Raw genomic sequence first — 72,089 nt, 5'->3', positions numbered from 1 at the left:
GCGCTGTTGTGGAGAATGACATCGTGGAGGAGCAAATTGGCCACGTCAGTCGCGCAACTAGTCGGCAACGCCTTTGTTATCGCGTAGCGTGTCGCGTAATCAGTAGCGACTGCGATTCACTTGTTCCAGCTACTCGTTGTCGGAAAACAGCCAAGCAGGTCAAGGTCTACGCGAAAGAATGGCACAGAGGGAAGTTCAATGGGATGGAGTCATCCGACAGGTGCGAGGGGGGATTTCTTCCGGCGCTGACACAATTCGCAAGTTGCGACATAACGATGCACACAGTGGTAAAGACCTTGCCAGAAGAACCGCCATCGTACGCGCGGTCGTACGCAAAACTCCAAAATGCCCCGCCGTCGGGGCATCGTGAAGTTGTTCGAGAACGACGGGTCGCAGATGACGAGGAAGCACAAGGAGCAACTCAGGGCAGTCAGGGGTCATATTGCGGTGGCAGAGGATGCCGTCGTGCAGCACGAACATGTGGCGCGTGCCATCGGTGCTGCCAGATTGCACTCCGGCAATTATGGACTGTAAGCATGCTTCACGTTATTGTTCAGTGCGCATGTCTGTCATTTCAGTCAAAGCCATCATGCAGGTCACTGGATCATGCACAACAGGATTGGCAGGATCCACGCGGTGACGCGAAAGGCAGTCAGCGTCTTTGTGCAGGTGACCAGTCTTGTAATTGACGCTAAATGAAAATGACTGCAGCCGCAAAGCCCAGCGACCAAGCCGTCCAGTCGGGTGCCGTACGGAAGACAGCCAGCAGATTGCGTGATGGTCTGTGATGACCGAAAACACGCGGCCGTACAGACATAGCCGGAATTTGGCGTCAGCCCCAACTAAAGCCAAGCACTTCCACTCGCTGATGGAGTAATTTCTCTCGGCAGGTGACAGTAGGCGGCTAGCGTAAGCGATCACGCACTCGTTACCATTCTGGTGTTGGACGAGAACAGCCACGATGCCATAGCCGCTTGCGTCAGTGTGGACTTTGGTCGGTGCAGATGGATCAAAGTGGGCAAGTATGGGAGGGGTAGTCAGAAACCCAATGAGAGTGGCGAACGCGTGAGCCAGCTGCGGGCCCCATCAGAATGGCGTGTTTATTTTAAAAGATCTCCTAAAGGCCGAGCAACGTCGGCGAAGTCTTTTACGAAACGGCGAAAGTAATGACACAGGCCGACGAAGCAGCGCAAGTCAGAAGAAGAACGTGGCACAGAGAAACTGCCTACGGCGCGAACTTTTTCTGCGTCTGGTTGGACACCGGATGCGTCAACGAGGTGTCCCAACACGGTGATCTGACGGCAGCCGAACTGACACATCGTGGAGTTCAGTTGAAGGCCGGCTTTCTGGAATAAGGTAAGAATTGCAGCGAGTCGGTGAAGGTGGCTGCGGAACGTGGGAAAAAAAGCAATAACGTCGTCATGGCAACAAAGACAGGAGGTCCATTTGTAGCCGCGCAAAAGAGAGTCCATCATGCGTTCAAATGTCGCAAGAGCATTGCATACGCCAAAGGGCATGGCATTGAACTGATATAAGCCATCCGGAGTTATAAAGGCCATCTTCTCACAGTCCATTTCATCAACGGAAATCTGCCAGTAGCCGGACCAAAGATCGATGGACAAAAAGTATTTAGCTCCGTGCAAGCAGTCCAAGACGCCTTCGATGCGTGGTAGAGGGTAGACGTATTTCTGCGCAATCTTGTTTAAGTGGCGATAATTGACGCAAAAACGCCAGGTACAATCTTTCTTTTGCACAAGGACGACAGGCGAAGCCCAAGGGCTGGATGATGGCTCGATGACCGGAGCATTTTGTCCACTTCTGATTGGATGACTCGACGTTCAGCATGCGATACACGATAGGGACGCCGACGAGCACGACTCATGTCTCCAGTGTTAATACGGTGGTGAACAATGGATGTTTGGCCTAAAGGCCTGTCGCCGAAAACAAAGATGTGACTACGACTCAAGGAGGAGTGGTATGACCGTGGCCGGTGCAGAGGTAAGGTCAGGTGCAATCGTTTTCGCGAAGTCATGCGTTAAGGTACCAGGGCTGTCAGATGCAAGTTGTGCTAATGAGCCCCCCTCGGCACTCAGATTCTCAATGCCAAATTCGCAACCACTAGAAACGCTGGCCAAGAACATGCCAGATGGAAGCACTTGAGGGCACAACCTGAAATTAAGAAGCGGAAGAAAGAAGTTGTTATTTGCAACCGTCACCACGTGTGCGGAACATCAACGTTCCGGTTCAAAAGCACGTCGATTATGTGGTGAAGCACATATTCACCGTCAGGAACCTATGGCTGGACGGTCAAATTGACGCAAGTAACTGCCTCGGGAGATAGGCGCACATCTTGAAGCGAGCACAAGCGCGGCGGGGCGGTGCTCGGTGCATCGGCGAGTTGAGGCATTTCTAACTGAAGAACGCCGGTTGCACAGTCGATGAGAGCAGAATGAGTGGATAAAAAGTCCGATCCAAGGATAACGTCGTGAGGGCAGTTGTCGATTACAGCAAAGAGAACAGAAGTAGGGCGGCTGGCTATAATTAAATGCGCAGTACGCATTCCACACGCGCAGTACGGATTCCAATGTCATGTATCCCCGACGTCGTGTGTGGCCAAGCTCATGGAGAATCTGACAAGCAAGCGTTTATCATGGTAGCTCGAAGATAGAAGGGCTCTGTCAACATGTACGACTGGATTCCGCACACGTTTAAGTGCGCAAGATAGCGTCTTGGAGTTGATAAGCCACATTGAACGTCAAAGAGCTTTCGGCCTCTCAACACTAGCTATTTTCCTAGACGTAACAAAGGCTTATGATAGCGTCCTTCAAAGCTCAATACTAAATAGTTTGCAGGCCATAGGCGTACAAGGCTATCTTCTGTGATTCATTCACTCACTTATCAGTGATCGTAAAGTTAAAGTGCGGTTAGGAAGTACCATAAGCACCAAAAGGGCGGTATCGTGAGGTGCACCTCAGAGAAGTGTGCTTTCCCCGACGCTGTTTAATGTTGTAATGGCTGGTCTTCCCGCTGAAGTGCAAAAACATTGCAGGCATATCCATATGTCGATATACGCGGACGACATTTGTATTTGGTTAAGCGGATATCAATAGAAGCGTTTAGCTCTGATAGCTCGAAAGGCATGAGTTTCTTTTCAAAATTACCTTCAGGGTGTTGGGCTGACTCTCTCACTGGAAAAATTTAGATTCATCATGTGTCCAGGCAGAGGAAGACGGTATGCGCGGCTGAAGACAGACCTTGATCAATGCCTTGATTGCCTTCGTCAATTGAAGCACAAGCGCTTTTTGGGCGCCATTGTTGACTGCCGTCTACAGTGGCGACGAGCTGTGGACTCTATAGTGACATCACTATCTCCGCGTCACAATGTGATCCGTAGAGTTCCAAGTGAGCAATGGGGAAATCACCATTCTTCAATGATCAGGCTGCACGATGCACTAGTGACGACTCGAATAATGTCCCAGCTCCCTTTAATTCCGTCCTCGCTATCACAGCTGGAACGACTTGAAGTTTTGCAAAGAAAGGGCCTAAGGAGAGCTCTTCGAGTTCCGCAGACTGCTCCTAACAATGCAGTATTTTATTAGTCTCCATCGAGGCCTCTTAGCCTAGTCGCTTCACAAAGGTTATTGATGCAAATTGACCGCCTCAAACAGAGGATAGCTGAGCGAGCCCTTCTACAGAGCCTTCGAAAGAGAGCTGAGTCCCGAGCGTACTAGGCCCTAATACTCTTGGTTACCTGAGTCTTGACGCTAGAGGTCGAACTAAGAGGTTGAAACTACCTTGGTCTTTCGCGAGCCTCGATTGTTCGTTGACAATTCCTCAAGTTCGTGCTAAGCGGAGTTCTCCTTTGGAGGCAACGCGTTCGTTCGTACTGGAACATCTTGAGACTGACTATGCACGTCATCTTCAAATTTTTACTGATGACTCTGTGGACAAGGTCAGAGGATCTAGTGCAGCTGCTTTTCACATTCCCTCTTTGAAGTATGGTTGGTCGATTCGCTTCACTGCAGTTGTGTCCTCCACAACGGCCGGAAGTGTTGCCATTGAGACAGCTCTAAAGAAGCTATGGTTTTGTACGCCTCATCCTATTGTCATTCTTACAGATTCAAAATCTGCCCTTCAAAGGTTAGAGCACGGGTTCCGTACTGATGTCTTATGTCTAAGCTCCCTACGCTCGGTGCACAATCTCCATATCAAAGGCTTCTCCAGACGATTCCAATGGGTGCCCGCGCACATAGGTGTCGTAGGCAACGAGATGGCGGACAGCCTAACCCATAGAGCGCTGTCTGGGAATCCATTGAGAAAAGTGCCTCAAGAGGACAAGAGACTCGTCAGAGAAGCGGTGTCGCGCCACTTCAGTTCTTTGTGGAGCTCACCTCACAAGCCTTGTGTGACCAAGGGCCTCAAAAGAAACCAACCACTTTACTGATCCGCATTCGCACAGGCTCTGCTCGTACCCCTGCGTGGATGTATAAGCCTAGCCTGGCGTCGTCTGCATTATGTTCAACGTGTGGTGTGTGCGGTGACATAAAACATTACCTTATGTGCTGTACTCTGTATAACGCGGAAAAGAGTGTGTTGTTCGGGTCCCTTAAGAAGACAGGAATTCCCCACAGTTCTCTCCAGGACATTTTTTTCCCGCGCGGGAACCAGTTAGATAGGAAGGAGGTTTCTTGCTTTCTTTTAAATTACCTGCAGGACACGGATTTGGCCTCCACATGGTGACCTTAGAAGTGACTATGTGTAGTTGTGAGGTCTGTGTCTGATTTATATGACTAATGTATTTTAAGTGTCGCTAAAGGGGAGAAATTGCCGGCAGCAACTGCAAGGCTAATCCCACCAGTAAGTAAGTAAGTAAGTGTTTTTATTTACAGTAAGCAGCATACAAAGCTCACTGCAGGGGCAGGGGCTAAAGGCAATCAAGCCTGACAAAGGTCCCTGTCCCTCCGCAGTTCGTGGCAGCTCACACGCTTCGAGTTCAACCAGTAGCCTACAACGACTGAACTCAGCTCAACTGAAAATGTGATAGCATCTGGGGTACGCGAACAGAAATCCGCGGGCACCATCGCATCAAATTCACGTCCAACGACTCGCACCAAATCCTCTGATGACGACGCATGATGCTGTGCGGGTTGATCTTCACACGTCGACATTGCGGCAGTATTGGGAAGCCGGCGAATGGTTGCAAGAGGCGTCGGCTTTTGGCCTCCTAGAATTGTCGGCACTCTTTAATGGTTGCGTCAATTGTAGAGCAGCTCTTGCACATGAGCAGATTAAACGCGCCGTCCCTTAAGCACGTGCCCGACCTTCTCAGCTTCTGGCATGTCATGTTCGGCTTTACGACAAAGTGCCAGCACGTCCTGGATGTACGAGACATGGAACTCCGTGGGGGATTGGGCACGGTAGGCCAGTTCCAGCTTTGCGCCAATTTTACGGCCGGCTTGTTTGCCAAACAACTCAGTCAATTTTTCTTTGCATTGGTCCCAGCTGGTTAGCTCCTCTTCGTGGTTTTCGTACCACACCTTTGCCGTGTCTCTTAGCTAAAACAACAGGTAAGCTAGCATAACCGTAGGGTCCCATCTATTCACTCCACTCCCGCGTTCGTACATGGCCACCCACTCTTCAACGTCAGCGCCATCAGTTCCGCAGAAAGTTCCAGGAGCCTTGGGTTGCACAACGACAACCGAAGGTAGCAGCGACGTAGCTGGCGACGGTGACGTTGGAGGCGGCAACTACCTTCATCCCTCGTGCTCACCGTCATTCATAGTGCGGATGGTTATGCGACGTCCACTACGGAACTCCGTTTCCTGCCGTGGTATCCCACACCTCCACCAATACGTTATGGGGATGTTGCGAGTAAAGGAAAACTATATTTACGATATATATACAGGATCAGTCAGAGCAATTAAGATGGCTGACCACCAACAACATTCAGCAGCCAGCGTCTCCGATGTTCTTCCTCTCTCTTCCTTCATCCTTCCATAATAATAGTGCCTCGAAGCCGTCTGTGCCCAACCCCGCTGACGACGACGACGACGATGACCTCGAGTATGCAAGCGAGGTGCTAGAGAAGAACAAGCCTGAACTGAACGCTCGTTCTAATTGTCTCGATTAAATACCACTTTCCGCTGTTGTCTCTAGTGAGCCGTGACACTGATGGACGAGCTGGGTATCGCATCATCACCTAATGATAGAGACGACTCCGGTGAGTAGCCTCGCATCCAGCCTTTCAGGACATCATGCATGCATCGAGACACCTGTGCACCGCGCAAGCCGCCGCATGCAAGGTCTGTGCCCGGAATTCAGTCTCTTGCAAGGAACTTCGTCAGCAACCTCACCGACTCAGGAAATGGCGCTTGCAAGTCCAACACAGGTTACTGTTAAAAACAATCTAGTCTCCCCAAAGCTTTCACGGTCATACGTATGAAGACGCCCAAGACTGGCTGGACCAGTACGAAAGCGTACCTAAGGTCAATCAGTGGCGTCTGGACCAGAAGCTTTGCAATGTGTACTTCGCTCTTGAAGGTACATGCTTAGTCAAGTCCTGCATAAAACACAGCTTATATGCCGGAACTCAGGATCAATTTTTGCCGATCGTAACCGGCCCTTTTAAGCGGCCCACTGAGCAAACGTCAGGACGTTTACAAGGTATAAAAATACACGAGAAATTGAGATCAAAATTTTTCCGGTTACAAACGGGCTGATTAGGCGGCTCACGAAGTCGGCGGCGCGCCATGGAAGGGGCGAAAGTAATGTACGGCTCACGCTATACGTGACTAAAATAAGTATCCCCTCGTGCAAGTGGCCTATGACGTTAGCTGCCAACTGTTCGTGAGGTTCACGATACAAACGGCTCATTCTTGTGTGTCTCAAAGCGTCGCTGGCCTGTCTTCTAAGTGGCTCACAACAGGAATGGTTCGCTATTATGTGGCCTGCAAATCATGTAGCCTATACTGTAGCTAAAGAACAAAGCCGTTATAGGTAGCCACACGCCTCATCTTAAAGCGCGAATGTACGTTGGAATACATCTACAAGTAGATATGAGTTTAGAAACAGAACAGTCCAAATACTCACCAGTCAGGAATCGAACCCGCTTACAGTGCATGGCAGACGGACGCCTATACCACTACAGCATGCCACTATAGCGATTCGCACTGAGTAAAAGGGTCCCAAAATATTTGGTGGGTTACGTTGCAATAGTATACTACAGGTTCGGTAAGTGCTCTTAAAATTATGCCAGTGCACAGTATTTTACAACCTATAACATAAGCATGTTTTATTTCAGTGCACTTTCTGAACAAAGCGCACATTGCGCCCGCCACTGCGCTTCAGTAATTATAATGCTCAACTGTTAATCTCGAAGACGTGCGTTCGCTCCGGGCTGCGGCGACATTTCAATAGAAACAATATACCAGAGGCCCGTGTACTGTATTATGTGATTGCACGTTAAAAAACCTCCATGCCAAAAACTTTATCCGGAGCCCTCAGGTATGGCGCTCCTCATATTCTGTGCAGACACGTGGCGTTAAAAACCAAAAACCTCTCGCTATAGCGCAATGCTTCCTTGCATTCACGTGCAATATTTATTGATTAAAGGGGACACTAATCTTAGTCGAATCGGATTTTTAGACCAATTCAGACACCAGATTGCACTGCTTAATTCTTTGCCTGGTTTATACCAGCTTACATCTCCATGCACCACTGCGCTGCGCGTGAAGTTTAAGCGAACCGGCGGAACACTCAGACCTCCGAAGTTCAGAAATACCTGCAAATAAAGCACTCAAGAACATGCGCCAATGCGCTTCTAGATTTCTGAAGAGACATAGGATTCAGTCTCGAAGTGTACAACGTCGCACGCCATTTTAACGCGATAGCGTTAAGGAGCTCGTGTCGCAGAAAAGCCGGTGTCGTCGGCGTCGGTGTCGGCGTCGGGTGTCGGCGTCAGCGTTTTGCGGCGTTGACCGTGAGCGATAAATCACGGCAGGCACTCCATAAATAAAAAGCAACTTCCAAGATGGGCTGGGTGGGAATCGAACCAGGGTCTCCGGAGTGTGAGGCGGAGACGCTACCACTCAGCCACGATTTCGATGCTTCCAAAAGGTACAAACGCGCCTCTAGTGAATGCGGTGTTGCCTTCGAAACGAGCCGTGGAAAGTTATACTGTGGTGTATATCGGTAATTATGAACATGTAACTTACAGAAGTCGCAATTACACGAGTAGCGAAGTGCGTTTCGCTGCATTTCTTCTGCGCTTTCCGCACACGGAGAGCCATCTTGCGGCAAACACAGAAGACCCCCTCCTCTCCATGTACGGCGCTGCCCCGACAGATGGCGCGCCACGCGCGCATTGGAGCTGTCGCGGCTCGGACTCTCTCCCCTGACAACGCTTCGCCTTCTCCCTCTGTAGAATCAAGCGTCCTTCCTTTCTTTAGATCACTATCTCTCTATCTCTCTGCCCGTGCCGATCACGGCGTTTGGCTGGCGTGCATCATTTCCCCCTCCGGGATACCGAGTTCTTTGGTTCGCTCCGCTTGCTCAGGCGCACGTTTCGTTGCTGCGCCGAACGCCGCGTTGCTCGACCATATGGTTTGACGCTCACCGCGTCTGATGCGGGGCGCCTCGTAAGTGATGGCTGCCCTGTAGCCCATTGTCTTACACCCATTGGCGGGTCGACGGGAACGCTATCGCTTTCCACTCTTGAAGGCGAAGCTTAAGCGTCCTCCAATTTTTTGTCAGCAGGTGCAATGTAACTTCTTCATCTTTGTTACAATGTTAATAAGCTTGTTGCTCATCCAGCACCGCGGGAATTCTCCAACATTTCTCAGCGCACTTTGCACGAGGCCTAAAGCTTGAGCGAAAGCGCCTGGATATGTGAGGTCCTTGATATAATATACAGCACGGCAGAGCGCCAGTGCTTCTTCAAGCGTGCTTCATTTGCGCGAGATGAGAACTTCGCCCTCTGTACAACAAATACTCTTTGAAGACTCAGTCCACAGAATCCTTGGTCCGGGCCCGTTCTCGTCTGGAGTGCGATCCTAAAAGTGCGAAAAAAATTCAAAATGTGAAATTTTATCTGTGTTCTATGAGTAATAATAGAGACAATTAGAACTGTAATGTACGCTACAGTTCTAACAACTTCTGGAACAATCAATCTGGAAACACTTTTCGTGTACTTTCTAAGTGGCTTGCATCACAAGTGAAGTGTCACACAAATACATGATTTTGCATCGCCAAAATAGAGAATTTTAACGTGCACACACCAACTGCACGAGAGATCAAAGATAAACTAATGTAACAAAATCGAACTAGTGTTTAGAACATCAGCGTACTTACTGAAAGAATCAGCGTGTGTTTCGCGTGTCTCCCTCATCAATGCTGGCGAAGTCCATATCACTACTGTACAGTTTTGTAACGAGCTCTTTAACTTTGTACAGTCGGTTCACGATTTCAACAGTCTTCTGGTTAAACCTTATCTCTGCTTAGATGTCAAGCTGGAAAGAGGGAGCAGTATTTCAGTTCATCATTAAATGCTTAATTTCACCATGAAATGTGCAATACTAACAATTTCTTCGTTCAAAAAAAAAGCTGGGCAGCCGAGCGTGTGGGTTGGCCTTGCACATCTTATTGGAGTTGGATATTAATTCAAAATCAGTTACCTGTTCCACGGTAATTTGAAAGGTCCCAGTACAAGGATTTAGGCGAAATGGTTGTCCAAACTTTTGCGGTGATGCTGTAATAAAACTAGGTACTGATTCCCCGTAGTAACGTATTTTGCCTATACCCACTTGATTCTTAATTTGAGAGGACAAACCTGAAATTAAATTTTCACAATACGAAGCGATGGAGCAAGATTTTTCTCCTCTTAAGTCTCTTTAGCCACCTGCGTGATTTCAGTTTCTCAATGGAAAATCACGGATTCTCACTTTTAGTTTCTTAACAATATTTAGCACCAAACGCTTGCAGGTGTTCAATGCTTAAATGAGTTAGAACGGCTGATACAAGAAGCTGCACCCAGACACACGCACTCTCGCAGTCCGATTTTGAAACCGCGGATACGGACGACGGCTCGGCGCGGATTCCGGGCAGCAAACACGAGCGCGGAATTCGATGTGCATTGAGCTCCTCGGCGTTGTGACGCGACGGGGGAGCACATAAGTTTCAGCTTAAAACAAAGGAAACAAAACATAAATAAACGTAGGCTCTAGGGATGGACAATGTTAGCTAGGATTCAATTCCCAAATTAGCAGCGCGGTACCCACACAGTTGCACATACCCGTCCACCCAAAGTAAAATCTAAGGGGGTCATGGAAGTGTGGCAGGTGCCTAGTTTCACGTGCCCAATAATCCAAGTTGGTATGAACGAGGTTTATTGAATGGCGGCACGTAATTTGTAGCACACACTTAGTAACATAGGTTGGCGGAAATACGGCACATGTGCAATGTCAGATTCCGGTGATCCAAGTTGGCCCGGCGATCGCCTCCGAATCCGGTTCCCGGATATCACACAGCAGAGGGATGCTGTAAACCACTAGACCATAGACTATCCAGTGATCCAAGTTGGCGGGAAAACGGTAGAGACACAGACACAAATGCAGGCAGCCATACACACAGACAGCCCGTCGAAAGTGCTTGAAGTGCCCTAAAATGCTAATCAGAATAAAATTATAATCGCATTGAAACAGGAACACGTTGTGCCCGGCCCTCCCACGTCTCCAATCATTGTACAGGCGCAACTGTAGGTTGTCTTTCAAAGCTCACAGATAATTTCTACTATTATATTCTCGTTGTCGCAATCTACGACGCAATGACGCCACCGAAAGGCGCATATATCTCCACGGACTATGATGTGATAACCAGCGTCATGACAAGATGCGATGAATGCTTCTTCCTTCGAATATGGGAGGTGGCGGGTTCAAACATCTTGCAGTGTATATTGTGAACCCTCTACCGGTGAAACCGTGACTACGTGCTGCTGTACTTGGCGTCTGTGCATGGAGCGCGTAATTAGCCGCACGGCGAACTAACTCTGGAGGTAGTTGATAATAGTGGAGGCTGTTCGACACGATGTCACTTTGATTTCCGCTATGGAGTCGAATCTCGGCAGAACAACGTACGTGACATTAAAGGGACACTAAAGCGAAACAATAAATCAGTTTAGATTAATGAAGCATTGTTTGAGAACCCTGCAGGCAGTCATTTCAAAGATATTGTTTGATTATTAGATGAGAAAATGAAGGTCCAAGTATCAGTATTTGAATTTCGCGCCGAAACCCCAGCTCTGGTACGTCACCGTGACGTCAGGGATTCCAAAGTATGTTTTCGCATTTGGGTCGCGTTGGCTGAATGAAGGTTCCCGAAACTTGCCATGTTTAATATTTGCTTCCTTTAGGACACATTGTAGTCAATTTGTACCGCTATATATAATTAGTAGGCCCTAGAAGATGCCATCAAAATCCATGACGTCACAGCCCCCAGGTGCGGGAACTTAAGTAGGCGTCGCCACCCGTATTTCGTTGTTGCGCTTTTTATGGCTTACCAAACGTCTTATCGTTGTAAGAGTGGTGTTTTTGGTGTTGTAGAATGGAAATTTACTGATGCAGAAGAAATCATTTTTCACTTTAGTGTCCCTTTAATATGGGCAGGAGAGACTTGGGGTGGGGAAAGGTGTTAAGGGTTAGGTGCCGCGCAAACAACAAACGTCTCGGTTGAGAAAAAAACACGCAAGAACAAAATAATTTGGCTCGCTGGTTCTCCCAAGCCCGGCCAGTGACACACAGGCCAAATTTGTACGCAAACGCTCCAAACACAATCTGTTGTGGTGTTTCGGCAAACTAACAACTGCACCCTTTTGTTTTAATGCGTTCGCATTATTAGGTTGCTTCATGTACAGGTGGTATGTGTGATGTGTGCAGGCGTATTACTTTGTTTATTTTGTGCAGTTGTGAGGCCGCGCGCCGGTTAGGCGGCGGCAGCCTTCGTTCTAGATGCCAGCAACTGTTATAGGGAAGCGGGATAGAGTAGTCCCGCTGCATTACGCGCCTAATTCATAATTCCTTCCGACGATGGCAACACCTTTTGTTGCTAAAGTAATTCGATATAATTCGTTCCAGTAGTTTGATGGGTCTCTGCGTTATGTTACTGTGTTTGCTATTTATCCACGTCCCTTTACTGTCATGTGCTTACTGATGGCATTTCATTTTTTATGATTTTCATCAAACCACACGTGGCAACAACTTTCAAGAATTTGATGCTGTATCAGTGACACTGCTCTACGACGGTGTCATCTCAGGACGGGATCATCGCTGGCTATCAGCGGCCACACTTTTGACGACATCGGCGACGTCATGTCACGTGGCACTTCCAACGACTGTAAGACTACCTGCAGAGCCGTACTTCGCCAGTAGGCATGGCAGCAGCAGACACAGCAACATGCTGTGCAATCCGTGTTGCTTTGCGCTGTAGGTTAGTGATTTTAAATATAAGCATTATTGCCGAAGTGACGGCCATTTTTAGTGCTGCTGCCCTGCCCGCTGGCTGTTCAGAGCCTTCTGTTTTCCGTTTTTTCAATACCAAAAGATCTGTTGTCTTGCCGCGATATTGAATGAAATCCTGGTCCGACAGAAAAAGAGGTGCTAGTGGAAATACTATCTGGCCAGATCCAAATGAATTCAACAATGGAGTGTCTGCAGGTATCCCAGAACGAGATAGAGGACAAACTTTCCTCTTTAACTGATCGGATTGACGGTATTGAGAGACAGTCATCAAGCCTGAAAGTCTTAGTCACGAAGGTACAAGATATGGAAGCCGCAATATCAGAACTTCAGGGGCAGCTTACTTAGCTAAGAACCAGATGGACGACTTGGAAAACAGAGGCAGGAGGAATAACCTGATCATTTATGGTATAGGGGAAGATAGCACGTAGTCTGGTCAGGAATTGGAAATAAATAAACCTATGATAGTTTTTCAGAAAAAAAATTAGTTTAACGGTGAGTGGAGTCGAAAGATGCCATAAACTGGGAAAAAAGCAACCAGGCAGGGTGCGACCAGTCATTATGAAACTCCTCGACTTTCGTGAAAACATGTCAATATTACGATCATGTCACAAGTTCAAAGGCTCCGAAATATCGATAGCCGAGTACTATTCAAAGCGAGTTCGGGAAATGCGTAAACAACTGTGAAAAAGTTGCGAGAAAGTGAGAGCAGACGAAGCCAAGGTAAAGCTAATTTTCGACAAATTAAGCATTGATAGCGTCTTATTTGGTTGGGATGAATCAAAGGGTTCTTGCTACAGGCTTAAAAAAATTAAAACTAACTTTGACCACGACATCTCGGGCCCTGAAAGTATGAAGTGTCAATTGTAGGAGTATACTCAACAAGAGCAGTTGGAGGCTCTGCTGCTCTTGCACAACCCAGATATAGCCGTCGTGACTGAAACTTGGCTTGATGACACTGTGTTTGATAGTGAGTTCATTCCCACTGGCTGCAGTTCATATCCAAAAGACCGTGATGTGATAGGTGGGGGTGCTAGCACACTTTTTAAATGATCTTTGCGAATTTTTTAATGCCTGAAATACCCAATGTAGAGTGCATTTTCTGTACAGCTTACTATGAAAATGTTAGATATATTATTGCAGCAGTATACCGACCCCCTAATTCTACCATTGCCGTATTTGTCGAGTTTAGGCAATTTTTGTATATGAATGTAAAACCCAGTAATCGTATTATATTATCAGGAGATTTCAATTTGCCTAATGTACTGGGCAATATTCATGCTTAAAAAACATGACCCTCTAGGGGAAGTATGCTTTTGCCTTTGCTTTATTGCTAATTGTGGAACAGAGCACATGAATTCAATGCAGTTCTCAGTCAATGCTTCACCTTATTTTTGTCAGCGGATCAATTAATGCTAAAACTAATTGCGCGATAGTACCTAGCATATCGGATCACGAGGCTGTACTACTCACCGTTACAGACACCGTGTTCGATAGTAAATCTGAATGTTCATCTTACCGAAACTTCTCACGAGCCGATGATGTATCAATTATTCATACGATTTCGCTTAATTGTGACGACTTTTCAAGTAACACGGAAGACGTAGTGTCCTAGTTGTGCAGGTTTAAAAAATAGTTAAAGAGTGCATTGATCGCTTTGTCCCGTTGTCGATTAAAAAAAATATCGCAATAATCCCTGGATCGCCCGCGAGACATTGCGGCTCCAAAGAAAACTGAAACGTGTAAAGAAATTAAAAATCGAGAACGTGCAGTCCGTAAAAAAAAGATCAACGACATTTCCTCTCAGCTTAAAAGTCAAGTGCATGCCGATAAACAACGCTACTGTGGTGAATCGCTACCAAGTTTCATAACTACGGCTCTAGAGAAATATTGGCGTTCTATTTCTCCGACATCCAAGGAATGTGACGCATTTCGTGTTGATGGTAAGGCAGTTCACGAAAACAAAGAAATAGCAAATACGTTTAACAAATACTTTAAGTCCGTCTATACAAATGATAATGATGTAATGCCACCTTTCGAAATGTGTGTGCCGCCTATACCCGATGTTCAAATAAGTGAACCATATATACTAAGCATGCTTTCACAACTGAACACTAAAAATCTTCTGGCCCGGAGAACATTCCAAACACACTTTTAAAAAGGTATGCAGAATGGACGTCAAAGAACTTGCACGTTCTGCTCACAAAGTCATTGTGCGAGTGACTGAAGGACAGCCAGAGTGAAGCCACTACAAAAAAAAAGACAGGAAAAAAGCACTGCATACAAAACTACCATAATTTCTTTAACATCTATGGTGTGTAAGCTTTTAGAACACATAATCCATAATCATATCTCAGAATTACCGGAAAACAATTATATACTTACAAAGCATGAACACGGATTCACAAAAGGCTACTCTACAATTGCCCAATTAGTTTTACAGTGCACTACTTTGGGAGAGCAATTAACAACGAGAAACAAATAGGTGCTATTTTCATGGACTTTTCAAAGGCTTTCAACAGGGTCTCTCACAAGGAACTACTTCACAAATTGATCAAGATACTGAAAAGCTCCAGACTAATTAGTTGACTCACAGCATACCTTGATGACAGAGAACAATTTGTTCTTTTTAATAATCATTCTCAATGACTTTCGGTAGACTGTTGTTCCGCATAACTGTTCCGCATACCTGATATCCCGGGACGTGACTGGCCTTATCGTCGGACACCAGATGGTGCCAGAGGCTACTTGCCCCCGACTAGTTCAACTCTATCAGAGGACAAGACAATGACGTCACGGGACTGCTATATAAGGACCTGCTTCTGCGAGGGATCCTTCAGTGAGCGCGGCAGCAGTGCCGAGATGCATCGGTCAAATCCATTCTTGTTTGCCATCCAGGTTACGCTTGGTTTGCTGCTCACTGTAACCGGACCTTCACCAGGGAATTGCCATCCAGGTGAGGAAGCCGTTCGGCAAATCCATTCGTAGCAGTAATTTTTGTCTTGTTTTGTTGCCGTGCCCACACGCTTTGCTTAGGTGGTTCTTTGATCTGTCGTATTCCTTGCGGTTCCTGTTGTTGCTGGCAGGGGACGTCGAGACAAATCCTGGGCCCGGGGACATTACGATTGAAGAGCAGCTCAAAATGATTGCAAAAGACATCCAAGAGATAAAAGATGAAAAACTGGTGACCAATCAAAAACTTGGAGCTATAGATAAAAAGCTGGAAACAATAGGCAAAATGGAAAAGCAGATCTTGGAATGCGTGGAAAGGGTTGACAAACTCGATCACCTGGTACTGTCCTTGACTAAGAAAGTCGACGAATTAGATAACAGAGGCCGCAGGTCTAATCTTGTCGTATACGGGGTTAAGGAAACCGAAAATGAGAGCCACCAAGATCTGCTCGATGCTGTTGAGAAAACAATCTTTGAAGATACGATAGGAATAAAAGTGGCTGGCATCGAAAGAATCCACCGTCTTGGGCGAAAACAAATGACTGATAATCCCAAGCACAGACCTGTCATATTGAAGTTATTTGACTGCCGGGATAAAGCTAACATACTTAGCAATTGCAGAAAGCTAAAAGGAACTGAATATTCAATTAGTGAGGATTATTCGCCTGCAGTAAAACAAATTAGAAAGAAGCTATGGGATAGAACGAAAGTGCATCGAGACCAGAAAGAGAAAGTTTTTTTGTCCTACGATAAAGTCAAAATAAATAATCGCCGGTACACCTGGGATGATCAAGCGAAAGACATAGTGGAAGTTGAAAAAACGAAAGCATGCACAAGGGACCAGTCACGCGAATTCGAAACCGCCATCGACCCTAGTTGTTCTCAATGTTAATGCGCGCAGCCTTCTGAACAAAATCGAACAGCTAGAGGCGATTCTGATCGCTCCTGAACCTGACATTATCTGTGTGACTGAGACATGGCTGCACGCTGACATCGCAGACCATGAAGTAGCCCTTCCGCGCTCCTCCATTGTCCGAAAAGACAGAACAACTAGAGGTCGTGGTATTGCTTTGCTCATAGGCCAAGGCATAAATTACTCAGTGATGCCAGATGTCCCTGGTGTGGAGGCGGTCTGGTGTAGAATTCAGCTGGGCAAGACCCATGTCTATGCTGGCGCTGTCTACAGACCGCCCCAAGCCCAAGTCTCGTATCTCGAGCAGCTTCTAGAGTACATGTATCAACACATGCTGGGGAACGCCATAATAATGGGAAGAGATTTTAATTTTCCAGAGATTAACTGGGACTCACTGAGCCCATCAAATGTAACAAATAGTACCTTGCTCAGCTTTCTGTTTACCTTCAACCTGGCCCAAATAGTATCCAAGCCTACCCGTGTCCAGGGCACTTCAAGCTACATTTTAGATCTTATTTTCATAAGCGATTTCTTTTCCAAAGAAGATAACAAAGTCAAAATTCTTGAAGGACTATCGTATCATCACATGGTTTTTTGCACGTTCACCATTCCAAACAGAATCCGCCAACGTAACACTAGAAAGCGCGTGTACACATTTAACAAAGCAGACGATGACGCCATTATGAGCTACCTTGCACACCAATACCACGACTTTAACGAGCTAATCTCAAAGGGCTCGGCCAACATCGACGAAATTTGGTTGCTGTTCAAAGCACATGTTATGCACTGCTTAAGGCAATTTGTCCCACAAATACAGAAGAACACCAATAAGCACAACCCATAGATTACACGTGACGTAATTCATTTAAAACGTAGAATAAAAAGGTTGCGGAAATCTAACAAATTATGCCCAGTTCCAGACTTCTGCCAAAATATAAACTCGTTAAACAGATTACTAAAGGAAGCAACAAAGGTAGGAAAACAGCGCTTCTGCAGTACAACGCTCAGCAACTTTAGCAAAAACTCACCCCAGAAATTCGGGCGTTATGTCAGGAAAAATGATAACCATACAAAACCGTTATCGCCGACAGAAGAAAAGAAACAAGCGAAAGCGTTTAACACATTCTTCCATTCTGTTTTTACCCCCGACAATGGCATTAAGCGTGCTTAAAGACCAGAAAATGTAAAGCACAACAAAACACTGAGCGCTCCAGTCGTAACTAAAGCAGGCGTGTTCGCACTATTATTAAATTTAGACGATAAAAAGGTCAACGGTCCCGACGGAATCCCGAACTGTTTCCTGAAACGTTATGCCGAGCCTGTAAGCAAATACTTATGCCTTATTTACAATGAATCAATCTCCGAACAATGTATCCCAGCAGAATGGAAAATTGCTAATATAGTGCCCGTCTACAAATCGGGCAATATTTCTTGTCAGTCAAACTATAGGCCTATTTCTCTCACATGTACATGTAAAATCTTGGAACTTATCTTAAAATCCGTTACGCAGTTCACTGAGGCACACAATGTCCTCCATCCATGCCAACATGGCTTCAGGACAGGTCTGTCTACCGTTACCCAACTCGTTGAAATACTACACGATTTCGCCAAAGCAATTAACGACCAGAAACAAATAGATGTAGTTTACCTAGACTTCTCAACGGCCTTTGATCGAGTCTGCCATGCTAAACTGCTCCTAAAGCTTAAACATATACTAAGAGATGGGCCAGTTTTTCGTTGGATTAGCAATTACTTATCTGACCACCGCCAGTTTGTTCAGTTAGGCTCGCGCGCTTCTGAAACTGTACCAGTACTTTCTGCTGTACCCCAGGGTTCCGTTTTGGCCCCTATCCTGTTTCTTTTGTTCATAAATGACATAAGTAATCAGATTGAATCCAAAATTTCGCTATTTGCGGACGATTGCGTCCTGTATAGAGAAGTACTGAACCGGCAAGACCAAATTAGTCTTAACAAGGATTTTTCTTTGATAGTCCAATGGTGTGAAAACTGGCAAATGGCCATCAACTTCGATAAAATAGTTTCAATGTCAGTAACAAAAAAGAAATCCAAGCTTACTTTTTCATACGGCTGTGATAATACTATACTTAACACTGTCACTCACTGCAAGTACTTGGGCGTTATCATATCATCAGACTTAGGATGGTCGGCTCATGTAGAGCACGTAGCAAGCAAAGCGATGCAAAAGCTTATGTTCTTAAAGCGGGCCCTGCGATATTCTACGAGAGAGGCCACGCTCTTGGCCTATGTTACAATCACACGTCCTATCTTAGAATATGCGAACGTGGCGTGGTTTCCCTTTGCCCAATACCAAATCACCACTCTTGAGGCTGTCCAGCGAAAAGCCGCACGGTTTATCTGTACCCGATTTCGGCGCACCGACTCGCCTACTCAGATGCTATTCGAGATCGGCCTTCACACACAAAGCAGTCGTGCGATGCTGTACCGACTCAAATTTTTGTGTCTCATCCTGCATAATAAGGTTCATGTGGATCCTAACACCTATATTTCCTATAACACATCCAGAGAAACCCGTCACAAGCATCACCTTACACTTCAAGAATGTTCTTGCACTAACAATACATTCAGCTTTTCATTCTTCCCACGAGCAGTTAAAACTAAGTGCCCAGACGTTAGTCGCATAACCCACTGTTGACAAATTTGTTAAAATTTCTGGCGCAACAGTACTGTGAATCACAACTAAATGATGTTACCAACATTGTCTTTATCGTTGTTTTAATTACCAAATGTTTTTTGAAGTGTGTCATGTGAAATGATGTATGATGCTATCAATTGTATAACCATATGCGCATACTTCTTCCTTTTTGTCTCTTTGCAAAACATCATATGTAATTGAAATAAGGTCTTTGTGCGTTATGTTTTTGCCATACTAATTGCTGTTAGCATAGGTCCATGAAACTCTACTCTTACCAAGTACCCTTTTGTATAGTTATGTAAGTGCCTGTATTACAGTGTCTACAGACCCTTCTAACCCACTCCTGTAAAAATCCCTGATGGAATTGACAGTATCACAAAATAAAATAAATAAATAAATATGTAGTACCTAATGCTAAGCGCAAGCTTTTTCGTAAAGGAGGTCTTTGAAACTTTCTACTCCCACTGCACGCCTACTCGCATATAAAGCTGTAATTTTGCCGATCCTAGACTATGCATGTGTAATTTCGGACCCTGTTACTAAAACTGGCACTAACAAGGTAGAAATGGTACACAGAAAAGCAGCTCGGTTCATTTATAACAGCTTCGAACGCACTTCAGTGACAGACCTCTTAACAAAAGCAAAACTACCACCATTAATACAAAGAAACTCCGTATCACGACTAAAGTTCCTTTTTCAACTTATTAACGGTCATTATAAGACGCATCTCACGCGAATGATTACATTTTCATCTGGTTATGCTACTAGGTTATGACCATGAATGAGTAATATGAACTGTAATAAACGGGAAGAAAGGACGTTAACTGGGGGCCGATTTTTTATTAGTTATATCATGAGAAGCCAAAAACCACTGACACCGAGGACAACGCGAAATGCGAAGGTTGTGGGTTCGGTTCCCACCTGCGGCAAGTTGCTTTTTCATCCACTCTATTTTCCAGTAATTTATTGTTTCTTTACGCCACTTATTAAGCACAAGTAATTTCCCCTATGTTGTCCTTGGTGTCAGTGGTTGTTGGCTTCCTATGATATGACTAATAAAAATTTGGCCCCTTGATTAACCCCCTTTCTTCTCGTTTACTACATAATGAGGGTCTCGAATCCGGCAACATTGATGCGTTCAGGTGGGATATGTGGGTTTATTGACCATTTGCCTTCACCCAAAAAGATCGCGTTCTCGTGACGCCTACGGCAAAAAGGACGCACCACGTCCGCCGCCAAGGTCTGGGAGTGGTGGCGCTGACTAACACTCCCAGTGTTGTACAAGTACACAAAAATACCCAAGAAATTGGATGGGGAAACAGCACCGCGGTAGCTCAATAGGTAGAGCATCGCAAGCGAAATGCGAAGGTTGCGGGTTCGGTTCCCACCTGCGGCAAGTTGTTTTTTGCTCCACTTTAATTTTCAGTAATTTATCGTTTCTTTATTTCATTTATTAAGCACAAGTAATTTCAAGGATATAATACACAAGCACACAAGCGCAAGGATATATATATATAAATAAATGATTTATTTATTTCGAAAATTACATACAAATACGAGCCTGCCCAAGCCAACAATGGGCTTGTGGGGCAGCGCTCGGCAGAATGGAGCAAGCCAGGGAGCGGCACAGTAAATCAGTTATGTACAAAACTCAAAAATAAAACTAAAGAAAGAAAGAAAGAAAGGAAGAAAAGAAACCAAATTACACATACAAATCAAAAATATAAGATTTAACTTCTTTCCGTGTGCTGGAAGATAAAACTTTATCTGGCAGGTCATTTAATACATCAGGTACATAGAAGGCACGGACACGTTTGCCATATCTTGTCCTTACTCTTGGTAAGGTAAAGCGGTCACGTGTACGTAATGCTCTGGCGGGGACATACGGGAGGCAGAACTCATTGTTCCATATATACAAAAGGATTACCGTTTCTTTGAATAACAGCCTGAACGAGGGCATGTGCGAGCATGAAAAAAGACTGGAATTGTTAGTAATGTGCACACCATACATCACCGCCCGAATTATGGATTTTAGTAAAGAATCAACTTTATTGCGCCAAAACACTGAACAGAAATAAAAAGAACAGATTCCATATCTTAGCACACTGTACGCTAATGCATGTGCTATTGTTTTCCTTACGTAAATTGGGCATAGTGCTTTAATAGAATGCAGTAGGCAGGCTATTTTGCGCAGCCTTTCACAAACGTTAGCCAAGTGAGTGTTCCAGGACATGTTAGAATCGAAATGAACACCGAGATAATTGACACTTGAGAGGTATGGAATAGGAGAGCAAGAGCAATTGTTACACAGAGGAGAATGAAGAAACAGTGGAGTGATGACAGGGATAGATTTCAGTGGATCAAGGATATCATAGGGCTCAGTGAAGTTAAGGGGCAAAAAGAAGCATATACAGTGCTAAAAAGCGGGCACGTCCTGTGCTACCGGGGCTTAGCGGAGAGAAGAGAACTAGGAGTCGCATTCCTGATTAATAAGAATATAGCTGGTAACATAGATGAATTCTATAGCATTAACGAGAGGGTGGCAGGTCTTGTTGTGAAATTTAATAAGAGGTACAAAATGAAGATTGTACAGGACTACGCCCCTACATCCACTCATGATGACCAGGAAGTCGACAGCTTCTATGAAGACGTGGAATCGGCGATGGGTAGAGTGAAGACTAAATACACTATACAAATGGGCGACTTTAATGCCAAGGTAGGCAAGAAGCAGGCTGGAGACAAGGCAGTGGGGGATATGGCATAGACACTAGGAATAGCAGGGCAGAGTTATTAGTAGAGTTTGCAGAACAGAATGATATGAGGATAATGAATACCTTCTTCCGCAAGTGGAATAGCCGAAAGTGAACGTGGAGGAGCCCGAACGGCGAGACTAGAAATGAAATAGACTTCATACTCTGCCCTGACCCTGGCAACATACAAGATGTGGACGTGCTCGGCAAGGTGCGCTGCAGTGACCACAGGATGGTAAGAACTCGAATTAGCCTAGACCTGAGGAGGGAACAGAAGAAACTTGTACATAAGAAGCCGATCAATGAGTTAGCGGTAAGAGGTAAAATAGAGGAATTCCAGATCAAGCTACAGAACAGATACTCGGCTTTAACTCAGGAAGAGGACCTTAGTGTTGAAGCAATGAACGACAATCTTGTGGGCATCATTAGAGAGTGTGCAATGGAAGTCGGTGGTAACTCCGTTAGGCAGGATACCAGTAAACTATCGCAGGAGACGAAAGATCTGATCAAGAAACGCCAATGTATGAAAGCCTCTAACCCTACAGCTGGAATAGAACTGGCAGAACTTTCGAACTTAATCAACAAGCATAAGACAGCTGACATAAGGAAGTATAATATAGATAGAACTGAACATGCTCTCAGGAACGGAAGAAGCCTAAAAACAGTATAGAAGAAACTAGGAATTGGCAAGAATCAGATGTATGCGGTAAGAGACAAAGCCGGCAATATCATTACTAATATGGATGAGATAGTTCAAGTGGCTGAGTTCTATAGAGATTTATACAGTACCAGTGGCACCCACGACGATAATGGAAGAGAAAATAGTCTAGAGGAATTCGACATCCCAAAAGTAACGCCGGAAGAAGTAAAGAAAGCCTTAGGAGATATGCAAAGGGGGAAGGCAGCTGGGGAGGATCATGTAACAGGAGACTTGTTGAAGGATGGTGGGCAGATTCTTCTAGAGAAACTGGCCACCCTGCATACGCTATGCGTCATGACCTCGAGCGTAGCGGAATCTTCGAAGAACGCTAAGATAATCGTAATCCATAAGAAAGGGGACACCAAGGATTTGAAAAATTATAGATCGTTCAGCTTACTGTTAGTTGCCTACAAAATATTTACTAAGGTAATCGCAAATAGAATAAGGAACACTTTAGACTTCTGTCAAGCAAAGGACCAGGCAGGATTCCGTAAAGGCTACTCAACAATAGATCATATCCACACTATCAATCAGGTGATACAGAAATGTGCGGAATATAACCAACCCTTATATATAGCTTTCATTGATTACGAGAAAGCATTTGATTCTGTCGAAACCTCAGCAGTCATGGAGGCATTACGGAATCAGGGTGTAGACGAGCCGTATGTAAAACCACTGAAAGATATCTATAGCGGCTCCACAGCCACCGTAGCACTCCATAAAGAAAGCAACAAAATCCCAATGAAGAAAGGCGTCAGACAGGGAGATACGATCTCTCCAATGCTATTCACAGCGTGTTTACAGGAGGTATTCAGAGACCTGGATTGGGAAGAAATGGGGATAAAAGTTGATGGAGAATACCTTAGTAACTTGCGATTCGCTGATGATATTGCCTTGCTTAGTAACTCAGGGGACCAACTGCAATGCATGCTCACTGACCTCGAGAGGCAAAGCAAAAGAGTGGGTCTAAAAATTAATCTGCAGAAAACTAAAGTAATGTTTAACAGTCTCGGAAGAGAACAGCAATTTACAATAGGCAGCGAGGCACTGGAAGTCGTAAGGGAATACATCTACTTAGGGCAGGTAGTGACTGCGGATCCGGATCATGAGACGGAAATAATCAGAAGAATAAGAATGGGTTGGGGTGCGTTTGGCGGGCATTCTCAGATCATGAACAGCAGGTTGCCATTATCCCTCAAGAGGAAAGTGTATAATAGCTGTGTCTTACCAGTACTCACCTACGGGGCAGAAACCTGGAGGCTTACGAAAAGCGTTCTAATCAAATTGAGGACGACGCAACGAGCTATGGAAAGAAGAATGATAGGTGTAACGTTAAGGGATAAGAAAAGAGCAGAATGGGTGAGGGAACAAACGCGAGTTAATGACATCTTAGTTGAAATCAAGAAAAAGAAATGGGCATGGGCAGGACATGTAATGAGGAGGGAGGATAACCGATGGTCATTAAGGGTTACGGACTGGATCCCAAGGGAAGGGAAGCGTAGCAGGGGCGGCAGAAAGTTGAAACAATGAACGATTGTCGTTCATTGTTTCAACACTAAGGTCCTCTTCCTGAGTTAAAGCCGAATACCTGTTCTGTAGCTTTATCTAGAATTCCTCTATTTTCCCTCTTACCGCTAACTCATTGATCGGCTTCTTATGTACCAGTTTCTTCCCTTCCCTCCTCAGGTCTAGGCTAATTTGAGTTCTTACGATCCTATGGTCACTGCAGCCCACCTTGCTGAGCACGTCAACATCTTGTATGATGCCAGGGTTAGCGCCGATTATGAAGTCTATTTCATTTCTAGTCCAGCCGTTCGGATTCCTCCACGTGCACTTTCGGCTATCCCGCTTGCGGAAGAAGGTATCCATTATCCGCATATTATTCTGCTCCGCAAACTCTACTAATAACTCTCCCCTGCTATTCCTAGTGCCTATGCCATATTCCCCCACTGTCTTGTCTCCAACCTGCTTCTTGCCTACCTTGGCATTAAAGTCGCCCACTGTATGGTGTATTTTGTTTTAGCTCTACCCATCGCCGATTCGACGTCTTCATAGAAGTTTTCGACTTCCTGGTCATCATGACGGGATGTAGGGGCGTAGAGCTGTACAACCTTTCCTCATACGCGAGAAAAAATGATGACCGGTTCACAGTACTGTTCTCGTGCCCACGGGTGTTGTGTGAGACCATTTGTGAATGCTTGGCTTCGTCGTTTGCCTTATTGTCGATCTGTTCAGGAGATAGTGAGACAAACCCTGGGCCTAATAATATGACGGCCGCACTCTCCGATATTGAAACACTGCCTGACAACCCTGCAAAACAAATGAAGATAATGTTTCGCTTTGTTAAAGATATACACAATCGCTTACTCCGCTCCTCAAAAACTCCTCAAAAACGCACAAGCCGCCGATATTAAAGCTATAAAGATTGGCCAAAAAAATAAACATGGAACCGAAATTCACTGTATTGAGCACACGGATGGACGGTATGCAAGAAAAATGCGATAACTTTGAGGCACAGCGTGTAGTACTGTCTACTATGAAGAGCACGGTCGGGGCCCAAAAGGAAGAAAACGCCATTCTGCGGGCTCGCGCCAAGGACCTTGAAGACAGATCTCGGCGAAATATCCTTATCATTCGCAACATTTCAGACGCTAAAGAAACATGGGAACAAACCAAGAACAAGGGTATATCTGCTTTGAAAACCGTACTTCCATCTTTTTCATCCGGCTCAATTGAATGCGCCCATCGCTTAAGCGTCCTTTTTTTCACCAGGAAAATGCCGACCCGTAATTGTGAACTTCTCGAGTTTCAAAATAAAAGAAAATGTTCTTTCACTACGTAATCAGCTCCAAACAAGCAATATCACTCTCAGTGAAGATTACTCCCCCGCAACCCGTCTCGCTCGGGGAAATCTTATCGAGTTTGGAAAAAATCAGCCCGGTGCACCTGTGTTTAAACTCAGATACGACAAACTACTTATGAATGACAGGTGCTACGTTTTTGACGCTGAAACGAAATGCGTGACAGAAAAATCATCGCAGGGCCAACGCGCAAGAAACATACTTCCTGCAGGCAATTTAACCTAGCGGAGTGAGAGGGGAAATGGACAGTCTTCACAACACCATGTGTCCATCTTTTTTACTCACATTAGAAGTGTACTGAACAAATATTTTTCACTGCCCTCGGCGATTGGCACTTGTTCTCCACACATTGTTGCCTTAACAGAAACGCGGCTTTCGAACAACATTAATGAATCTGAAATCTTCGAGGATACCCATCGCTTCGCTATATATAAGGAGGATCGTACTGTGAGTCGTGGAGGCGGTGTCCTACTTGCCATTTCTAACGACATTCCTTCTTCACGAATTTTTGTTGCTATTGACCTCGAAATTGTCTGGGCTTCATTTAACATTCATCACCAGAAGGCAATTATAGGCGTATGCTACCGATCTCCTTGTTCCTTCCTCACCCACATTCCTTAGTGAATTGCATGATGTAATTAATAACGTATCATCACGCTTTCCATCATCGCCCCTTTACTTGTTAGGCGACTTCAACTTCCCGAACATTAAAGGGAACTCTCAGCCTCCTTCATTACTCCCTTTTTCGTCTCAGGCGGAGAAATTTTTAGATTTGTGTTCCACGTTTTTCTCTTCGCAAGTGGTCCCTGAACCAACTCAGAATACTGCTACTATATCAAGCACTCTCAACCTAGTACTTACTACTGAACCCAAACTAACTTCCTACATTACGTTCATTCCGCCTTTAACTGACCATTATGCAATGCATTTTACCATTAGTGCCAACCATCCGAAAAAAATCAAGAAAAAGAAAACGACACAAGACTATAGTATAGCAAACTTCGGGGCCATCAATAACGAGTTAAATACGTTTCTTGACACATTCCTAATTCAATCAATCATTCAATGAAAGGTTTTATTTCCAAAAAACTTGTTGGGGGTCCTCCAGGCGAAAAGCTGCGACATACAGCTTGAATGTGCCTGAACGCCCTCACATGGCAGCAGTACAAATACAAATACAATATACGAACACAATACAATGTATTGTATACAAACACAATGGGTCACATTTACAATAATTAAAAAGATCACCTTCCAAAAATGGGTTTACAAATATATACTCTATTCTGTTTTCGAGTCAAGGTATTTGTGATAACATTTTCTTTCCCAAATTTATTTAACCGTGAAGGTAGCGTGTACCATGTGCAATTAACTTTGATGACCGTTCTGTGCAAACTAATTGGGACCTGTTTGCTCATAAAGTAAATGAATCAATGAACGAATATGTTCTCAGCGGTATCTTAACTTCTAACCCACAAGCCCCTTGGTATAACACTCGCATATTAAACGACTTTCTAACCATAAAAAGCGTACCTATCGCTCAGCAAAGTTGTTCTCGAGTGCTTCTCGTTGGACGGCATACAAGGCGGCTTCTAATGAATATATTCAAGCTTTTGATCTGGCTAAACGTACTTTTCTTGCTGTTACTCTTCCATCTATGCTTAAAACTAGCATTAAAAAATCTTGGAAAATAATTAAACCTGTTTCTGATAACTTAATCTTATTAAACGAATCTACTCGGCAGCTTGTTCCTAAAAATGGTGCTGCAACTCACCTCAACGAAGCCTTTCTCAGAAATTTTACGGGAGCTCTAAATAAGCAACTTCCCGAGTTACGTAACTATAATTATCCGGTCATGTCTCCAGTAATAGTTCACACATCTGGTGTTGCTAAACTTATTGACAAGCTCGACTACAATTCTTCACCTGGCTTTGACTCTATTAACACTACGTTCCTACAAAAACACTTCCGCATACAGTATTATAATACTAACAAAATTTTTTCAGCAGTCATTCAACACCAGCACTTTACCTTATCAGTGGAAGGTCGGGAAGGTGGTTCCGCTCCATAAACCTGGTAACAAAAACATAGCAACCAACTATCACCCCATCTCACTTACCAGCACGTGCTGAAAACTTCTAGAACACATTGTATTCATCCCCGCAGGGGCGTCTGCGTCAGCAGGCGTTTGGTGTGTTGCGACACCACGTACCCGAGCACACGAGGGTTGGACCCTCCCGCGTTTAACCGTGCGTGGCTCAGCCGTGTCCGGGGAAAAGGGGATCCTGGGGGTTCACGTAGACGGCACCCCCGGACTGACCCACCCGGGGGAAATCGGTAGTTGCCTTTTCCTGTCTCTCTCTCCCTCCAGCCTTCGTCTTTGTCTTACTTTTTCATCTTTCCTGTCTTTCTTTCTTTCTTTATTTGTTTCCATTACTAAAATACAATGACGAGGGCTAAGATAAAAGCTGCAATGAGGCCGCTTGAGGTGCCCTTAGCCCCCGTGTTACATGGTGGCAGTGAGTAGCGCAATCAACCGTACGCAAAGAACATTACATATAAATACTTACAATCATCAATCAAGAGACTTTTCTATGACGGAACAAACAAACAAGGAACAAAGAAATGGGATAAGGACAAATAAAAGCAATGCAGATAGTAGGCACCACCACATTACATACACTTGGCAATACATAAATAAAAGTTAAAATCGCGTACACTTGACGATGCATAATTAAAGGTGAAAAGAATCGATGGTCGATTATTATTGGAATTATTAAGTGAAAGAAAGCTAGCTTCTGCTTACTTCCAATTTTTCCAGGCAGCAAGGGTTAACCTTGTGTGAATAACCAACCTAGGTTATTTCATATTTGGTTATAGTGGTAATGTACAGCTGGCGTTTGCAGGCTGTGTTTCACAGGCCTGCAGCGTCCCCTTGTAGGACTCCACGGTGGGTGGCTGGCGTTACTGCCAAAATTACAATCTCATATGGCTACCTCCTTTCCCCCACTACCTGATTGCTCCCTGAAGAGGGGGCGCACCGATGATGTTTTAGAATTTTTCGCCCGTCAAAAAGAAACTTTTCCACGCTTCCACGTAGTCCACTCCGAAACACCAAACAAACCCGTAAGAGCAATCTCACCATTTCTTGTATCCAAGTCTCTGACCCAAGTTCTTGGTACAGGTTACAAAGCATCCAGAATGACAAGTGGTGATCTCCTCTTGGAGCTCCGCAACCTGAAGCAATATGAAAACCTACCCAAGCTAGTATCATTTGGCGACGCCAAAGTGACAGTAACTCCGCATCGAACTATGAATACCACCCGTGGCGTAGTCTCCGATGATGATCTCTTGGAGCTGACTGAGGCTGAGCTCTTGGAGGGCTTCAGTGAGCAGAACGTCATCAACGTTAAGAGAATTAAGATGAGGCGTGACAACAAGGAAATACAGACCAATCATCTGATACTTACTTTTAACACAAGTGTCCTGCCCGAGTCCATCGAGGCCGGGTATATCAAGCTCCGTGTTCGGCCATACATCCCGAATCCCCTGCGTTGCTTCAAATGCCAGCGTTTTGGTCACAGCTCACAGAGCTGCCGAGGCCGCCAAACCTGCGCTAAATGCAGTGCTAATGAGCACACTTCTGAATCTTGTGAAAACTCTCTCCACTGCGCAAACTGTGAAGGCGAGCACGCTGCATACTCGTGGTCGTGCCCATCTTGGAAGAAAGAAAAGGAAATAGTTACGATTAAAGTAAAAGAAAACATAAGTTTCAAAGAAGCACGCAGGCGGGTATCTTTCCTGCCAAAGCACACCTTTACCGAAGTGGCACGTCAGGGGGCAGCGCCATAACGGCCTCCGGCGGCTGTCCGACCCACACCCAGTGAGGCGGCAGTGACGCCATCCGCCCCCTCGGCGACTGCAGCTACCGCTGCTACGCCAACACAGCAGGCGGGGCCAACGACCCCGAAGGTGGGCGCAGCCGAGGCTACCTCCACCTCCCCGACCCCATCTAGCGCTGGCAACAGCCGGCGCAGCCAGATCCCTCAGGGAACCCCATCGACCTCCGGGCTGGTGGGCGCAGGGATCTTGCCTCCCGAGGCAGGACCCTCACAGAAAACTCGCTCGCAAGAGCATGTGTCCGGCGCCTCACAAGAGGCAATGGACACTACACCTGTCCTCACGGCGCGCCAAGCGCCTAAGGAGCGGCGAGGCTCCCTCGAACACTCCAGAAAGGGCAAAACCCCTATTAAAGGGCCTCGAAAGAGCTCTGTAATCTAAGGCATAACATCCGTTTCCTTACACACAGCACCTATTCACTTCCAATATGGATACACAAATAATTCAATGGAACATCAGAGGTCTTCTTAGAAACCTAGATGATATGCAGGAACTCATTCAAAAACACAATCCAAAAGCGCTGTGTTTACAGGAAACACACCTAAAATCCAAACATACAAACTTTCTCCGACAGTACATAACTTATCGCAAAGATCGCGATGATGCTATCGCATCATCGGGCGGTGTCGCCATTGTTATCCATAAGAGCATTGCGTGTCAACGTTTACAGCTACAAACGCCTCTCGAAGCAGTGGCGATTCGAGCTGTTCTCCTAAACAAACTCATCACCATTAGCTCTCTTTACATACCCCCACATTACAAATTAACGAAACATGAATTTCAATCCTATGTAGATCAATTGCCAGAACCTTATGTTGTTCTTGGCGATTTCAATGCGCATAGCACCTTGTGGGGAGACTCTCGCATCGATGCGCGAGGTCGTCTCGTTGAACAGTTCCTTTTTTCTTCTGGAGCGTGCCTTCTCAACAAGAAAGAACCCACATATTACTCTCTTGCAAACCGATCCTTTTCGTCAATAGATCTTAGTATAGTCTCCCCGTCTGTGCTGCCTGAACTTGAATGGGAAGTTACCGACAACCCTTACGGTAGCGACCACTTCCCTATACTGCTAAGATCATATAAAGAAAACGAATATCCACCATACGCTCCTAGGTGGAAGATTGAGACAGCTGATTGGGAGAAATTTCGATCTCCAACTAGTATCTCAGGGGCTGAGCTGTCTTCGTTAGGACTTGACGCTGCAGTCGAGTTTTTTACAGCATTCATAATTGATGTCGCATTTATATGCATATCAGAAGTAAAGGCTTGGCCTGCAAACGGCGTGTCCCATGGTGGAACGACGATTGTAGGATCGCTCGTAAAAAACAGAACAGGGCGTGGGGGTTGCTACGCGCTTCTCCCACTGCAGAGAAACTAGTCAACTTTAAAAAGTAAAATCCGAAGGCAGGCGAACCCGCCGACAGGCCAGACGAGAAAGTTGGCACAAGTTTTTATCAAGCATTAAGTCGTTTAGGGATGAGGCCAAAGCCTGGAACAGAGTAAATAGGATTAGAGGGCGGCAAACACATTCACTCCCCCTGTAAACACACACGGAGATACACTGCAAGATCAGGCCAACTCACTCGGAGAGCACTTTGAGAGTGTATCAAGCTCAAATCATTATTCGCAATCCTTCCTAAAATATAAACAAATAGAAGAATGCAAGCCACTCACCAATAAATGCCGACAGAATGAACCGTACAATTGCCCTTTTAGTGCTGCCGAGTTGAAAGCTGCCTTGAGTGCATGCAAGAGTTCAGCACCCGGATCTGATAGAATCTTGTATGAAATGCTCAAAAACTTACACAATGACATGCAACTTACACTACTCACACTTTTCAACACCATCTGGGATGCAGGGTACCTTCCAACCGCGTGGAAGGAAGCCATTGTAGTCCCTGTTTTGAAACAAGGCAAAGACCCTTCCTCGGTGGCAAGTTACCGCCCGATAGCCCTCACAAGCTGCATTTGTAAGGTGTTCGAAAAAATGATAAATCGGCGACTCATTCATTTCCTTGAACAAAACAAAATGCTTGATCCCTTTCAGTGTGGCTTCCGAGAAGGGCGCTGCACAACCGACCATCTTGTACGTATTGAAGGACATATTAACGCGATAGCGTTAAGGAGCTCGTGTCGCAGAAAAGCCGGTGTCGTCGGCGTCGGGTGTCGGCGTCGGCGGCGTTGACCGTGAGCGATAAATCACGGCAGGCGCTTCATAAATAAAAAGCAACTTCCAAGATTGGCCCGGTGGGAATCGAACCCAGGTCTCCGGAGTGTGAGACGGAGACGCTACCACTCAGCCACGAGTTCGATGCTTCCAAGCGGTGCAAACGCGCCTCTAGTGAATGCGGTGTTGCCTTCGAAACGAGCCGTGGAAAGTTATACTGCGGTGTATATCGGTAATTATGAACATGTAACGTACAGAAGTCACAATTACACGAGTTGCGAAGTGCGTTTCCGCTGCATTTCTTCTGCGCTTTCCGCACACGCAGAGCCATCTTGCGGCAAACACAGAAGACCCCCTCCTCTCAATGTACGGCGCTGCCCCGACAGGAGGCGCGCCGCGCGCGCATTGGGACCGCTGCCAGGCGCGTCGCAGGACTCCCTCTCCCCTGACGACGCTTCGCCGTGCATCCGGTTTAGATTACTATCTATCTCTCTGCCCGTGCCGATCACGACGTTTGGCTGGCGTAGATCGTTTCCCCTCCGAGACACCGAGTTCTTTGGTTCGTTTCGTTCGCTCAGGCGCACGTTTCGTTGACGCGCCGAACGCTGCGTTGCTCGACGCTCACCGCGTGATAGGTGGGCGCTAAGTCCGATGCGGGGCGCATCGTAAGTGATTGCTGTGCCGTAGCGCATTGTCTTATACCCCTTGGCGGGTCGACGGGAACGCTGTCGCGTCCCACTCTTGAAGGCGAAGCTTAAGCGTCCTCCAATTTTTTGTGACGCGTTTGTACACAAACAGTTCTTCTTATCGATATTCCTCGATATGGAGAAGGCGTACGATACGACCCGGTGCTACCGAATCTTGCGAGATTTGTCAGAAATGGGCATTCATGGTAATATGCTAAACGTAATAAAAAGCTACTTGTCCAATCGTACCTTCCGGGTGAAAGTAGGCAATGTGCTGTCACGTCCTTTTGCACAAGAAACCGGTGTACCCCAGGGTGGCGTGCTCAGTTGCACACTCTTTATTGTTAAGATGACAACACTTCGTGCTTCCTTACCACCTGCCATCTTTTACTTTGTCTACGTGGACGACATTCAAATAGGTTTCAAATCCTGTAACCTCGCAGTGTGCGAAAGACAGGTACAGCATGGTTTGAACAAGGTGTCAGGGTGGGCAGAGAAAAATGGATTCAAAATCAATCCCCATAAGAGTTCTTGTGTTTTGTTTGCAAGGAAGGGAGGCCTGGTTCCGGATCCCTGCTTAGAAGTGTGTGGACAACAGATACCTGTAAATAAAGAACACAAATTTCTAGGTGTCATACTTGACTACAGACTCACTTTCATCCCCCACATTAAACATCTTAAAGAAAAATGTCTGAAAACAATGAACATAATGAAACTTCTATCCCAGACTACTTGGGGTAGTGACAGGAAGTGTTTAATGAATCTATATAAAAGCCTCATTCGATCGCGACTAGACTATGGTGCCGTCATTTATCACTCTGCCGCCCCGAGCGCACTAAAGATGCTAGACCCTGTTCACCATCTGGGTATCCGTTTAGCCACAGGAGCTTTCAGAACGAGTCCCGTACAAAGTTTATATGCAGAATCGAATGAGTGGTCACTTCATATCCAGAGAACATACATCAGCCAAACATATTTTTGAAAGTCCACTCTAATCCCGAACATCTCTGTTTTAACACCATTAATGATATGACATATGCTACACTATTTCGTAATCGTCCTTCCGTAAGACAGCCTTTCTCGCTGCGTGTGAGGGAGCTTAGTCATGAAATGCATGTTCCACTCCTCGTACTTCGCCTAATGCATCCAGCCAAGCTGCTACCTCCTTGGGAGTGGCAGCTGATACAATGCGATACATCTTTCATGGAAGTTACAAAAAATGCTCCAGAGATTGAAATCAAGATGCATTTCCGGGAACTCCAGCACAAATACTCCTGCACGGAGTTCTACACAGACGCATCGAAGTCACACGACGGGGTATCTTATGCAGCCGTCGGTCCATCCTTCTCGGAATCCGACGTACTGCACCCGGAAACTAGTATCTTTACTGCTGAGGCCTACGCACTGCTGTCGGCCGTAAAGCATATAAATAAATCACAACTCCAGAAATCAGTTATATATACGGACTCCCTTAGTGTTGTGAAGGCCTTGATGGCATTCTCTAAACACAAAAATCCGGTAATTAACGAACTTTATTCTGCTCTGTGTAAAGCGTATATAGGTAATCAGCATGTCATCATATGCTGGGTGCCAGGTCATAGGGGCATCGAAGGTAACGTTCTTGCGGACCAGGTGGCCACGTCAGTTGCATCGCATGCAGTTAATCCTACTGCTTCGGTCCCTGTCACAGACCTGAAGCCTTTGTTAAGAAGGAAACTACGAATCCACTGGCAACGCATGTGGGACGAAGAAATAAATAATAAACTCCATGTAATAAAGCCACAATTAGGTTTCTGGCCTCCTGTAACCAAATCCCGTCGGACAGATGTCCTATTCTGCCGTCTAAGAATAGGACACACTTTTGGCACACATAACTTTTTACTCACGGGAAACGAGCCTCCAACCTGTGGTAGATGCGGGGAGAGGCTGACCGTCCTCCACGTCCTACTGGAGTGTCGGGAAGCCGAATCCGAAAGAAAAAAACATTTTCTCTTAGCATACCGCCACCACATCCCCCTTCATCCTGTTATGTTACTTGGTCCAGAACCACTGTTTGACACCAACGCCGTCCTAGGTTTTTTGAAAGATGTCGTGTTGCATGTTATTAGCCCCACACGTTCGTAGCGCTTCCTCTCTCCAGAGGATGCCGCTGCGATAATTATTTTGAATAGCACATGCCTCTAGGCCCTTGTGGTTCAAGGGCTCTGGCGAGGCAGTAGTGCTGTAAGCAATTTAACATCTCGCATATTTTAAACATTGCATCATTCTGTTACGATGGATTTTAAAGTTCATAGTATTCGTCATCAGTCATCGCCATAATTTTATAGCGCGTAGATTTTACGCACTTTACAGCGACTATTTTTAGGCCACTTTACAGCCAAGTCACATCTTCCATAATACATCCTTAACACTACCACCAGTCATGGCGCTCTTTGGCCAAACCTGGCCCTTGCGCCACAAAACAACACACATCATCATCATCATCACATTGTATTCACAAACCTCGTCGACTTTCTGGAAGATAACACATTTTTTCACCTGCACAGCATGGCTTTAGGAAATCATACTCATGCGAGACTCAACTCGTATCCTTCACTCATCAGTTGCATCGAATTCTTGATCGTTCATCACGCGCCGACTGCATATTCCTAGACTTCTCAAAAGCATTCGATAAAGTCTGTGACAAACGTCTAGTCCACAAACTGCCTGGTTCATCGGTCACAATATGTTAGAGCTAATGGCTGCAATTCACCGGTGTGCTCTGTTGCTTCCGCAGTGCCCCAAGGATTGATTCTCGGTTTTTTGTTGTTCTTAATATATATTAACGACCTTCCTTCACAAGTAACTTCTAACATTCATCTCTTCGCGGATGATTGTGTTATCTTTAGAGAAATAACTACGAATTGTCATACTAACCGTCTTCAATCGGACCTTGATATAATATCTAATTGGTGCAGCTTATGGCTAATGGAAATAAATGTTAACAAGTGTAAAACTAGGCATGTATCTAGAACACCTAACGTTTCTCATGTGTACTATTTAAATTGTCTTCCTTTAGAACAGGTAACTTCGTACAAGTACTTAAGAATTCATATTACATACGACCTTACCTGGGCAACTCACATTACTAATATAGTGCTAACCGCGCTCTTGGTTACTTAAGGTGAAACTTTTTTAAAGCTCCACACTTTTTGAAATTATTGCTTTATAAAACATTCATACGCCCGAAATTAGAATAAGGTACATCAGTCTGGGACTCTAATAACCTACACTTACTTAACGCATTAGAATTAGTTCAGAATAACGCTGCTCATTTTATTGTTTCGAATTAGAACTGTCAGCGTAACAGCCATGAAAACTAGCCTTTCTCTTCCATCTCTTGCATCTCGACGTAAAGTCTCCCGTTTATCATTATTTCACAACATTTTTCACCACACGACACTACGGGATGTATTCATCCATACTCCACACTACGTATCTCGTCGCATCGATCATTCTCACAATGTTCACGTCCCTTCTTGCAGCACAAATACATTTTCCCAGTCATTCGTACCTCGGACATCACTAGAGTGGAACCACCTTCCCGCAAACATTGTGTCCATCAGTGATATTTTGTTTCGTATAGCTTTAACCAACGTTACTTGCTAAAATGCTGTTTGATGTGCTTGTATATCTTGTCCTTTTTTGTAACACTTTTATAATTTCTCATTGCATTCCTACTGAATTATTTGTCGAATTGTATTTTTATGTTGTATATTTTTCTTTTGCGAGACTTACTGTTTGAATTCACTTGTAACCCACTACCCTCTGTAAGCCGTCACAGGCCTTGAGGGTATAATAAATGACATAAATGACTACGAAATTACCAATATGTCTAACGACAACTTGTAACAACTACAATTGATTACAAATGATTAAATATGCTTAGTAATGACGAGTAATGTCTAATGACTGCAATGACTTGTAGTGATTACTAAACAGTATGATATGACCAACATATGTAATGACGGCTTGTCATGACCACAATTGATTACAAATGACTAAAAATTCTTAGTATTGAGCAGTAATGACTAAAAGAAACAAGAGAAAGAGAATAGGCAAAGAGAAAGAGGCGAATGATATGAGGAGGAAGTGTAAGCTCTCGCCGTTCACCTCCCTGTAATTTTATTTTCATATTTATCCTATCATCTTCATACTTCCTTCTATTGCGCAAAGGCTAGAAAAAGTGAGAGCGACGTTTATTATTGAGCAGCACTCCACATTATCATCATATCACTTTGACTCCCGACCAGGAATGTCTAAAGAAGTGGCTTTGCTGACATAAAAAGGGATAATATTTAACTCCTTCGAAAAAGAAATACCCAAGCTAAGTATTTTTATGGGTTATATTATTTTATTTAGTACATACTGCAGACCACATTGTGGTCCTTGCTGGACGGGCAGACATTGAGTACAAGACATATACAAGATACGTTCGTATATATTCATAAAATATATAGACTTTACAATGATATATTGCTCACAGAAACATTTAGTAAAAAGATCATAACGCAATACCTAAATCAATTAATGGTGCAAACAGAACAATGTAAAAAAAAAGGCAAGGGAACTGCACATCAAAGGCAAGGGAGTTTGAGAGCCGAGGACCTGCCCCGCTCATTCAACAGGAAGAACGCATTCTAGACAGAAAAAACAAGACAATAAAAGCTTACATAAAACACAATCACATGTAAGGGGCGGGCAGCGAATTCCATTCAGAAATAGTTCGGGGAAAGAAGGAGAACTTATAGCTGTCTGTCGTAGCATAGATAGGTGTCAGTGTATCCGAACGATGGTGTCGTGTATACCTAGTGGAGAGATGACTTAGATATAGTGAAGGGTCCAGAGCCAATTTGTGATTAATTAGATGATGTAAGAAGTCTAGCCTGTGTTTCTGTCTTCTTTGTTCAAGCGAAGGAACATCGTCAGCCAACATCAACTCTGACGGTGAATCCGAACTTTTGAACTTGGAATAAATAAAACGAACAGATTTTCTCTGTATTCTCTCAAGTTGGTTAACATTGACTTTAGTATAGGGATCCCATGCAACGCAAGCATATTCAAGTTTTGGCCGGATATAGGTTAGGTAAGTGAGTAGCTTAACGTTTGAAGGGGCATTTCTTAGTTTGTGTCGCAGATAGGTTAGCTTCCGAAAGGCGAAAGAACATGTGTTGTCAATGTGAAGGTTCCAATAAAATTTATTAGTTAACGTTACGCCAAGGTACTTGTAACTCTCAACTTGCTTTAATGAAACAGATCCCATTTGATACGTGTATTCCAGGGGATTCTTTCTATGCGTTATGCGAAGAGAGACAGTTTTATCTATGTTTGCAGCCATGCCCCATTCTTCTCACCACAAAAATATATTCAAGCTAGAGTTAAGTTCCTTCTGATCATCCACGGACTTAATAGTACGCAATACAACGCAGTCATCTGCAAACAGCTTTATTTGTGTTCCTGGTTTGACGATGGTAACAATGTCATTAATATATATGAGGTATTTACTAGAATTACCGTAAAAGACGGTATGGTAAGGTGGATCATTGCGGTGCGCCTTAGCCCTTCGAAGTTTTATTTACCACACAGGCAACTAACTGCTTCAAAATTGTACCTGATGCTGCTAGCACCTCTACCATAAGGTGCACCGCACAGCCACATACTGGGGCCGCTACTGTTTATTATTTATATTTATACCACAACAATATTTAGAGACTACAAACTATGTAATTTTGTGGATGATATTTGCCTATTTTTGCAATGATATGACTTGGACGAGCTAGCTTGTAATCTTGCAATTCCTAATCTATTGTTTTATTCGTAGTACAGCAAACTATTTAGTAATTATTCACTGCAAATAAAACCTGTATTGTTGGCTCGAGAGCAGACAGCGGGGGGGGGGGGGGGGGTTCTTTGTTTGGAACAGAACCACTGCAACGTCAGAAAGTGGGCGGAGTACAAAATTTTTGAGGACGACTGGGAGAGAGCAGCCAATTGGGAAGCGGTAAACTGCCCGGGTGTTTACGTGCATCGCTTGTGGTCTGGTTGGGGACAATGTACTACAAAAGGAAATGTATCTCGCTTTTTAAGTATAGAGTATTTATATCAGAAATGTATTTTTTTCTTTTCAAATAGTGATACGTATTGGAAGTGCAATTTATTACTATGGGCTTCTCTGTTTGGTCACTAGATGGTGCCGCGCAAAGCGAAAACAAAAATGACGGGAATAGTGGCACGCTTTTCAAGAGGCAACAACATGACGTCGCCCCGCAACATTGCGCAGTCCAACGCTTCCTCGACACGGTCATGTTCCTTTTGTTCATAACGTCGGCATCCCGAGTCACCGTAGCAAACTGCGATGTCGGGTCCGTAGAAGAGAGCAGGGCGTAGCAGATATTGACGAAACAGTGTGGCCACTAGTCAGCCTCTCTCGTTGACAACTGTCACGGTCCACCCGGCTTCGTGAACAAGGGAGGGCTCGAGGCAACTTCCGTTAGACGGACCCTCCGGAGCGTGGTGATGCTGAACGATGACTGACCGTCGAGCAGCTGTGCTCGTCGGTGTTTATTGCAGTGAGGTGACCAATGTTGCCTGCCGAGCTTGGCAGGCCACCGAGCCTGGCGGCGAACGAACATTATGCCTGAGGGGGCATCACATGCTTGCTACAGCCCCTTACCAGAAGTTTATGAAATAAAAGAAACAAGCGTCCAAGTCCAGAGCAGAAGGCTACGCCACCGTCCCAGCCAAGTCGACGGTGCCTGCTGCCCAGGCGAGTAATGGTCCGGTGGCCTCCGCCATCGAGTACTCCTCCTGGGCGCCGGTGCTGATGGGTCGGCTGTGGCAACGCCGGGTGCTGCCTGAGCCAGCCGCGCTATATCCGGTAAGTCCGTAGTGGTCGGCCTTGTGAGTGGTGCCGGGCTCGACACTGGTCCAACGGGTGCTGCACCACTGGCAACGCTGGTCGCCTCCGAGGTGGGCGGTGCTCCGCTGGAAGCGACTGGTGCTGCCACTAGTCCTCCTGTGGTCTGCAACTCCAAAGTGGCAGTCGAGGATGCTGGCCAGGTCCCGAGGCAAGGCGTGACATGGCCGGCTTGTCTGTGCCACATGGCCCCGTCTGGCATGCGGAGGAGCAGCGGTGAGGCACTGGCAGGAGACACCACCTATCCGGCAGACCAAGATGGGCCAAGACGGAAATTCCTGGCGAAAACTCCCAACTCTGGCAAAGGCCTGGTACGCCACCCTTGGTCAGCAGGCAGCTTCTGCTTCAGCGGCTTCAAAAGCACTGTGGATCGGAGGCCCGGATGCAAGACGTCCAAGGGTGTCTTGACGATCCGACCCAGCAGGAGCTCACAGGGGGCACGGCCAGTGACATCGTGGGGCGTGGTTCGTAGTGAAACAATATCCGGGCAATCTGCTTCCGGAAATCCCCAGTATGGCTCCTCTTGAGCTTGTCCTTGATGGTTTGCACCACCCACTCGGCTGCACCGTTCGAAGCGGGGTGGTACGGCAGAATCATCATCCGGCGGATTTCATTCTTTTTCAGCCAGGCCAAGTACTCAGTACTGGTGAAAGCAGGACCATTTTCGAACACGATGACATCCGGCAACTCCTGGGCAGCGAAGACATGTCGTACCGCTGCAATGATCACGCCTGCTTATGGAGTGGTGACAAGTAGAACCTCCACCCACTTCGTAAAGGCGTCCACCACTGCCAGGAAGTAATGCCCTTGAAGGGTCCCCCAAAGTCCACATGTAGGAGGGACCAGGGTCTCTGTGGGAACGGACAGGGGGTGATTTCCACATGACCGGAGACTCGCCGATGCTCCTGGTCAGCTGTGCACCAAGTGAGCGATGTCCTGGTCCAGGCCTCGCAACGAAACATGGGACCGGGCCATCACCTTGGTCTTTTCTAAGCCAGGGTGACCCACGTGCAGCAACTGCAGTACCCTGGACCGGACGCTTTGTGGGATCATCACCCTAGAACCCCACCGTAGGCAGCCCTGCTACAAGCTCAGCTCAGCGGCCTTGTGGCTATAGGCCTGCTGCACCGATTCCTCTTGCGGGACACCACCTTGATCACCTGAGACAGGGCTGGGTCCCGGCTGGTCGCTTGAGATACCTCAGATCTGGAGAGCACCTTCGGGTACGCGTGCTCCAGCATGAACACTTCTGCGGGTTCTGGAACAGCACCAGGCTGGCACCTCTGGCAGGGGCAGGCGGCTCAGGTTATCAGCAGGTCCCAGGTGCTTTGCCGGAAGAAGTAAAGAAAGCCTTGGGAGATATGCAAAGGGGGAAGGCAGCTCGGGAGGATCAGGTAACAGCAGATTTGTTGAAGGATGGTGGGCAGATTGTTCTCGAGAAACTGGCCACCCCGTATACACAATGCCTCATAACGTCGAGCGTACCAGAATCTTGGAAAAATGCTAACATAATCCTAATCCATACAAAAGGGGACGCCAAAGACTTGAAAAATTATAGACCGATCAGCTTGCTGTCTGTTGCCTACAAAGTATTCACTAAGGTAATTGCAAATAGAATCAGGAACACCTTAGACTTCTGTCAACCAAAGGACCAGGCAGGATTCCGTAAAGGCTACTCAACAATAGACCATATTCACACTATCATTCAGGTTATAGAGAAATGTGCGCAATATAACCAACCCTTATATATAGCTTTCATTGATTACGAGAAAGCATTTAATTCTGTCGAAACATCAGCAGTCAAGGAGGCATTACGGAATCAGGGCGTACACGAGCCGTATGTAAAAATACTGAAAGATATCTCTAGCAGCTCCACAGCCACCGTAGTCCTCCATAAAGAAAGCAACAAAATCCCAATAAAGAAAGGCGTCAGGCAGGGAGATACGATCTCTCCAACGCTATTCACAGCGTGTTTACAGGAGGTATTCAGAGACCTGGATTGGGAAGAAATGGGGATAAAAGTTAATGGAGAATACCTTAGTAACTTGCGATTCGCTGATGATATTGCCTTGCTTAGTAACTCAGGGGACCAGCTGCAATGCATGCTCACTGACCTCGAGAGGCAAAGCGGAAGAGTGGGTCTAAAAATTAATCTGCAGAAAACCAAAGTAACGTTTAACAGTCTCGGAAGAGAACAGCAATTTACAATAGGCAGCGAGGCACTGGAAGTCGTAACGGAATACATCTACTTATGGCAGGTAGTGACGGCGGATCCGGATCATGAGACGGAAATAATCAGAAGAATAAGAATGGGCTGGGTTGCGTTTGGCAGGCATTCTCAGATCATGAACAGCAGGTTGCCATCATCCCTCAAGAGAAAAGTGTATAATAGCTGTGTCTTACCAGTACTCACCTACGGGGCAGAAACCTGGAGGCTTACGAAAAGGGTTCTACTCAAATTGAGGACGACGTAACGAGCTATGGAAAGAAGAATGATAGGTGTAACATTAAGGGATAAGAAAAGAGCAGATTGGGTGAGGGAACAAACGCGAGTTAATGACATCTTAGTTGAAATCAAGAAAAAGAAATGAGCATGGGCAGGACATGTAATGAGGATGGAAGATAACTGATGGTCATTAAGGGTTACGTACTGGATTCCAAGGGAAGGGAAGCGTAACAGGGGGCGGCAGAAAATTAAGTGGGCGGAAGAGATTAAGACGTTTGCAGGGACGGCATGGCCACAATTAGTACGTGACGAGGGTTGTTGGAGAAATATGGGAGAGGCCTTTGCCCTGCAGTGGGTGTAAACAGGCTGACGATGAAACCAGCTGGTAACTGTAAGCTGCCAGCCTAAAGGCCCAGCGTACTACTCGAGGTGATGCCTGCACAGGAACTGCCTTGTCAGGCCCCAGCAGCCCCAACCGCGGCTTCTGGTCCGTGACCACCTCGAACTTCCGGCCCCACAAATACTGGTGGAAGCGCCCTACACCAAACATGAGGGCCAAACCTTCCTTGTCCAGCTGGCTGTAATGTTGCTCTGCAGCATGAAGCCGTCGAGAAGCAAACGACACAGGGCGTTTCTGGCCATCTTTGTCCCAGTGTGCCAGGACGGTTCCCACACCGTACAGCGACGCATCTACAGTAAGAACGACAGGCTTGGCAGGATCGAAGTGCACCAGCACTGGAGCCTTGGTGATTAGCTCCTTGCTGCGCTGGAAGGCCCGATCTTGCTCCGTCTTCGAGGCCCACTGCAGAACAAGGTGAAGCCGAAGATGGAGCGGCTGTAGATGCTCCGACAGGTTCGGCAGAAAACTCCTGTGGAAGTTATTGAGGCTGAGGTTGCTCCGAAGCTCCTTCTTGTTCTGGAGCTCAGGTGGCTTGAGCACAGCATCAACTTTGCGAGGAGCCGGGGCTAGGCCTGCGTGGGAAATGACATATCCCAAGTACTCAACGCTGGGGGCTACGAAAATGCACTTTTCCAGCTTGATCTTGAGGATGGCGTCCTGCAGACATGCCAGGACGTTGTGCAGGTTCTGCATGTGGACCCCGTCATCGCACCCAGTAACCAGGATGTCGTCCAAGTACACCGCCACGACCCTCATGCCCCTGAATAGGTTGTCCATCTCCCTCTGGAATATGGCTGGGGCCGAGGCCACACCAAACGGTAGGCGCGTGTACTGAAAGAGCCCCAGAGTTTGCGATATTGTGACATATTTCCGGGAGGCATCTTGAAGCACCAGCTGCTGGTAAGCATCTCTGAGGTCGAGCTTCGTAAACTTTTGTCCACCGGACAATGCTGACCAGAGATATTTCATCCGGGAAGGGGGTACTTCTCGAAGGTAGCGACGGGGTTGATGGTAACCTTGAAATCCCCGCAGATCCTGACACTGCCTTCTCGCTTGAGGACTCGTACGATGGGAGCGGCCCATTCAGATGCCTTGACAGGTATCAGGATGCCCTCTCGCTGTAACCGTTACAGCTCCTGGGTGACCCAGTCCTTTAGGGCGAACGGCAGTGGGCGAGGCTGGAAAAAGCGTGGCCGCGCTCTCTCGGCTACATAGATGTCAGCCGTCGTGCCGGCAAATGTGCCCACTCCTGGCGGGAAGAGGGACTTGAACTCTGTCAGAAGGCTGGGGGCGTCTTTCACCACATGCACGCTGGCTTCCTGGTACTCTGGCAGACAAACACCCAGTGCATGAATGCAGTTTCGGCCCAGCAGCGTCGGCGACGACCCCTTCTTTAAGTAAAGGGGAAGGGTTGCCTCCCTGTCGCAAAAGCAAACGCTGACCTGTGCCTGACCCTGGACGTGGGAGCGTTGCCCGGAGTAGCTGCGCAGCATCACGCCCGAAGCCTCGACGGACACCCCGGGGAAAGTACGCTTAAAGAGTTTTGCGACCATTACTGACACGCTGGCCCCTGCGTCCAGCTCCATGGAAATGGGGTGCCCGCAGATTTCGATGGTCAGCATGTACGGCAGCACACACGACGGTACAAAGCCTGTGAGCCACGTGTAGAGAATTGGCGTGTTCTCGGCCACGACGTGGAGCCTGGCCGCGGAAGAACTTGAGCCTGCTGCCGCACGGCCCCGCCACACACCCTTGGGAAGGCTACCCTGGACGTAGGCTTGTGTGGTACCTCAGCTTGAATCAGGCTGCTGCTTGCTGTTCGGCCTCCCCCTTCGGCATACACGTGCCAAGTGCCCAGTTTTCCCGCACGTGAAACATTGTGCTTGAAAGAACTGGCACTGGGTGGGGGGGGGAGGGTGCACCTCCACAGCGACCGCAGGTACTGCTCTTTGTCGCCAACTTGTTGACCGCTGCTTCCGCCGACGGTGAGCCAGTCGCACGGGAAATCTGGCTAGCGTCCTTGGCGGCAACTTCTATTGCCAGCGCTGCCTTCACGGAGTCGTCCAAGGAGAGGTCGGGAAGCTCCAGGAGTCGCGTCTGTATGGCGAGGTTGTTGATGCCGCAGAGGAAACGGTCCCGGAGCATCGAGTCCAGCCGGTTCCCGAAAACGCAGGCACTCGCTAACCCTCGTAGCGCAGCAACGAACTGCCCGAGAGTCTCTACTTCTCGGCGGCTTCGGCTGTTGAAGCGGAAACCCATCATTAGTGTGGACAGTGCTGGGTTGAAATGCGAACGCAGTATGACGACCAGCTCACACAGCGTCTTAACGTGGGGCATGGCTGGCTTTAGGAGGTCGAGCAAGAGGCTGAATACGCGGGTCCCGCAGCTGGCCAGGAAAATGTCCCTCTATTTGGCATCGGGTGTGTAATTTGCCCGGAAGAACACGCGGACTTGCTCCTCGTAAATTTGCCAGGCGGACCCATCTCCCTCGAACGGCACGACCCTTCCGTACGGTGGCATGGTGGCAGCAACGCGGGGCGGTGTTTTGCCGCTCGCGGTGGCGTGGAACACTACGTGGGTGCTCGTCGCCAGTGTCACGATCCACCCGGGTTCGTGAACAAGAGGGGGCTCGAGGCACCCTCCGTTAGACGAACGCTCCGCAGCGTGGTGGTGCTGAACGATGACTGACCGTCGAGCAGCTGTGCTCGTCGGTGTTTATTGCAGTGCGGTGACGAATGTTGCCTGCCGAGCTTGGCAGGCCACCGAGCCTGGCGGCGAACGAAGATTATGCCTGAGGGGGCGTCACATGCTTGCTACAACTACCTTTGGTGCCAACTTCGTTACAATGTGCGGAAATGACAAATGAAAGGTTCCTGTGAGAGCGACAAACTTCACCCGAAAATGCTAGTAAATATGTAATTTCGTATCAAATAGGAACACAGAAGAAGGATAGCGTTGAGGGGAGTCGAAACAAATAACTGCACTTATTGGTGTTACCTCAAACAAATATGCAATTTTCTGTACGTTTGAGGCTTTTAAGCTTCAAGTTGCTGGAAAATCATGTAATAAAGAAAGAAGAAAGTGCAGAGTCCAGGCTAGTTCAAGTGGAATCGAACTAGGTACATCCACTGAGCTACAGAAAAGAAACCTAATCGCCAGAGCAAGACATCGTCACTTCGCAGATGATTGGAGAGTTTGAAAGCCACATGATCTTATCAGAATGGTGCTGCCTGATCTCATTTCTTTGTTTTTCAGTCACGGTGCCCCGTGATGCAAGTGAATGCGAGATCAGAATATAGGTTGATATGTCAGGCAAATTCGATCACGTGAGTTTTTTCCTCCGCTGGTCCATGCGTTTTCATCGATTCTTACTAGGTATGTGTTATACGTGATACAAGCCCGTGTTTTCGCATGGAGCTTCACACACATGTCCTTCGTAAATACGAAAATGACTCATTGGCCACTGCGCCAATCCTTACTATCTCAACTAACACTTCCACCTTAGCTCACTGAAACTGCGGTGAACCCGACCCAGCCCGCTCACCTACTGCGCGGAAGGGGCTGCTACATTTTTTTTCTATCCGTAGAAGTCCCCATGTAAACCGAACATCTCCAATTACAGTGCGTGATTTGTTACCATTAAAGCTAGCTCTTTGCCAAACCATCAGGCGTTCATTAGAAAGTAAAACATCTCGGTGATATTAGGATGGCTGTAATATTGGCACGTGTACTTATCTTTATCGGGCGACCACGTTTCACCGCTTAACTGTAATCGCACAGCGAGGGACGCGCCTGGATGTATCCGACGTTTCTGGAAAGTTATTAATGGTTCTACCCAGCTGTCTGTTGTCGCCGAACCTTGTGCTATCTGATTTCATCGCGTAACGCGAATGCTGTAGAACTTTATGGAAGGCACGCGGGTCCAAACGATTAGTCTGGAACATTCGACGGCTGCTCTATAAAAGCCGACGCGCTTGACTCGCTGATCACAGGGGCCGAATCTTATAACGGTTCGGTTGAGGAACCGTTCCTTTGGCCTCACCTGATTGGCCAAAATTTTTATTACGTCACAGGTCGTCAGAGGCAGCGGGGCGGTATCGCAATTTTCGAATACGTCACGCATCTGTCAATCATCTTCAAAGTGAACCGGTCGTAGGAACCGGCGAAGGGGTAGTCCGCTTTGGGTTCCGTTGCTGCGGCTTGGCTTTGGCTTGCGACCCTGGCCGCACGCGCCGGTCGCGCGTCCCCGGAGACACGCGGGCGTCGCGCGCGCGTGCGTTGGTTGCTTCGGAGGCTATTACTTACCTTCGTCGTCTGCTTGGCGTTCCTCTTTCGGTGTCGACCACGGCTGGAAGCGCGATACGCGTTCGAAGAAGTGACGGATAATGAGTTGCACCGCCCTTGCTGGCTTTCTAAGTAAACCTTTGCAGGCCACGCTATCAAATGTAGGGGACTCAGGTGCAAGCGTACGAGTGGCCATTCCACGCAGAGGAAGGAATATTGCGCGCTGCGGTTCATCGCCACTGGCCTGCACCTCCCAGAGGTCGATCGGACGTGAAGCATTCATCGGAATGACCTAGATCTCTGCTGCCGACACCGTCCACAAAGTTGCTCTCGCAATTACTGTGTTGGCCGGTTGAAGGGCTGGGTCAGCTTTCCCGTGACCTCAGCTTCAAAGCCAATGCCAAGGAGATATTTGCATGGTGAGATCGAATTCTCAGTGCTATCGCCAGCGTGAATAGCTTGCAGATCGCCGTTCAGCAGTCAGAAGGGTTCAACCTAGGCTGGTTCAGCACTTTCATCGTTCGGCTGATAAAACTATACAGTCAGGACGGAAAGATATTGTGGAGATCTCTTATTTGGCTGCCTTTTTTTCTCTGGTTCGGGAGTGCCGCACTTTGTTACTCAATTTTACGGCACAGCGCACACCGTCAGCGCCACACTTGTTCGATTTGACTTCGCGCAGGCAATGCAGGGCCCGTGTATCGTAATGTTCGATTTCAAGTTCTATTGCTTTTATCACGCGACGCGCCGTGAGGCTTATCGCAGGGACAGCGGCAGCGCGGCGGCGAGCGAGTCGTGTCCGAGCCGATGACGAAAGGCGAAAAAAGATGAAAAATTGATATAGTCGGCTAGTAAAGGTGTCTTTAAGAACCAGTTCACGGTTTTGTCGCGCTCGCTACTTGAGAAGTGCCGGCAGTGCATTCCTGTTGCATGCATCCTGCGAGCTCCTGGTAGCAGACGACATAGCGCTGCCCTCTGCCAACTCATTTACGCTTGCGATACCGCCTGTCGGCTGAGAATAGAAAAGAATGACATTAATAAATTACTTCTGCATTGCGTAAACGCCCGGCACCACACGTTTATACTTCAGAGCTTGGCGTATAATATTAAATTTATATTTTACATTTATTTAGCAAGCCGAAACATTCTGCAATTCCTCGATTAGCTCGTCATATAATGACGTACACTTCAGAGGTAGCACCCTCTCATCTATTGGTCACGTCCTCCCTTTCTTCCACCGCCGGCTTGGGAGTGGCACATGTAGTGACGTAAGCGGCGAAGCGAACGGTTCGTATTCCGAACCGTTATAAGATTCGGCCCCAGATTTACGACGATCGCCGACTGTGTTCGCCGCTCTCGTTGTGCTTTAAGTGTAGCCTGTTTTGTGGGCACAGGTTCGCCCAATAAAAGCTAGTTTTTGCCTTTCACAGTATTGCTACTGTGTTCTTTGACGTCACGACCACGTGACATCTGGTGGAGGTGCTTTGCCTTCATGTACCGGACGCCCCCACAAAGCCGTGACCCAAGCCCTCACTCGGAAGACACCAACGTCGCTAAGAACCAGCGAGGTAGCCACAGGCTGCAAGGACTGCCCCCGGAGCACGGACTTTTGCCTGAGACGACTAGGAAGAGAGCCACCAAGTCCACCCCAATGGCAGCCCCAGCGTCACCCGTCGTGCTGCAGCAGCCTAGGGAGCCTCCGACGTTCCGTGGCTCAACTCTCGAGGACCCGGAAAGCTGGCTTGAGACGTACGAGAGAGTCGCTACTTTTAACAACTGGAACAGCGACGACAAACTGCGATATGTCTTCTTCGCTTTGGAAGACGCGGCCAGCACGTGGTTCGAGAACCGAGAAGCCACCTTAACGACCTGGGAACTTTTCCGAAGTGGCTTCCTGCAGACATTCGCAAGCGTCGTACGCCGAGAACGAGCCCAAGCGCTATTAGAAACCCGGGTGCAGCTACCTAATGAGACGACCGCGATCTACATGGAAGAAATGAGCCGTCTCTTCCGCCATGCCGACCCTGCAATGCCCGAGGAGAAGAAAGTCCGCCTGCTGATGCGTGGTGTGAAGGAGGAACATTTGCCGGAATGGTACGAAGCCCACCGAAGACCGTCGACGAGTTTCTTCGCGAGGCCACCAGCATCGAGAAGACACTCGAGATGCGAAACCGGCAATTCGACCGCCGCACGAACTCGACAAACTACGCCGGAGTTCAATCACTGGCCACCAACGACCTGCGCGAGACTATCCGAGCGGTCGTGCGGGAGGAGCTACAAAAGCTGTTCCCACCATCACAGACTCAAGTGGCTTCGATTGCCGACGCCGTGCGTGAGGAGCTCCAACAACAACTTGGAGTGGCCCCTGTATCGCCCCAGCCTGAGCCGTAAGCAATGACCTACGCCGCCGTTGCACGCCGTCAAGGTCCCCCTCCGCGACCGCGCCAGGGCCCTGTCACGCCGCAGTTCCGTCGTCCGCCGCCGCCACCGCCAGCACGACCACCCGTCGCCAAGCGCACCTACGCGAGGAAGACGGACATTTGGCGTGCTCCTGACCACCGCTCGCTCTGCTACCACTGCGGAGAAGCGGGTCACGTCTACCGACGATGTCCATACCGGGAAATGGGACTGCGAGGTTTCGCCGTGAACGCTCCGCGCCCGCAGCAAGGTGCACGCCCCCGCGATATCGCCGACTACCTCGCCGCTACTCAGTGGAGCTCTCGACGACCGTCGCGTTCACCATCACCAGGCCGCTACCTGTCGCCGCAGCGCCGACCATACACTGGCCCAGCCCGGGGCTGGTCAGCGAGCCCATATCCGGAAAACTAAAAGCAGCAACCGATGGAGGTGCGGTTGCTGTTCGTCGAACTGCCGAAGATCCTCCGCCGCCGGCGAAGACACCGAAGAAACTACCTCGACGACATAACGACACGCCGCCGTCCCGACGAAATCAGGAAGCCAAGACTGCACCGATGAAAGACGACTTGACGACGCGACGTTCCAGCTTCAGTTCAACGCGACGCAGCCGTGATCCGACGCCAAGACCCAACTGCAACGCCAGACAAAGAACCACCGACCTCGACGTACTTCTCGACGGCCACGCAGTCAATGCCTTATTCGACACAGGGGCCGATTACTCCGTAATGAGTGGACACATCGCCGCCCAGTTGAAGAAGGTTAAGACTGCATGGGAGGGCCCCCAAATTCGGACCGCTGGAGGACACCTCATTACGCCGACTAGAATCTGCACGGCAAGAATTACCGTTCATGACCGGACTTACCCTGCCACCTTCGTTGTCCTCCAACAGTGTTCACGAGACGTCATTCTCGGCATGGACTTCCTGAATCGGCATGGCGCAGTCATCGACCTGAAGTCGAAATCGATAACGCTGTCACAAGATGAAGCGATACCGCCGGAGAGCTGTCGTAGTCACCACGCCTTGAGTGTGCTTGAAGATCAAGTGAGCATCCCGCCGCGCTCCAGCATTATTATTTCCGTCGGCACTGAAACACCCGCTGACGTAGAAGGTGTCATCGAGGGCGACAAACATCTACTGCTCGACCGTGAAATTTGCGTCGCAAGAGGGATCGCTCGACTCCACGGAGGCCAAGTGGAAGTCATGCTAACCAACTTCAGCCAAGAGTTCAAGCACATCAACAAGGGCACGACAATCGCATACATCGAGGAAATTGTGGAAACCAGCAATGTCTTTGTCCTCTCGGCTTCAGCCGCATCTACCCCGATGAGCATTGTCCCCCAACCAGACTTCGACGTGAATCCAAGTCGTCCTATGAGTGAGCAGCAAGAGCTCAGAAGTCTTCTCCGACGATACAAAGACTGCTTTTCGACGTCATCGAGGATTCGACAAACACCAGTTGCAAAGCATCGCATAATAACCGAAGAGAGTGCTCGACCATTCCGCCAGAGCCCTTACCGAGTTTCGCTGCGAGAACGTGAAGCTATTAGGCAACAAGTCGACGAAATGCTGCGCGACGACAATATCCAGCCGTCGAAGAGCCCGTGGGCCTTTCCTGTAGTCCTGGTAAAGAAAAAGGACGGAACCCTACGCTTCTGCGTCGATTATCGTCGACTGAACAAGATCACGAAGAAGGATGTGTACCCCCTTCCACGGATAGACGACGCATTGGATCAGCTCTGCAACGCTAAATACTTCTCGTCGATGGACCTCAAGTCTGGCTACTGGCAAATAGAAGTCGACGAGAGAGATCGCGAAAAGACTGCCTTCATCACGCCAGACGGCCTCTACGAGTTCAAGGTCATGCCATTCGGACTTTGCTCGGCGCCTGCAACGTTTCAGCGCGTCATGGACACGGTGTTAGCCCGACTGAAGTGGCTGAAGTGGCTGAAGAAGACAGCTGCCATCGCAAAGTTCCCGCAGCCAACCGACAAGAAGGCAGTGCGCAGGTTCCTTGGCATGTGTGCCTACTATAGGCGCTTTGTCAAGGACTTTTCACGCATCGCGGAGCCGCTAACACATCGAACCAAATGTTAGGTCGCGTTCAAGTGGGAAACGCCGCAAGCCAAGGCATTTCAAGAACTCAAACGACGCATGCACTCGCCGCCGGTACTTGCACATTTCGACGAGGACGCCGATACCAAAATTCACACTGACGCCAGGAGCCTAGGCCTCGGTGCCGTCCTAGTCCAGAGGAAAGAGGGACTTGAAAGGGTGATGTCGTATGCTAGCCGGTCGCTGTCAAAAGCGGAAAGCAACTATTCTACGACTGAAAAGGAATGCCTCGCCATCATTTGGGCTACAGCTAAATTCCGTCTTTACCTCTATGGCAGGCCATTCAAAGTCATCAGTGACCATCACGCATTGTGTTGGCTAGCTAACTTAAAGGACCCTTCAGGACGGCTGGCGCGGTGGAGCCTCAGACTACAAGAATATGACGACACTGTAATATACAAGTCCGGAAGAAAACACTCCGACGCCGACTGCTTATCGCGTGCCCCCATCCATCCCCCGCCCCAAGATGACGAGGACGACGACGCCTTCCTTGGGATAATAAGCGCGGAAGACTTCACTAAGCAGCAACGAGCCGACCCGGAGCTAAAAGGCCTCCTCGAGTATTTGGAAGGGAACACCAACGTTGTCCCTAGGGCATTTAAGCGCGGGTTGTCTTCGTTCACGCTACAAAACAACCTGCTCGTGAAGAAGAACTTCTCACCAGTCCACGCCAGCTACCTTCTTGTTGTACCGTCAGCGCTGCGTCCAGAAATACTGCACGCCCTACACGACGATCCAACCGCTGGGCACCTCGGATTCTCCCGTACGCTGTCGAGAATACAGGAAAGGTATTACTGGCCGTCTACGGAATCAGGGTGTAGACGAGCCATATGTAAAAATACTAAAAAATATCTATGGCGGCTCCACAGCCACTGTAGTCCTCCATAAAGAAAGCAACAAAATCCCAATAAAGAAAGGCGTCAGGCAGGGAGATACGATCTCTCCAATGCTATTCACAGCGTGTTTACAGGAGGTATTCAGAGACCTGGATTGGGAAGAAATGGGGATAAAAGTTAATGGAGAATACCTTAGTAACTTGCGATTCGCTGATGATATTGCCTTGCTTACAGTGGCGTAGCCAGAAATTTCGCTCGTGGGGGGCTCACTTTGCAGCTCGGCCTCCCCATCATAATTTAGTCGAGGGATATATATATATATATATATATATATATATATATATATATATATATATATATATATATATATATATATATATATATATATATATATATATATATATATATATATATATATATATATATATATATATATATATATATATATATATATATATATCTGTCATTCCACGACCTTGTATACATTTTCGTACATATGCAACGACCAGGGGAAAATCTCAATGACGCTGTCCTTTGTTAGAATGTATTGAGCAGGAGCAGCTGTCACCGGTTGTGTATTGCGAGTAATTGCTCGGTAATTATAGTCGCAACTGAGAGCACATATAAAAAGCAGGAGTTCTGCAAAACATACGAGGGCGCGTCAAATGAAAGTGAGCCAATGCGAATATATGAGTAACGGGGTACTTTATTTCAAAGTAGTCACCATGAGTATTTAGACACTTGTCCTACTAACGAGTCGCGTGATTCCCGTCTTATAAAACTCCTTGGGTTGCTGCATCAAAAATCCGTAAATGACTACACGTCATCTTCCGACACGAATGTGGTTCCCTTGCGCAGTTTTTTTTCAAATTTTACCGAATGTGGAAGACGCAAGGCAACAGGTCTGGGCTGCATGAGGGATGTTGAAGCGTTTCCCACTTGAACTTTGCCAGTTTTGTTTTGCCAGTTTTCCCACTTGAACTTTGCCAGTTTTACCACATCAGCGACGTGGGAACGAGCAATTGTCGTGAAGCAAGATGTTCCCAATGCTCAATTTTCCACGTCGTTTGTTCTTGATTGCGACACGCAGCCGATACGACCTTTCACAATATCTGAAACGATTTAGAGTTTCTCCAGGTTTAGAAAATTCGATCAATAATGGCCCCTAACGATCTAAAAAGAAGTCAACATGACGGCCCTTGTTTTCCTTAGGAATGGTGAATTCAAATGTTTCCACTGTACGCTTTGCCGTAGTGTTTCAGGCTAGTAGTAGCGGCACCATGAGTCATTCCCGGTCACAATTGCAGACAAAAAGTCGTCACCCTCATCTGGGATTCTTTGACGTGCACCTAAATCTAAGTACACCGGTGTTTTCGCATTTCGCCTCCATCGAAGTGCAGCCGCCGTGACCGGGATTCGATACCGCGAACTCGTGCTCAGCACCCTAACACCACAACCACTGAGCAACCACGGCATTTTCAATTGTGTTGGGGGTGATTGCACACTGGCTTTGGCCCGTCCATGGATCTTCTTTGTAACTTTCATGTCCTTCTTTGAACAGTTGGCTACAACGCTTCGCAGTGGCCAATGAAACGCAATGTTCAACGTATACGGCAGCCATACGGTGAATAATTTCTTTTTGGGAAACATCTTCATTTGTCAAAAACCTCACCACATCTAGCTGTCGAACTTTTGGAGTGTCCATTATGCCACGCAACCATGTTCAACCCAGTGTATGAGAGCATTAAGGAACATTTAACCTCACTTCTGCATGTCACTTGTAAATGAGATGCGTATGTGCTACGCGCATGCCTCGAAAATAATGAACCGAACAATTATTGCGCGGGGTGAAGATACAGCTTGATACAGGGCAAAAAATTGCCACTGGAAACAAAGTTCACTGCGCATATACACACAACCTCGCAACAAGATATTTAAATATACGTATAAGTCTCCAATAAATCTACGTACCTAAGAAAAAGTCACTATATATAATGCGTCAAACAAGGCAGATAAACAGGTTGCACAACCACAGATTCACAGATCGCCCTCCTCCCTCCACTCCCAATATGTATCGCGTGCGACGGAAGGCGGCGCGCTTCCTCCCCGCTTTTCTCTCTTGCGCACACAAGACTCATCGTCGGCTCACCCCCTCCCCCTACCCCCCACGCTTTCATTCGCACATAGAGCATGCGGCGCGTGGTCAAGATGTTATCGCCCTTGGCCTTTATTTATACGGAACATGCGGGCAACAGCAGGAATGCGCCTGGAGTCTTCATATAGCTGCTATCGCAATAATATAATAGTGTCCGGCAACTGAAGCGTCCCGTGGCCCATTACTTTCCGCAAAAGAAGTAACAAATTCGAACTTTCACCATGCGACAATTCGCTGCGCCGCAACAATGTCTTCCTTTTTTTCTTTTGTGGGGCGGGGGAGGGGGCGAAATAGAATAGCTCAATTGCTGACAGGGGACCCTGATCTTGAGAAGGCAATTTATAGAAGAATAACCATGAGCTGGAGTGCCTGCGGCAGCCATTACTGATTCTTCACTGTAGTACCACTGTCGTTGAAAAGAAAAGTGTACGATCACACGATTCTACTGGGGCTAGCACATGAGGCAGAATTTTGGAGGTTAACACGGTAAGTCAGCACGGTAACAAGTACCACGCGAAGAGCGATGGAACGAAAATTATTAGGCGTATACTGTATAATGGTCGTGGATAAATGTGAGCGGCGACTCGCCGTGGTGGCTTAGTGGTTTCCACGTTAAGTTGCTAAGGCTGAGGGCGTGGAATCGCACCCGAACCGCGACGAACACATTTCGACGGGGAGCGAAATGCGAAAACGTCCGTGTAACGTTCATTGGGTGCAAGTTACAGAATCGCAGGCGAGTCAGAATTAATCCCGAGTCCCCCGCTATTGCGTGCCTCACAATAATATTGAGAAATAGTAGCGCGATAAACAAAGAGACGAGAAAGAAAAAAACAAAGCACGATTTCTCGTTGCTTGTTTTTCACGCTATTCTTCGTCGATATGGAATACCAACTTCAGTACTTATAGGCATTTCGTGGTTTTGGCACACAATACCCGAGAACTTAATTTTAAGCGTCAGGGGTAACGCGGTCGTATAGACTCTAGCGAGCTATGACGAAAATAACCTCGACAACACGCAATGTTGCTGATGCTGCTAAGACATATATGGCGCGATGACTGAATTTGTCTGTTAGTCTCGTGCCATAATCTTTGCCGCCTCGACTACTTTGCGTGAGCGAAGTGCAAAATAGTAAACCAGAATTCCATACTTGGAAGGCCATCGTTGCCAATATAAATAACAACACACCCTAAATATATCGGTTTTTCTCTCTCTAACGAAACCCTAGCATTAACATGCATAGACAAACGAACCGGTCAGAACTTTAGTTACGCCATCATCCTCCCAGAACACCAGGACTCATCAATGCCGTGATTGAATTTTTCGAGCTCTCAGCATAGCTTAGAGAAAACGTAATAACATAATCGAAGCCATCCTCTATGCATAGTACTTATACGGCGCATTAAACAAACCTCAACTTGTCTCCGTTTCACTTCAATATTCTAGAAGTATTCAAAACATGATACAGTCAGGAAAACTTTATATTAAGTGTGGACAAAGAAGCCGCATTTATAGTCACTGCTGCACGGAAAAAGATATGGCAACGAAGTAACAGGGTCCGCCGGGAGCTGCATCAAAAACGACGCCCTGACCAATGCTTCGGTTATCTGCTAATGCGCCGACGCAGTCTTCGGCAAGGGAAGCAAGGTCTCACGCATGGCACGTCTTAAATCGTCGCCGGTCAAGGCTGCGACTGATGCGCATGCGACAGTTTGGCACTTCAGCTTCCAGTTAGACTCTTTGGGAAGGAACACCATGGCAACCGCGAAAAGTGCCATCAAGATGGCAGCTAGGGTCAGCAGTACATGGGCACGGCGTCCCACAGGATGCCATTGTGCCATCTGATATAAAATGCCTCCCAGGCGAGAGCAGGCGAAACCAAAACCGATGCCACTAGAGTGCAGAGTAACGGGGTACGCGTAGATTCCTGGAGAGAACAGGAACAACATGGCGACATTACCCGCCATCCGCATTGCCACAACCAAAACGTCGATAGTGAGCGTCTCCTGGTCATTGTACATGGAGGTCAGAATAGCGGAAGTGGCACTAAAGACGAGTCCTGAGGTTGACAGTACTCGTATGTAGCCGAACCTGGGAATACACAGCGCAGCAACGCCCACGGCCACGGCAGATGCAACGACGCCAGTGGCGGTCACGGCGTGGCTAACCGGGACCCCATCGTTGAAGACGAGAGCGCTGTAACAGCACGTCGCTGCTGCCCAGCTGTAGGCTAGCAGAAAGGTGCGCGTTCGGAAACGACTTGAGCACAAGTCCCAGACGCCAGCTTTCTTTGTGAAGGTGTCTGCACTTCTAGAAGACAGAAGTCGGGCGAAAGACTCGCGGCAACGGCCCCACGGTACTCCGTTGCACCTTGCTGCCCGCAAGGCGGCGCGCTTAGCATGCTTGGCATGGCCGTGTGCCAAATGCCATTCCATTGAGTCGTCGACGGTGTAGTACAGCAACATCAGAAGGCACGTCGGCACCATGAGCACAAGTTGGGAGACGGCCCAGCCACCTCTGATCCGCACCGCGGCCATAAATGCGACTCTTACCAGGAGAAAACTGAAGAGCCAAGGTAATATGGAGTAGAAGGGCATTTTCTCTTTTGGAGACGCCTCGTACAAGAGAGAGATGAGCGGCGGTATCAGGGCGGATGTAGAGGCCGATACGAGGGTCCGCACTGCCACAAACGAGTGAAAGTTGGTCGGCAGGCTGCTGGCTGCGCCGGCTACGCCGACGACTGGGACTGCGATGAACACGACCATCTTCCTGCCAAGGCGGTCGGCCAGGGCACCGGACACGGGCAAGGAGACGGCGCTGGCGGCCGCGTAGATAAACCCGGCTAAGTTGAGGAGCCACCGTCTGCCGCACACCAGGTTCCACTCGCTGACGATGTTGTTACCGTACGCGTCCATGTCGTACTCCCACGATGTGCACGCAATGATGCCGGCCGAGCTGCCGTTCTCCGGTGGGTGTCGCATGGTGCAGCGGCTGTAGTTGCCGTTCTCGTCCACCGGGATGGCCAGTGATTTCCACTCGGCTACGCTGATGTTGAGGAACCGGGCAGGACGCTGACACCAGTGGTCCATGACGACGGCTGTCATTAGGAAGCTGACGTTGTGCATTGCGTAGACGCAGCATCCTATGCTGAGGCTGAACAGAACCAACCACTGGAAGGCTCCGACACCGAAGGGAAGATCGCATTTGGGCTCTTTGTCTCCCTGTGCCCTGTTAACCTCGAAACCCAGGAGTTCTCGACGGGGTTCTTGCCACCGAGGCTGCTCAGCCATTCCTATCCTGCTTCTTCTTCTTCTTCTTCCTCTTCTTGTTTTGAGCAGGTAATGGGGAAAACGGGGTTCATTAACAACAACGGTCTTCCTTGCGGGATCTATGTGCAAGCTTTTGTTCAGCGGCTAACGATATAATGTATTACTGACATCGACGCTTAGAACTGTGTTTATTTTCATCCGTTGCAACTTGCAGTTATATGTAACGTTTATGTTTATGCAGTGCACACATCACAATTTTAATCTCACTTAATGTTCATGTTTACTGATTGCATCGTTCATAGACTATGCCTAAATTCTTGCACCCTTCAAACTGTGGTATGTCTGCAAAACGAGATACGACGACGACGAAGGCGATGTTTCACGCTGATGTGCTTCCGAGGCAATATCCATGCTAACACCCTCTTCTGATTTCCACCATCTTGCCTTCCCATGGAATACTAATTGGTGTCCTTCAAGGCAATTGGAAGTTTCCTTTACAAAATTGAGATGTCGCATACCTCTTCTAAATTTTTACATACACAGGTCTGGTCTCGCAGTGTCCCCTCTATGTTCTTTTTGCAGTGAGCCTGAAACTATCGAACATTACTTTCTCTCGTGCCGCCGCTTTCTAAGACAAAGAAAACTATTAGAATACTCATTTACTAAACTTAGCCTTTCGCTAACCTGGCCAACCATTCTTTTGGGGCGACTTCACTGGGATCCAGCCACAGGGATGCTTTTCTGGCAGTTTACAATTTCATCAGAGACACAAAAACAGTACCTTGCTGAATTTCTAAAATTATCCATAATTTATATTATTTCATTTCTTCACGTTTACTTATTTTATTGGAATTCCTAACAATAATTAATTAAACTTCTAATTTACAGTACTATCGTCCCACGCTCCACTACACAAATCTAGTTTGTCTCTACTTCTAAACATACGGAAAACCGCCTGCTTCTTGGCCAATCCCCCATAGTGGGTACGCGCCACTCTCAAGGCCACAAGACAAGACAAGACAAGGTGTCGAAGGTGTTTTCCACGGCAGGTGCCATGTCCGTCTACCGATGTTCACGTGTTTCTGGGAATCAAAGAGTCCCCACAGAGTTGGTCATTGTCACTTCTGCAGGCACAACTAGGCCCTCAGAGATGAAGGCATGGCTTCTAGTATATAGGGTTGAAGCACTCTCTCCCCACCAACTGCAATGCGTTCAGTGTTGGCGATATGGCCTTAGCATCAAGCGATGTAGGTCAGAGATCCGGTGCCGCATTTGCGAAGAATGCCACGATGCAAAGATGCGTCCCTCTCAGAGCGACCGATGCTGCTTGTGCGAAGGTTCCCACCCTGCGGACTTTTCTAAATGCCCGGCCAGAAACCAAGAGCTTCAAATTCTACAAGTTACAGAACGGGAAGCGATGCTCGCGTCGTGGGGCTCGGGCTATTGCATTATGCAAATCATGCGGGTACGCTGAAGCTGCTGCACGTCAGTCAAAAGCTACGGATGCATCTCTTGGTGATGCTGTAGCAGCTGCTGTTGAGAAAGCTATGGCTAAAGCCCTTGACAGTCCTTTTTAGAACCTTTCTGAAACCATTGGGCAAGTTTTCACTGCTCAGATGTCATAACTGTTGTAGCTTGCGGCGCGACCTAAGTCTTGTTTCTGAGATTACAGCTTCTCATGAAAATATAGACAGATGCCTATCGGCAGAGGCCTCGCACCGCAGTACTGACGACGCAGAACCTTCCGCATCTCTTGTCATGCATGCCAGAGGGGTAACATTTGCGAGTGTGGTTCAGAAAATATTGAGGACATTGATTTGAATGCTCGAATGTGTAGAGCTCACGCTTCTCCGTACTTTCCTAGAACTATACTATCCCTCACAAACTAAATGCTAAAAGAAGGGACCGTGATCTTGAAAAGGAAATTTTCAGAAGAATAAAGATGGGTTGGAGTGCACGCGGCCGACGTTACTAAATCCTGACTGGAGGTTACCACTCTCTTTGAAAAGAAAAGTGTACAATCATTGCATTCTACTTGGGCTAACATATGAGGCAGATAGTTGAAGATTAACAAAAAAGCTCGTGAACTAGTTGAGCATCGCGTGAAGAGCGACGGAACAAAAAAAATGTTAGGCTTAAGAGACAGGAAGAGAGAGATGTGGACCAGGGAGCAAACGCGCGTAGCCGATGTTCTCGTTGACATTATAACGCAAAAGAACGCATGTTGGCTACAATCGAATGCCTACTTTGGGCACCTAGTGTGGCTACCGAAGGAATATCGAAGAAAACGTGTGACGTTTGGTCCACAGAAAACCATAAGCAGAATGCTCGGTATCCTACACCGGCGAGGCAAAATTTTCGTGAGAGGTTGCGCTCAAGCGAACTCGTTGCAATCCGTCGAGTCCCCGCAGTGCTGGTTGCGAACGACTATGCATTGTTTCTTTTTCTCGTCTGCTAGCCAGAAAGCGTCTAACACTCTGCCAGGCGAAAATGCAGTCGGCCAGAGAAAAGGAACGCGCATCCAAGTGCGTAGCGCGGTTGTCGATGCAGCACGAGAAAAACGCATGCGCTCTGGCTGGATCGGCAGCCCGCGGGTTACGAGAACAAAAGAAAAAAAGAAGAGAAAGGGGCTCAATGTATCCTCGCGGATAAAAGTCTAGGTAGAAAAATAAATAAGAACTTATTTACAATGGTGGATTTAGTGTATTGACATGGATGCTTTGGCGCAGGTGGAAAAAAAAACGTTCATATTCTTTTCTGTGATCTGACGGCACAAATGAACCACCACAACGCTTTGTCTCATCGGACCTCGCTGCGTACTTTGTTAACTCGTCTGATAGTATGTTGATTTGTCTTGTCTCGTTGTATGGCCCGATGTACGACTTTAGAAAAGTCGATGCACCTTTGGCGTCAAATGTTTACAACAGCATTAAACCCACAAAGTTCCATAATTGAAAATCTAAAGCACGACTTCGGAAATGTCAATGCACCTTTCGCATCAAAATGTTATGAAACTTTATACCCACAAAGTTTCAGAGTTGAAATCCAAGCGCTCCGTAGATTCCGCGGCCTCCGCGAGATGCCGAGACGAGCCCGCTCGCCATCAAAACGCCCTTGAAATTTTGTACTCGGTGGGGCTCCTTGCGTTACGATATGTGACTCCCGATGCATGGGCGTTGACGCGAAATCCAGCCCGATTTCGCAATATTCGCGCTTAAATATCTTTTCGAGCGTGAATTAAGGGCATTCTAGACAAAATTGAGCATGCTTTCCGGCGCCGGGAGTTGTTTTGGTCGGCGGCGCATGACAGCACGACAAAATTTCGGGGGGGGCTGAAGCCCCATAAGCCCCCCCCCCCCCCCCCTGGCTACGCCCCTGCTTGCTTAGTAACTCAGGGGACCAACTGCAATGCATGCTCACTGACCTGGAGAGGCAAAGCAGAAGAGTGGGTCTAAAAATTAATCTGCAGAAAACTAAAGTAATGTTTAACAGTCTCGGAAGAGAACAGCAGTTTACAATAGGCAGCGAGGCACTGGAAGTCGTAAGGGAATACATCTACTTAGGGCAGGTAGTGACTGCGGATCCGGATCATGAGACAGAAATAACCAGAAGAATAAGAATGGGCTGGGGTGCGTTTGGCAGGCATTCTCAGATCATGAACAGCAGGTTGCCATTATGCCTCAAAAGAAAAGTGTATAATAGCTGTGTCTTACCAGTACTCACCTACGGGGCAGAAACCTGGAGGCTTACGAAAAGGGTTCTACTCAAATTGAGGACCACGCAACGAGCTATGGAAAGAAGAATGATAGGTGTAACGTTAAGGGATAAGAAAAGAGCAGATTGGGTGAGGGAACAAACGCGAGTTAATGACATCTTAGTTGAAATCAAGAAAAAGAAATGGGCATGGGCAGGACATGTAATGAGGAGGGAAGATAACCGATGGTCATTAAGGGTTACGGACTAGATTCCAAGGGAAGGGAAGCGTAGCAGGGGATGGCAGAAAGTTAGGTGGGCGGATGAGATTAAGAAATTTGCAGGGACGGCATGGCCACATTTAGTACATGACCGGGATTGTTGGAGAAATATGGGAGAGGCCTTTGCCCTGCAGTGGGCATAACCAGGCTGATGATGATGATGATTACTGGCCGCGTCTGACCGCCGACGTTGCCCGTTACGTCAAGACATGCCGAGGCTGTCAACGACGCAAGACACCACCAACAAGGCCAGCAGGATTACTACAGCCGATCGAACCTCCTCGCCGACCATTCCAGCAGATTGGGATGGATTTGTTGGGGCCGTTTCCGATATCAACATCCGGGAATAAGTGGATCGTCGTGGCGACGGACTATCTCACCCGTTTTGCTGAAACTAAAGCTCTACCAAAAGGCAGCGCAGCCGAAGTGGCGAAATTTTTCGTCGAGAACATACTGCTGCGACATGGTGCCGCAGAAGTCCTCATCACCGACAGAGGAACGGCTTTTACAGCAGAGCTCACCCAAGCCATTCTGCAGTACAGCCAGACAAGCCACAGGAGGACAAATGCCTACCATCCGCAGATGAATGGTCTCACGGAGCGCCTGAACAAGACCCTCGCCGACATGCTATCAATGTACGTCGACGTCGAACACAAGACGTGGGACGCGGTCCTGCCGTACGTAACCTTTGCGTACAACACGGCGGTGCAAGAAACAACACAGATCACGCCGTTTAAGCTGGTTTACGGCAGGAACGCGACGACGACGCTTGACGCCATGCTGCCGCACGTAACTGACGAAGAGAATGTTGACGTCGCGAGCTATCTCCAGCACGCCGAAGAAGCCCGACAGCTCGCCCGCCTGCGAATCAAGAGCCAGCAGAGGAACGACAGCCGACACTACAACCTCCGACGACGGTTCGTCGAGTACCAGCTTGGCGACCGTGTTTGGGTCTGGACCCCGATACGCCGACGAGGACTCGGTGAGAAACTACTCCGACGCTATTTCGGACCCTACAAGGTCATCCGACGTATTGGCGCTCTGGACAATAAGGTCGTGCCAGACGGCATTTCGCATTCACAACGGCGCCGCGCACGATCTGAAGTGGTCCACGTGGTGCGCCTTAAACCTTTTTATGGACGCTGACGAACTTTCCTTATTTTGTTGTTTTCTTTGCTACGAGTGCTTCTTTATTTCTTTCGTTTGTTCGCAGCATCGGGTCGATGCGTTTTAAGAGGGGGGTATTGGCACGTGTACTTATCTTTATCGGGCGACCATGTTTCACCACTTAACTGTACTCGCACAGCGAGGGACGCGCCTGGATGTATCCGACGTTTCTGGAAAGTTATCGATGGTTCTACCCAGCTGTCTGTTGTCGCCGAACCTTGTGCTATCTGATTTCATCGCGTAACGCGAATGGTGTAGAACTTTGTGGAAGGCACGCGGGTCCAAACGATTAGTCTGGAACATTCGACGGCTGCTCTATAAAAGCCGACGCGCTTGACTCGCTGATCAGATTTACGACGATCGCCGACTGTGTTCGCCGCTCTCGTTGTGCTTTAAGTGTAGCCTGTTTTGTGGGCACAGGTTCGCCCAATAAAAGCTAGTTTTCGCCTTTCACAGTATTGCTACTGTGTTCTTTGACGTCACGACCACGTGACAATATGTTTATTTGTCTAATAAAGAGGTCTATTGAGAAAGACTGCTGAGCGTGATTTCTAATTCGCAATACAGAGCGACAGTGACAATAAATTCTGCAGCATTACAAGGTGGCAGCAATCATTTATTACCAAACTAAATATTAGGTGGATATTAAATGCAATGAAGGTTCAATACAGCGCATAATGAATAAGTGAAATACTCTAATGAGGGCGCCAAATGGGCGATGACGAAGGTGATAGTCGACATATCTTTGAGGTGGATCTAAGATACCCCACAGTGATAGTGGTGTATCTTAGAGCACTGGTGTCGGCCACAAGAATGCTAGCTGATGTTAGCAACACCATTGCCAAGAGGGCTAGTTTGTCGGCTTCCATCGCCGTATGAAATAAGCGCGAAAACTAATGCACGCAAAGAGAAGGCACATGGGAGAAGGGAGCAAAACGCATCAGTGAACACTGAAGTGCCTACTACAAATAGTATAAGTAGACAAAAAATAGCGGAAATTTGTTGGTAAATTGTTGGCAGGAGAATAACAGACATGGTTCTCAAAAAGCAGTAATTGCAGTAGGTGCACATTGAAAATCCCAAATGTGGAAACAAATCCTTCAGCCTTTACACTGAGCACAGATCCCATCTACATGGAGGACGTAAGGGCGTTAGGTCTCCATCACAAGCTAGACATGTTCCTATCTCTTTATGCATTAATGATAAAATGGGGAAAGTTCTCACAAAAACTTGGTCAGAACGCCGGCGTGAACGAAGTGGCAAATATTGCTTTAAATTTTGAAGCTTTAGCTCTGGTTATTGAGTCCACTGTAGAAGTATGCGGGTAAGAACTTAAAAATAATTTCAGAGGCTAATTGTAGTGAGCGAACAGCATCAAGGCAGGAAACAGGCAATGTCTCCCGAGTAACAAAGTAGTTATTGAATGCTCATACATCCCAAGAGTACCGAAATGAGGCCAAAGTAATGGAAGCCTCGAAGCTATTCAACAAGAGGTAATTAGGTGACATTCAAAACTGCAGTATTCCAAAGTTCGTGCGCGGAATAACTAAAGCATGAAATACGATATTGGGAAATGGGAGAATGAACATTCCCAGAGAAACAAGATAAACACGGTAATTTCACGATTCACTTTGGTGCTACGTTGTTAGAAGTGTGGAATTCATATGGCTGCGTCGTATTGACAGGAAAGAAACAGACCGCGACACAACAGCGAGGCACTAACCTGACATGTTCCCATAAAATCATGTTGCACTCAGCGGAACGATAACGAGCACTTGCATCGATCATCGAAATCAGATGTCCAGGTACAGCGCACCCGCTATTTATACATGGCTAGTCGGTGGTTTCCGCGTAATCGCTGGTGCTCGCGTGCCTTTTTAGAAAAGGCACGCGAGCACCATTTAGAACAATATTTTAGAACAATATTCGCTTCTCCCATGCGATCTTATTACACATTGTGTGGCTACAACAAAGAAAGAAAGTAGTGGCGACAATTATTGAGAAGGTTCTAATCTATGCAAGCGCGTCATGCGCTGGGTGACTACATTGAACATTTCTTAGCTAGTGAAACTTGGTAACAGGAAAAATCTAATCAAGTACGCGTGCCAACATAGTAAAATTTAACATGCCCAAAAAGCTGGCGTGGCCACGATTGGAATTACAGAGGAGAAGCTGCAGTGCTCCGTCTACAGTTTTGTGTTTAAATTCTATTCTCAATCTGGAACAAAATATATTTGAACGAATATGGAAGTGCTGTGAAGGAAGCCTTTCGAGGAAAATTTCCATTCTACCTTCAGAATATTTGCTAGCCGGGCTTGTTGGTACGAACACATTCTCTAGAAAACAGCGTGAATAACGGGACACGCTACTTTATGAGAGGTTGCTCTAGAATTGTACATGGAATGCTCGAGACCGTCAATGGGCAAGGGGCCACATATTAAAATTTACTTTATATGTGGAAGAATTTCAAACAATGATTATTCCACCAGAAAAGGGATGTGATACAAGTGAAGCCTTTGAAAGTGCCGTGGGTTTCTTTTTTCTCTGTCTGTTTGTTTTTTAACAATTTATGCATAAAGATACTGGAATTTGCACTTTTCAGCGGGATGTTAATAGCTCCCGCTTAGAAGATGTAACGCAAGCAGGATTATCTCTGAACAGGTCACAGCGGTTTTGGTAATATTGGTCTGACTTTTTACATGTACATCTCGAATTAGAGCACAGATTTGAGCCTATACCAAGTAGTGATATTAACGCTACCTCTCGACATCTTTCTCACTTAGGCTGCTCTGATGTTTCAATCTTTCATTGCCCACAATATTTTTCCCAGTTCCTAACTTCTGAATACAAGTCTCACGTACTAGAAAAGGCCGCATCTAAAGAACAAGGCTGCGCATCCTGTAGAGTGAATCTGAGACACTGATGAGCCAAAATCAAGCATTCAAACACTTCTCCTCTGTCATTATACAAGGTTATCATTTTTACGTTTTACGGGCTTTCTAAAAATTGCCAGTTGTGTATAATTCTATTCCTTGAGCTGGATTATACAGAGAGGCGGACATTACTTGCATGATAAATCGAAACCTTATTGAACTAATAAACAGAAATTAACTAATTACCTTCTGAAATAACTTTAGGGCCCATATGGCAGTCTATGAATTGAAGCTGGTGAGAGTGAATTGCCAATATGACGCCAGTTGGAGATATGCCCTATCAGGCATGTCGTAAAAATTCGCTGTTGTTCCAGTAACTATTTAACAGAACGCTCTTTTAAGTATTGAAGCACAAGAGTAACTGATACGCCCAACTATTTCGTGCCACATTCAGGGAAATGTTATCTCGAAACTGGTGTAATGCTGGAAATTCACTTCAAGTCCATACGTCTGGCAAGCTCACCAGTTACAATTTATTTTATTGCAATATGCACCACAAAGTAATTAATTTTGATATTAATTATGAAATTTTGTTATTAGTTTGCATATTTCTTTCAATTTCTCATGCTAGTAATATTCGTTCCTTCAAATTATACTTCTCATAGAAAGGAATTGTGCTGTCTGCAATTTTTAGAAATTCCGTAAAACATGAAAATGATCTAGAAGAGCCGATGTTGGGCTAGTTGCTCGTCCATATTTGAAGCAGTAACTTAGCGCGATAAAAACACGGAAATAAGAAAGGCGGACAAGGCCAAGCGCAAGGAGGGGGCGCAAGGACAAGGACAAGTAGGGGGGCGTCTTTATCCGCCTTTCTTGTGTTCGTGTTTTTATCGCGCTAAGTTACTATTCAAATGAAAATGATCACCCCACATGTTGCCTTTATTGCTAAAGGTTGCGTTATATACAGAAATCTTGCAAAAGTCAACGCAGACTGCTCGAAGATTTCTCGTGATATTTAATTTCAACGACACTGAGCACTGAAAAATAATTGGGTTGGTACTGAAAAATACTGGAGCTAATTCCATTCCAGAATTATTATAAAAATGCTGATCTCAAGGAGAAAAGCAGTCGTAAGGAAGAATTACTTTTTAAAGCAGTAGAGTTGAATAGATTATAACCGGCTATTTATTCAAGCAAATTTAATTGTAGCGTGCCATCTTCTCTGCGCAGCTCACACAGTAAGATTTCTTAGCTTCGATTCCTTGAATTGTTGCACCTCCATAATGATACAATCAGTACGCAGGATACTATCGGGGCAGGATAAGTGCTTCATATTTAGTCTTTAAGGGCGCACATTAACGCACACCTCCCTCCGTCCGCCACATGGACTCTTCATTTACCGCAAAATGTGTGTGATAACTATCAAGTGTAAAGGCCCAAACGACGCATTATGGTTTTCGCCTTCCTTACCTCGCACTAACACAATATGCATAACTCCACACAGCAGCAGAACTTGCCGCCCTCTGTGTGCTTACAAGGACATCCGAACGACATTTACGCATGCACGAGGACGTAAATAATAAATGCCTGCAGGCGAGCGGCCCGTACGCTTCCTTGTACTATAATCGAAAATTCGCTTCCTAAAGTGCTTGGGAGAAAACCTTTTCAACACGCTTTCGGCGCACATGTGTATGCATGGAAAATGTTGTGTTGTTAGTGGTCTAGACGTTTCTGCCAGCGCTAAACTTCTAAATAGAGTTATGAACGACAGTTCGGCGCATGTTTCGTATTTGATGTGGCAATTTAAAACTGGGAGCAGACGCCCGCTTCTTCCCGTGCTCCAAACTTTTGGCCATATCTGCGCGCATATTGAACCGAACATCGACTAAGCAAACTTGCGCATACTAAGCGTGCTTGTTTTGCGCTATAGGCGGGAACGCACGAGGTGGGCCTAAGAGTTGTGCGAAATGCGTACCTCGCGAGCAGCTGCGACCGCTTTTTACACTGGTTTCCCGTCCGTTTAAGTTCGTTAAGTTTGGTGAATTCAAGTTTTCTGAATGCAATAGGTACGCATTCAACTTACAGAAAAACTTTGCGAACGTTCTCCGTACCTTTCTTTGCAAACTGATTATGGCATCGCATCGGGGCATTTTTTTCCGCAAACATTTGCTTTTCACTCACACTTCTAAATGCACTGATGGTGAAGTGACGGATAAAACAGGCCACGTAATATGTAGACGGGCCCGTAGTCCCTATTATATCATCACCGGTATTAGAGCTGCAGATGGAACCACAATCACAGCCCAAATAAATCTATGAAATAAAACCATAATCATGGCATGAGTACGTTAGAGAACGACAGCTCTCTCAAAATAATCTAGCCTTTGTTAAGCCTGTCAGGATTGGGGGCTCAATCCCATCGTCCGTGGTCCTTTGCCAAGATTGGAGTACGGCATGAATTCGAAAGTAGCTGGCCCATGCCGTCGTCCAACTTATTTACGCTGAGATCGTTGATGAAGTGAAGAACTGCTTCTCATCGAGAACGAGGAAAAGGGTTTATTTACAGAAATTAAATCAGTCTAACATGACTGCTTGAGAAAAAGAGTAACAGTCCAACATGACTGCATGAGAGAAGTGACTCAGTCTAACATGACTGCTCAAGAGAAGTGTCTTCAGCATTCGCACAACCACAGTTTTTATACACTCGATCCGCCGGTCCTACGACGCGGCGACTGTTCGTTTACTCATCACCAACTCGCCGCGGCTCTGCAGATCAGTTTACAGACACAAAGGCAACCGCGCTCTGTACACAGAGGCAACCGCGCGGGGTGCCGTTCCGGGAACTATCGGAGCCGATCGAGGGTCGCTCGTTGTTCTGCGCCACTCCGAAGCGTGAGAAGCACAAAAATACGTAGTTCCCGCGGCAGCTTGTCCATGCGTGTCAAATCAGCTCCGCGTTGGGGAACTCCGGAATCATTGTTCACGCACCGAACTAGTTCCGTCACAATGTCGAAGGGGCTGGAGGAAGGCGGCGGATTCCAGCGCAAAGGCCGCTTCTTCGAACGCCTCCCAGCTGCAGCGACGGAGAGGGAGAGGTGCACGTCGTGTCGCCCTGTCGTAACTGTGTGGCAATCTTGTTTCGCAGCTCGCCATTCTTAACAGCGCCTCCATCCATGGCCCGGAAAGTCTCGACTGTCTAGCGCTGACAACCGCTAGGCAGGAAGAGAACGGCTGCTGGTCAGGGGGGGATTGATGTCTTGGCTCGCAGCGGCCACTTGTGCATTGATGTCACCGCCCCAAAACATCCAACAAGGACAGGCAACTGCAAAATGAACCCCACAACACGGCTCTGCGCCGAGATGACGTGCATTGGCTCTCACTTTAGACTCGCTAGGCTTCAAAAAAAAAAACAACGACATAAGTGCAGAAACAAAAAAAATGCTACATTTCACTATGCCAATTTCTGAAGCAAAGTCCTGCTGACAAATTCAGCAATTATTGGAGGGAATTCTGCTGAATGAGAGGGGATTTTCTTCGCCTAAAGAAAAGCTAACACTAGTGACCCTAAAATTTAGGCGGGACCCTCAAACGCAGAATTCAAATTAGCCTGCTCAAACCATCCACATTGCTATGCAACTTTCCCTTCTTATATCTAACGGAGAAGTTGTACTCTTGGAGAGTGAGGCTCCATCGGAGCAAGCGGCCGTTTTTGTGTGACATTTGATTGAGCCACGTCAGAGGACAGTGGTCGGTCTCGAAGATGAACTTCGCTCCGTACAAGTAACACGACAACTTCTGGGCGGCCCAAACCAAACAAGCGCATTCCTTCTCTGAAGCGCTGTAGGCTTCCTCTCTTACATTTAGTTTACGGCTGGCGTAGAGGATAGGATGCTCCTCGTTATCGTCGCCGACTTGACTAAGTACCACGCCCATACCTCTGTCGCTTGCGTCGCATTGAACTATGAATTCCTTTGTGTAGTATGGCGCGCGAAGCACAGGGCGAGAAACCAATAGCGTTTTCAAACTTTGGAAAGCGTTCTCTTTGTCCTTATCCCAGTGTACGTTACTCGGTGCTCCCTTTCGGAGGGCGTCTGTTAATGGACTTGCCAATTGCGAGTAATTCGGAATGTACCGTTGATAGTACCCCACAAGTCCCAAAAATGAACGAACGTCCGTTTTCGTGCGCGGCTGAGAAAAATCTCCAATCGTCGCTATTTTCAGCTCAGCCGGCCGTCTCATGCCCTGACCAACAACATGGCCCAGATAAGTAACCTGCGAACAACCAAACCTACACTTTTCCGCTTTCATCGTTAAGCCGGCTTCCCTCAACCGTGAGAACATCTGTTTGAGGTGCGATACGTGTTGTTCCCAGCTGTCCGAAAAAATGGCTACATCATCAAGATAAGGTAAGGCGAACTCCTGCAAGTCTTTTAGGACAATATCCATTAACTTAGAGAAGCTAAACGGCGCGTTCTTCAGCCCGAAGCTGAGTGCGAGAGGGCGAAAAGTGCCTACAGGCGAGATGAACGCGGCATAGCGGCTGGCACTTTCTGAAAGGGGAACTTGCCAGTACCCCCGCACGAGATCTATAGTTGAAATGTATTTAGCAGCGCTAACTCTTTCAATTCGTTCCTCAATGTTGGGTATCGGGTACAGCTGATCCCTAGTGATCGCATTTAACTTCCTGTAGTCAACACACGGACGAGGGTCCTTGTTAGGGGTTTCTACGAGTATTAGCGGTGACGTGTAGTCACTCTCAGCGGGCTCAATAACTCCCAACTCTAGCATGCGCTGTATCTCTGCCTCCATAATCTCTCTCTGTCTTGGAGACACCCTGTAAGGTTTTGATCTTACTGGTTCGGTAGAGGTCAGCTCAATTTCATGCGTTATCAGTTCGGTTCTACCCGGCCGATCGCTGAATCTGTCGAGATATTCCCCTAACACCCCTTTTAGCTCATCTAGCTGCTCGGGTCTTAGAGCATGCGAGCTTACCGAGTGTTCTACTACTTCTTCTAGGCCGATTTCAGAGTTGGAGGTTGCCCTATACTCCTTAAACTTGGTACCAATGCCATCCGGCTCTTTGACAGTATAGTTAACGACTCCGCTCCGCTCTACATACGGCTTCATCAAATTACAGTGATATATCCTCACTTCCTTCCTGCGACCGGGCATTCTCAAAGCATAGTTAGTTTCTGAAAGTTTGTGCAACACTTTAACGGGCCCGTCCCAGTGAACTTCAAGCTTGTTCTTTCTTGAAGGTTTGAGGATCATTACCTGGTCTCCGACGTTAAACGTACGAAGGCTCGCATTCTTGTCGTAATAGAATTTGGCGTTCTTTTGAGCTAGTGCCATGTTCTTTCCGACTAGTTCTTGGGTTGCGCTTAGCTGTTCCAGTAAATTTAGCACGTATTCAACCACGGTTGAACTCTCCCCTCTTTCCTCCCACATCTCTCTTAACATTCTCAGTGGAGAACGGAGTGTCCTCCCATACACTAGTTCTGCTTGTGAGAACCCTGTCGCTTCATGTGGAACCGTTCGCAAAGCAAACAAAGTTGCCGGCAGACAGTTCTCCCAGTCCTCCTTGTGCTCGTAACAGAGCGCACGCAAAACTCGCTTAAGCACCGAATGCCACCTCTCTACACTGTTTGACTGAGGGTGATAGACAGAACTGTGTATTAACTTTACCCCGCACTTTTGCAAGAATGTGGAAGTCAGTGCGCTCGTGAATACTGACCCTTGATCTGCCTGAATTTCGGCTGGAAACCCAACTCGTGCAAACACTGTCAAAAGCGCGTCTACTACTTCGGTGGAGCTGAGCTCTTTCAAAGGGATTGCTTCTGGAAACTTGGTGGCCGGACACAGCATGGTAAACAAGTACCTGTAGCCTCATTTTGTTTTTGGAAGAGGCCCTACCGTGTCTATTACAAGTCGTCTGAAAGGCTCTGTTATTAAGGGCACTACCTTCAGTGGAGCTTTCCAAGTCTCTCCTGGTTTACCTGAACGCTGGCAGGCGTCGCATGATCTTACAAAGTTTTCTACATCTTTGAAACAGCCAGGCCAGTAGTATTCCATAAGCAATCTTTCCTTTGATTTGTTTATGCCTAGGTGGCCGGACCACCCATTTCCATGACAAAGACTCAAAAGGTCCTCCCTATACTTAGTAGGTATGACTAACTGATCTAAAATCCTACCCTTTCGATCTCTGTAATGCCTATACAACAATCCTCCTCTCTCATGTATCGTTACGTTGCGCCTAGCAATGCCTTCTTTAGCTGTGTCACGTAATTTAGCTAAGCTCTCATCATTCTTTTGCTCAGCTGCCAGTGACTCTCTATCCACGCGTAAGAGTTGATCAAAGTTCTTTGAGGCCGGTGATAATAACGACCCTGTCTCGCTTGTGAGCGCGTCTGCTTGCTCTTCCTGCAGGCTAGAACTCTGACACTCTAGTGCTACGCTCTCATTGAGCTGGTCAACTGGCAGGCTCTCCTCAACTGTTCTTTTGTCCCTCGGGCCTAGCTCGGATTCGGGTATTGAAGCTATCCCCTTTTCTTCTTCAGCTGGAGGAGCTTGAGCATTTTCAGCCGAAAGCGCCGCGATCTTACGAGCTTGGCCTCTGGTCAATGCCTGTACTATGCCCTCTCCCAGTTTGAGCCCTCTGTCACGCAGTAACTGATTCGAACGATTCGAAAAGATGTAGGGATACTGCATTGACAAAAATTTGGAAACTGCAGCCTCAGTCTCTAGCTCCCCGAATGGTCCACTGATTTTGACTTTGGCCATGGGCAGACACACGCTGTGTTCTTCTACAACCTGTTTTATCCATGCTACTTCTCCGGTGAAGTCATCTACCATCACGTAAGACGGATCGACAATGTCCAGCGTGGCGGCACTGTCTCTTAGCACTCGGCATGGTTTTCCGTTAACTTGCAGGTAGTGGAGATATGGACTTAAATGTTCCATATTCTCATCTTTTTCCTCCACGTAGGAAAAAACTACGCTAGACTTCTCGCAGTTTACAGCTATATGTCCCAGTTTGTGGCATTTGTAACAGCGAATTGGTCTAACAGATTCGAATTTTCTTTTCTGTTCTT

The 72,089-nt window shown here is 47.1% G+C and overlaps 2 protein-coding genes across 2 annotated transcripts; both read right to left on the bottom strand.

Moving 5' to 3' along the window:
• Nucleotides 1–43,037: 43,037 nt before the first annotated feature.
• On the bottom strand, nucleotides 43,038–44,247 carry LOC139059502 (uncharacterized). Its single transcript, XM_070537926.1, has 2 exons — nucleotides 43,833–44,247; nucleotides 43,038–43,687 (listed from the first exon to the last, which is right to left on the bottom strand). The coding sequence occupies exons 1-2, from the start codon at nucleotides 44,245–44,247 to the stop codon at nucleotides 43,038–43,040; spliced, it is 1,065 nt and encodes a 354-aa protein (XP_070394027.1).
• Nucleotides 44,248–55,325: 11,078 nt separating this feature from the next.
• On the bottom strand, nucleotides 55,326–57,005 carry LOC139059501 (solute carrier family 22 member 20-like). The gene has a single exon (XM_070537924.1). The coding sequence runs from the start codon at nucleotides 57,003–57,005 to the stop codon at nucleotides 55,326–55,328; it is 1,680 nt and encodes a 559-aa protein (XP_070394025.1).
• Between the last annotated feature and the right edge of the window lie 15,084 nt (nucleotides 57,006–72,089).

Source organism: Dermacentor albipictus, chromosome 4 (assembly GCF_038994185.2).
Source record: "Dermacentor albipictus isolate Rhodes 1998 colony chromosome 4, USDA_Dalb.pri_finalv2, whole genome shotgun sequence".
Lineage (NCBI taxonomy): Eukaryota > Metazoa > Arthropoda > Arachnida > Ixodida > Ixodidae > Dermacentor > Dermacentor albipictus.
The sequence above is the reverse complement of the archived record's forward strand: the minus strand, read 5'-3'. Positions and strand labels throughout refer to the sequence as shown.

Bases quoted from the DNA above. Each gene is read 5' to 3' on its own strand.
- LOC139059502 (XM_070537926.1), bottom strand. From the start codon at position 44,247: ATGCCCCACGTTAAGACGCTGTGTGAGCTGGTCGTCATACTGCGTTCG. The intron at 43,688-43,832 runs GTGCACCCTCCC...GTACCACACAAG, and splicing joins TACCTGCGGTCGCTGTGGAG to CCTACGTCCAGGGTAGCCTT.
- LOC139059501 (XM_070537924.1), bottom strand. From the start codon at position 57,005: ATGGCTGAGCAGCCTCGGTGGCAAGAACCCCGTCGAGAACTCCTGGGT.